A 72089-nucleotide genomic window follows, 5' to 3' on the forward strand; every position below is an offset into this window, starting at 1 on the left:
GCTCTCCTTACCAAGCAGGCTCAAGAATATGCAGACCAACTCGCCAGGCAGAACTGGCACGCTTTCTGTGACAAGCTACAGGGAACTCTGAGCACCAAAAGGACCTGGAACCTCCTATGCGCACTCCTAGCCACGGAACCTACCAAAGCCGAACAGAAGCAGCATCTCCACAGACTTATCCACAACCACGACGGATCAGAAGAACACCTCCTCCGAGAAATACAAAAGAAGCTCTGCGGAGATGCACCTTCTCACGCGTCAACTAGCAGCAACATATACGCTGGAAAACCAAATCTAGAACTCGACCGAAATACCAGCCCCGGCATAACTAGAAATAAATACCAGCCCCGGCAAAGACCGGATTGCCAACAAGCATCTACGCCACCTACCCCAGCAGGCCACTGTGGCTCTCCTTCGGTACTACAACGAGTGCTGGGAGAAAGGAGAACTGCCTACTGTATGGAAGCACCCCGAGATCACTATGATACCCAACCCCAACAAACATCTCAGCTCGGAGAACCTACGCCCGATCTCCTTCACCTTGTGCGTGGGAAAGCTCTTCGAACATATGGTGCACGACCGCATTATCCAGTACCTCGAAGATAACGGCCACTTGCCGGGCACCATGTTCGGCTTCAGGCAGCACCTTTCAACGCAGGACGTACTCTTACAACTGAAAGAAGGCCTCCTCGATCACCTTAACAATCGAAGCAAGTACTACATACTGGAAGTAGACGTCAAGAGAGCCTTTGATAACGTCAGTCACGACGCGATCCTCAACTAGGACCTACGCGTACGTCAGAAACTTTCTTACCGACCGCACAGCAACCGTCGGGATCTGTAACATCCACAGCGAAAGCTTCCAACTTCCAAACAGAGGCACCCTGCAAGGATCGGTCATCTCACCGATAATATTCAACGTGGCTATGATCAAGTTACCCAAACTCCTCGAGACCATACCAGATCTGCATCACGCGATGTACGCTGATGACATCACGCTCTGGACCAGAGCTGAGAATATTGAAAAGGCAAGAAAGCGCCCTACAAGAAGCCGTAGACACCATCGAAAGCTATCTCCAAAACGGTGGCCTCCGCTGCGCCCCCGAGAAATCTGAGAATCTCGTCCTGAAAGCAAGAACGAGAGCCAGGCCACCCAGCTACGAAGAGCCCGGCCCCTGCGTCACCCTGAATGGGACACCAATCCCGAAAGTTGATATGCTACGAATACTGGGACTCCTTATTCACAAGGACGGATCCGGAGCGACCAGCCTACCAAGACTACAACGCACCCTTTCGCAACTCACGCACCTCGTCAAGAGGATCTCAAGCCAAATAAGCGGCCTCAAGGAGCAAGACACGCTAAGAATACTACAAGCACTGCTCACCAGCCGCATCACATACGGCATGCCGTACCTGGCTTTAAAGACGGCAGAGATAGAAAAGATCCTCATGATAACGAAGGCAATCAAAGTCGCCCTGGGACTCCCCCCTCCCCCCCCCCCCCCCCACCAATACCTTCTACTACACGTCTGCTTAAGATGGGCGTCCACAACACGGGGAAAGAGCTCGCTGAAGCGCACAAGAACAGCTAACTGGAACGACTCAAGCTTACACCCACCGGGAGATCAGTGCTCCGAAACCTGAACTACAGCGAGACGTACGTCGCAGACACGGACACGAAAGAACGAATCCCATCGGACGTTCGAGAGTCCCTCTGCATTGCACCCATTCCACGCAACATACATCCCATATACGACAAGAGTAGAAGGCAAGCTAGAGCCAACGCCATCAAACAAAGATTCAAGCAAGACCCAGACGCCCGCTACACCGACGCGGTCGAGTATCCGCGTCGAAACGCGTGCGCTCTCAGCGTCGTAGACTCCCGAGGCCACGAGTTAGCATCGGCAACCGTCAAGGCACGCAACCCGGAAACGGCGGAAGAAGCGGCAATCGTTCTCGCCACCACCACATGCATGCATAGACGCAGCAGTCATTTTCACCGACTCTCAGGCCGCCTGTATAAATTTCTCGAAGGGTCGCATCTCGGCTGATGCACTCAAGGTACTACAACGACGTAGCACTCCGCTCCCGTACACCTGCGTAACGTGGGTACCCGGACACGAGGGACTAGAGGGGAACAAAGCGGCCCACACCGCTGCCCGCGATCACGTCAGCCGGGCTCCCCTCGCCCCACACGCCCTCCGATCCGCGGCAGAAGAGGTGGAAGCCGTACCCAACAACTATTCGGCAATATTTCACCACTACAGGCTCGAGCACCGCGTGTACCCTCCGCCGCACCCAAACCTCTTCAAAGAGGAAAACGTGGTCCTCAGACGCCTACAAAGCAATACTTACACTCACGGAACTATAATGCACCGCCTCTACCCGACGCTCCACAGCTACCTCTACCCACTCTGCAGCGTTCCCGACACCCTGGCACACTTGCTCTTGGAATGCCCGTGGCATGAAGGCAACGAAATGCAGCCGGGCACGCTAGCCGAGCACCACAAGCAAACGAAGACCACCTATTCGAAACGTGGGAGGCCAAGTTCGCCCTCGGGGACCTGGAAGACCAACGACAATTCGTCGCCAGGGCCAAGAGGGCAGCCGAAGCCAGAGGGTTCCTGGACTAAGGAACCTTCCCACCTCAGGGTGATACCGGGCCTCGCTCGGGACACTGTTTCAACAATAAACGTTTCTCTCTCTCTCTCTCTCTCTCTCTCTCTCGAGTTGGCAATGTAAAATTTTAAGAGTCACGTGGTAAATGGTCCAAACGGAAGTGAACCGACTGAACATGGAAAGTGTGCCGTGTGAGCGCAGCCACCACCGTTCGGTTCTCATGGCCGTTGTGTTCAACTGCCGTTTGCGTTAACGGCGGTTGCAAGTGCTCGTGCAACTGGGATATTAATCACCCGTTGGTATAGCAACTGGTGCTTGGTGGGAAATCCGAAATGATTGACTAACGCGCGAAAGTAGGTCACCGTGGTGAGGGGACAGCGTGGGGGAGAGGGCATCGCCTTAACTATAGTGCCTAGAATATAAGTTTATTCTAGGCACTGTACCTTAACAAAGCAGATACGGCGATGTGACGCCGCTAGCAGGCGCTGTTCTGTGGCTGCTTGTGGCGCCCTAGCGTTCCTTGCCCTAGCAAGCCCTCGCCTTCATTTTAACTGAAGTTGTATCTTCCCACCGATAGGTATCCGCTGCCGTCACGGGGCCGACGGACGCGCGCCGTTGCTACTTTGGTCGATGGCGTCTCGCCAGTGTCCTCACGTTAAGAGTATATGTCTTACACCGTGGTCTTGAGCTTCGCGCGGCCTAGCGCAAGCTGCCGCCTTTCTTTTCTCTCTCCTGGCGCAGCGCGCCGTGGAGAGAAGAGAGGCGGAGGTCGGGAAGGGAGGGAGCTGCCGAAGAGGAGACCGCGTGCCCATGCACCGCGCCACACTCCTGGTTCCCATGGCTACGGCGCGGCAGTTTCTTAATAAAGAAACACGAATCACACATTACGGCTGGCTTAAACATCTTCGCTGTCAATGTTTTGGTAGTGTTTAGAGCGTTCTTGCTCTGTGGTTCTTCAAAGTTGTGTGGCTTCTGGCTATCAAAACATTCCCTGAAGACGTCGTCCTCCAGGAAGGAGAGCCTCCACGCCCTCCTGACAACGCGAGTCCCGCTGCGGTAGCCCAGTCCGCGGAAAACCGCGATATAAGTGACTATAGGCTTCCCGATTCATCTGATAGCTCAACAGTGGCAGAGATGGACAGTGATTACACGTTAGTCCCATCGCGCCACTTGAAGCGCAAGCTTCGCCGTACGGCAACAGGCAGTTATTCCACTCATAAAAGCAGATGTGGCAAACGGGTCTTCCACATGAGTTACGCACCAACTACATCAGGAGCGATGCTGTATTCATTGAACAGGCAATCGCTGATCATATGTTCCGATCCAATAGCTTCAGGACATCCGAAAAAGATCCGCATTAATTTCCCGAAGAACATTTTGACGGTGGAGGTGAGTTCTCAAGCAGTATTGGAGGCATTGAAAGCTATTCAAGCGGTTGGCACCATCCCACTTGGCTAATACTTAGAGTATGGGAAGGATACTTGCACTGGTGTTGCGTCAGACGTGGACATTTCACATCAAGGACGAAGACCTTCGATCTCTTCTATAATCGGTAGTGCAAATCCTCGACATCCACCGATTCGGTCGCTCCCGATGCGTCAAGTTGGTCTTCGAGTCAGACTCTTTGCCAGCAACGATCAAATTAGGTTGTATGAGGCACTCAGTGCTACCATATGTGCCATGACCGTTACACTCTCCCTAGTGTTTCAAACTGGGCCACATGAGTGCTGTGTGTAAGAACACTGGATCGTGCCGAAGATATGGTGCATCAGGTAGAATCCCGTGAAACTGACGCCATGAAATGAGCGAATTGCTCCGGAGCCCATGAAGCGACATCCAAAGACTGCCCCAAAGTGGCAGAGTAGAGAGAAATTCGGAGCAAAATGGTCGGGGAGAACTCCACGCACAAGGAGGCTGCGATTTCGTCCGCAAGAAAAGCGGCGCTTGCGGCAATGGCGTCGCCGCTACAAGAGTAAGCCCTGGGGGAAAGAAGTACTTCCTTTGAGTTCTTTGCTGCAAAACATACCACAAAGAGAGCAAGGCCCGCACACACAAGGTGCGCTGCCCTCAGTACCTCCGCGCCCCTAAATGAATGAAGCGTCATCCAATGCGCATCCAATCTCTTTCGTTCTTCAGCGGCCTTCGCTAACATCAGGGGCTTCAGGTGAAGCTACTTTTTCACATCACCCAAGAGCCAGGAGGGTAATGAAAGGTTCGGAAATGAAAACGTGACAGACATGCTCAAAAGATAGTAAACACTACGTGTATAGTGCTTTCCGGATGGGCAATGCCAACTGCAATATCTCTCGTGAAGGCGTTAGACACAATGGATCCACTACTAGCGGCTCTAAAATAGGGGTGGTAGTCATGTCTCTCATGATATAAACAATGGACATTGGATCAGAAGAAGCATCATTTTGTTATAATGCAAGGGAATGATCGAGGTATAAGTGGTCGCCTGTCTGACTTAGGCAACGTGTTTTCAGATACCACATCCCAGTGATTGCGACATGCAAGCCAAATCTCACGTCGCAATTTAGACTTTCCGGATACGTTAAGCTATGGTCACGTGAAGATGGACACAAGAGCAATCTGTATACGCAACGATATGACGCTCGTTCGGCATAAGATCAATTCACATGACAGCAATGAATACGTGAGTGTCACACTAAAACTTAGCTACATGTATTTTTGATCATCGGCGCCTCTCCTACCAACTGTGTTGCAAGGTTCTCAAGACACTCATGTTATTGAAGACTTCAATGCTCACCATCCTTACTGGGTAAGTGCCCAACGAACTGTCGTGATTGAAACTTGATAGATTCCATAGACACTGAAGGTATATATGACTCATCAACGAGGGGTTTACCACCCACATCTGTCGCGGCACTTGTTCAGGCCTTACTTTTGTACCTCAGAGCCTTCTGCCCTCTGTCAGCTGGTGATCGGACGTAGAAACGCATGGGAGCTGATCATATACTAACATATGTGCAGATGAAATGGTTTGTGCGATCAAGTGCGCCTACTGTGCGCTGCACTGACCAGTCCACATTGTGGAGACATGACTTCACCATCTGATATAAACGACATTATTGCATCGTCAGTGGAGAAGACAACGAAGTTCTTCAGTGCACCTACATCAAGAACGATAATTGATATTGAGTGTGAACGGCTCCCCGTGATCCGTCGTTGAGCGGGAAGGAAGTGTAGGCGAACTAAATCTTCATTAGACCTTGTCTTATTTCGATAAGCACAGCAAAAAATACGGCGTCACCTTCAAGAAAATGGGTAAGCAACGGTGGAGAACCTTCTGTTCATCGCTGGACCCTCGAAAACCACTTTCTAAGATCTGGCAGATAGTAAGAAGTCTCCGTGTCCCTCCTCAGCAAAAAAAAGTCGAAATTTTGCCCGAAAGACGAAGCATCGATTGCGATAGTAAATTAGTGGACAGCCATACGAAGTAAGGATAGTAGTTTTATCGGCCGTGTAGACTTGTAAACACAAGCTTAATAACTAAATTAGCAAGCATGCTTTCACGCGCGCGCAAGCATACATTAACACATCTCACACGAACGCGGAAACTCGCTGTCAAAACGGTGGAGTGAGGAAGCGCGACAACAGTAGCGAGCGAATTGACCTTCGGGCTTCGTCGCGCACCAACGAGAACTAAGCCGCGAAAACTTAGCGCACGGCGGACTGTGTCCGCGTCGCAGATGGCTTTCAATATACAGCAAGACATAGAACGCCCCCCCCCCCCCCCCCCTATTCCTTACACTCGCCCCGGAGCCTTGCGCGCAACGGAAGACAACACGCTTCCTTCCTGCTTTCATCGCTTGGGTGCGCGAGATTGAGGCGCGATCGCCGGCCTGCCTCCACACGCTTGCACTCAAATGCAGCATACGGTGGGTGGCTTTTGGCTCCTTGGCTTTTGTATGGCTTGGCCTTGGCTTTTGTATGGAACCTGACGGCGACGGCAGAAATGCGTCTGGAGTGTCCATATAATTGCTATCGCAATTAAACAGTTCCGTGCTCTAGCACTTCACCAATATCTGATGGAAGTGCACGTCGACGAAGACTTCTGTAAGACAGTTACCACTTCATATACTCCAACATGTCTCTCATTGCATCAACCCGCACCGCCTACTAAATATGCTCATCTTGACCTTCCTTTCACGATGCCGCAGTTGGACGCTGCACTTGCTGCTTCGAGACGATCCTCTGCACCTGGACCTGACGGTATTTCATATACTGCGTTGTGGTACCTTGGCGTGGTAGGTCGGAAAGTCTACTGCCCTACTATAACACTACGTGGTTGTCCAGTAAAGTTCCGAAACAGTGGAAAACCAGCCCTTTAGTGGCCCTCCTAAAGCCAGGAAAACACCTTAGGAACTGTGATCTTACCGGCCTGTAGTGTTAGCTAGCTGGGGTCAGCAAGGTGGTGGAACAAATGGCGATAACCAAATTAGCATGGCTCATGGAAAGGAATAAGCTTTATCCTGAAATTATGACCGGATTCAGAAGTGGGCGGTTGGTTATAGATGGGGTCATTGATATCGTGTCCTCGATTGAACACGAAAAAAGGAGGTGTAGACTACTATGAGCAGTTTTCTTAGACATAAAGGTGCCTATGACAATGTACTTCACGAAGCCATTGTTGATGCCCTGAGTAATTTGGGCACCACCGTCCGTCTCTACATGTGAATTGTAAATTACCTAAATTCTAGTCTTTATGTCCACGAGTGATGGCCAAACAAGATGACACGTTGTAGTCCGTAATTCTTGATAACTATGCCGATGACATATGCATATGGGCGTCCGCAGTCACGCGACCGCAAATTCGTAGGAGATAGCAGCGAGCGTTTCTTTAAGGTCTCAGTATCTGCAGTGCCGAGGAATGCAGCTGGCCAGAGATAAGTGCGCTGCATGTGGTTCTTAGGGAATGTTATGTGTCGGTATACGATTATTGTCAACGGCAATGCCATTCCACATGTGACCCACCGAAGACACCTTGGCGTTGTCACTGACCGCGGAGTTTTATGGTCGAAGTATGTGGCAATGTCAAAGAAAACATTAACTGGACTTGCTCAAGTACGCTTCCTGGCCGGTATGAATTCGGGCCCTTCTGATCATTCGCCACACCGGCTGTACTAGGCTCTTTACGTCAGCTACACCTGCCAGTTTTATCAAATGTGAGCTGTTTGTGTACGCTGGAATGTGCCCAGGCACAGATGCTTCGAACATGTCTGGGCCTTCTGTGTTGCACTTCAACTTATGGTTCTATTCAGGAAGCTCGCGTCACCCCTGCACCTGTCCTTCTATGATGCGAACCTCCTCGAGTATTCCTGCGGCTCCTGTGCCCTCATCGAAGGCACCCCTTATTAACACTTCCCAACGTACGGCTGGACACCACTTTTTCGAGAGCTGTTAAATGACAAGAATCTGCCATACCGTCGTAATTTGCCCCTGCTGACCTTCCAAATATCCTCCCCCCCCCCCCCCCCCCATGGGTTGTGTCCAAAATACGGGTATGCCTCTTTCTTCCCGGCATTTCTAAAAAATCGCGAATGCCTACCATGGGCCTCAGACATCTAACACTTCAATTTATGTCGAAAGAATATGGCTCCTTGGTGATTGTGTATACAGACGGATCGGTCTTGTCGTACGCGTCAGGTGCGGCTTTCGTTGTGCCTGCACATCAAGTCATTCGAGGGTGTTGTCTGCGTATCAAGACGACACCAATATCCACGGGACTAGTGGCAATCACAGAGGCAGTTCTCTATATTTTGCGCCAGTCTCCTCAATTATGGACTGTTTTCAGTCACGGGAAATCGGCTCTGCAGTTACGTAGAGTTGTAATGAAAGAAAGCTCTTACAGAGTATTGGCTCGTCAAACTGCCAAACTATACAGCCTAGTAGAAAAGAAGGGCTACCACTTTACATTGCATTGAATTCCGAGTCACTGCGGTGTACGCGGCAATGAACTGACCGAAGCCGAAGCGAAGAAGGCATTCGAAGAACCCCAGCCACTGCTTGCACTTCCTTTCATCAAGAGCGGACGCCAACTACCTTCTTTCAAATGTCACCCGAAAAGCGACAGAGAAGCACTGGCAGAATTCGGATAATCGGCACAGACGACTCCAAAGATGGGACCCTGACTAAAAATTTAGGCAACCACCAAATATTCAGCACAGCTGTGCCAGTCCGCTATACAGACTTAGGCTGGGGATGGCGTTTAGGTGCGAGTACGTGCACCTAATGCGACGCACCCAGTTTCCAGACTGTGAGCTCTGCAATGTGAATGAGACTATTAGTTATGTGCTGTGTTACTGTCCTCAGCATGTGGAAAAACGACAGAAGTTGAGCAATGACCTTACACGCATCGACAGTCCACCGTTGTCGGAGGACGTTACTTTAGGCCCTTGGCAAGACGTGAAATTTGTTTTCAGGTCACACAGGCCTAACTTGACTTTTTAAAAAGTACGGGTCTGGACTGCAGGCTTTGAGTAGGCCCAATTGCTTGTAATATGTTTTACCTTCTACTTCTGGCGTCATCTTCACCCATCTTGCTTCTCTTTCTTTTCCTTTTCCCCTTGCTCCAGCGCAGAGCAGCTGGCTAGAGGAATGTACCTCAGGCCACCCTCTCTGCATTTCGTATCAGTAAACGTTTTACCAGCGAAGCTGTATATGCCTAGGCGAAACGTCCGTCCTTGCCGAGGAGGGCTCTCCGCAGGAAGCAGTGCGCATGCGCGAAAAATAAGACCGAGTTGGAGCGGAGTTAGGAACAAGAGGAGAGAGAATGCCTGGGTTTTTCACCGCGGAGTAAAACGTGTTGGTGACGTACTTACACCCTCGCAGCGCCGGCGTGGAGTGCACACGCGCCAAGTGTGAGGGAGCAAGAGGAAAGGGACGTCTGGTTCCTTCGCAGCGTGGGTGTGACGTAGCGCAGCCTGCGGGGAGTGTGCACGCAGGCGCGTCTAAATGTAATCTCATGTGTGTTTAAATGTAATTTAACTAATTTTCGCATTACACTACTCATAATTGCATTAAATAAGGAAAAAAATTGCACTGGCGGGGAACATTTGGGGAAGTAGCTGGCTCCCGCGCAGAGCGCCCGGGTTCGATCCCAGCTAGAACTGCATATTCTTTTTTCTCATTGCTGGCGATCACTGCGATGGACACCAGCGGCGGTGGCGGACAACATCGCCAACTGAAACGGCTATTGGAACGATCGCATAGCAGCTTATGCTGTAAAAATGAACAGAGCTTGTGGAATAAAAAATTGAAACAGTCCATTGATCCCCACATCCAGAAAACCAGAAACATCGTTCCAAGAAATCAGAACGGTGTCCGGGTGTCGGGCGTCTTGTTATTAAAGCCTCGGATTGTCGTCCGCGCAACGAGATGTTTTTGTGAACTTTGGCAGCTCTGGTGCGCACTCGTCGCGGTTTCCGCGCACAGTGCCGAGCACCAGAAGTTTCGCCGGTGTTGAGCGCATGACTGCTTCAACTACGACCTAGAATGGACACTCTTGGACTTAACAAGACGCCATAAACTGTCTATTGAATGTCTAGTCAGAGTGTTGAAAGTCTCCCACAAACGTGCGCATCGTTTCAAAGCGGCATTGCTTAAGCGTTCCTTCACAGCAATAATTTATTTCGCCCATAGAGGGAAGTGCTAGAAGTTCCTGAAAGCACTGCCGAAGCACTGTCCACAACACCTGCAACATCGATATATTTGAAACGCGTCTTCCAGCAGACGTGCATAATTTCTATAAGGCAGAATATTGATGCACTTCGTAGTTGCGCAAAACGTTAACATTTCAATCACCCGATAAGAATCCAAAAAAGCACACTTAGCTCGAATATGACAGTTTCTTACGCTCACGCCAAAGCGCTCACAAGAACTGTCTGCAACAAGTTTCCCGCAATACAGACAAAATTCATCTTGGTTCGTCGTCCATGAGCTCCGAGGAGAAATTAACACAACTTTGGTAATTTCTGACAGCCCTCACACATATGTGTCTTTGCCCACACTTGTCCTCGATTTACGCCAGCGCCAAATTCACTCAGTCAGTTTTTCGCTTCATCTGGAGGGGATGTTTTTCATCGCATTAAACCGCCGAATAAGTATAGCTCTAATCAAAAGAAAAAGGCTATCTACCCCTCCTATGGTTTCCATTCAGTCTGCTGAACGTTACACTTGCTCAAGCGGAAACCTATATTCCTTTAGAACAGCGCTCTGTAGGGTGGGTGGGTGGCATCGTGTGTGGGTGGCATTGCGACGGTCGTTTTGTAATGGGACTGATTAATATGACGTCTCAATTCACGGTACTCTGAGGTGCCCGCCACGTCCGGCGCGACTTACGAAAAGAAGACAAACGAGGAGATGAAAGAAGACCCCGCCTTGAGAATGTCAGGTATCGCTGTAAATTATCCCAATATTCTCCCCTGCAGGGCCTTTGCGTTGGGAGTTAGCCACAGAAACGTCTACATGGCGATTTTAGAACATCTCTGGGAAATAAGGAGAATATCATGCTATTTTTTGAATTTATCATCCTAAACGAAACTGCCAGTTTTATATGAAATGATAGAAATACCTCCTAATTTGCTCTTGTAAATGTAAATCATACCTTTTCCTTAAAAATTAGCCGTGCGGCCAAGCCGTCGCTAGTATTAATTTAGGAGAAGCTTGATGATGTCTTTCACCATGAAGTATTAGCGACACCATCATTGTTTTCTTTAACTCCCTCAGTAATCTCGGCATGATGGACTCCTTTCTTACTGCTTTAGTTTTTATTAGTTATTACAGTTAGCACGAGTTAAGTCGTAGGATCGGTTTGAGTGGTGAATGAAATTTTATGTGTAAGTGTTAATGACCCATTGAGCGAAATGCAGCTCACTAACGTGAAACATGGGGAAGTGCGAAGCACTCTGTGATGCACCGCTAATGGGGTCATACTGCCTTAAGCAATGGCTCATAACCCTATAAATGCCGCCTCCCCATTACGACGACAGACGAGAAGCGAAATTCTACGCCTGAATGATGAATGAGCGGCAACGCAGCCAGCTGTTCAAGACGACGACGACGACGAACGCGGGAGCAATGGCACGAGCGCGTGGAGAGAGCGAACACGAGCCGCATGCTTACCGTGACTACGTCGACGAAAGGAGACGCCGACAGCCCGCACGCAAAAGGTGCTGCGCACCTAAAAATATATTCGTCTCTCTAAAATTAGTGTATTTCAGTATAGTATATTGTACAATTTTCCCGTTACCGTGCCCTACTTTCTCTTCTAAGTTTTCTTTCACCCTTTTGTTATTAAATGCCGGCATCTTGGCCAATCCCTCGTTGTGGATAACTCGATGGGATGAGGATCAAGCAAGTACAAGGCGAAGAAGCAGCCTTGTGCATTTTGCAGTGCCCTCGTTCTCTGAAAACAGCCCCTGTTATTAAAACAAGCCTTCGTATCAAACGCTTGGAGACCTTTCCTGAATGTGACTGCCAAATAGGGGCGGCTTTGGTGCCTTGCCAAATAGGTGCGTGGATGACATCATGTAACACGTGGGCGCGGCACCACCTTTGGGTGAAAAAATGGGCGCGCGCGCATCCTTCCATTACGCCATGGACGCGGGAATTAAACTGGAATAAATCATAGTGATAAATCAGTCTACGATGAATCATATCTATGCCATCAATCAGGTAATCGAGAAATCTGCGGAGTACAATCAATCTCTCTATGTGTCTGTCATAGATTATGAAAAGGCATTTGATTCAGTAGAGATAAAAGCAGTAATAGAGGCATTGCATAATCAAGGAGTACATGAGGTATACACGTGAATAACTTGGCAAATATCTGTAAAGGTATTACAGGCTACCTTGGTTCTCCACACGAAGTAGAAAGTTGCCGATCAAGAAAAGGGTCACGCAGAAAGACACAATCTCTCCACTGCAATAGACTGCATGTTTAGAAGTATTGAAGCTCTTAAACTGGGAAGGCTTAGGAGTGAGGATCAAAGGAGAATATCTCAGCAACCTTCGGTTTGCAGATGACACTGTCCTATTCAGCAGCAATGGGGACGAATTACAACAAATGTTTGAGGACGTTAACCGAGAAAGTATAACAGTGGGGTTGAAAATGAATATACAGAAGACAAAGATAATATTGAAGAGCCTAGCAAGGAAGCAAGAATTCAGGATCGCCAGTCAGCCTCTTAAGTCTGTAAAGGAGTACGTTTATCTAGGTCAGTTACAGGGGACCCTGATCATGAAAAAGAAATTTACAGAAGAATAAAATTGGGTTGGAGTGCATACGGCATGCATTGACTAATCCTTACTGGGAGCTTACCACTGTCGTTGAACATAAAGGTGTGCAATCATTGCAGTCTACCGGTGCTAACGTATGGGGCAGAAACTTGGAGGTTAACAAAGATGCTAGAGAACTAGTGAAGGATTGCACAAAGAGCAGATGGAACGAAACAGGTTAGGCCTAACCAGGGGCGCACGGACCAGGGCGGGGGGAGGGGGGGGGGGGAGGGTGTTGTTTCGGAAGCCCCCCCCCCCCTCCTGAGGCCGAGTTCACCGCCTCCAACCCCCCCCCCCCCCCCCCCCCCGTGCGTCCAGCCCCACCAGTCCAACGTGCACCTTCAGTGCTCTGTTCACATTGTCATTGCAATTCAGGAAGTGGCTTGAGGACGAATTTTCCTGATTAACCAGAACACTCTATCACATGTCTTGTGTTTATTCTTATTCATTCACTGTTAAATTACGTTGAGTAAAACGCTGAAGAAATAAGCACCATAACCATCCTTGGTGACATTATTAGTCTATTTATTAGGCATTTTATTTGCTCTTGGATTCCTCTCGCTTAAGCAAGGAAAGTGAATATTATGCAAAGTGCTTGCCCCCCCCCCCCACCACAAAAATTTAACCCCCCCCCCCCCCCTGGCAGAGATCCTGGGTGCGCAACTGGGCCTGACGTTAAGAGACAGGAAGAGAGAGTTGTGGATCAGAGAGCAAACGCGGATAGACAATATTCTAATTGTCATTAAGAAAAAGAACTTGCAGGGGTCCGTTTTGGCCCCGTTGCTGTTCTTGGTTTATATTAATGACATTGCAGAGATTGTCGAGTTTCTGTGGAATTGAAGATTTTTGCTGACGGTTGTTTAATTTATTCTACAGTAACACACATTGACGACCAAATTAGAATAAACCGGGTCCTTCATTCCCTTGACATTTGGTGTGAAAAATGGGACATGGAAATCAATTACAACAAATCGACTTTTACACATGTTACTAACAACAAAAGTGTGATGACATTCTTTTATAACATTGCAAATAACAAACAAAGAAATGTAGATACATTAAGGTATTTAGGAGTCACAATTTCACATAATCTAGACTGGCGTAAACATATCGATAACCTGTGCTCGACGGCTTCACAAAAACTGTATTCACTGAAGAAAAAGCTGGAACATGCAACGAAGGATGCCAAATTAATGGCTTATAAAACTCTCATACGTCCATCTTTAGAATACGCTTGTGTTGTCTGGAGCCCCCACCAAAAAGTCTTAATAGACAAATTAGAAAGAATTCAGAGAATGGCTGCTCGTTTTATTGCTTCAAGATACCGAAGGACGGACTCGGTAACAACAATTCTGCGTTCGTGTGGGCTCGAGTTGCTGGAAACCCGAAGGAAAAAAGCCAGACTTAAGATTTTTTTTTCAGATACTTCAAAGGCTATTGAAGATAAAAATGGAAAAATACGCCCACTTCTCTGCAAATCGTAGCGAGAGAATTAACCATAGCAGAGCCGTCAAGCCTTATAACACACGTATTGATGTTTTTCGTTATTCTTTTTTTTTCCGGATGTAATTGAAATGTGGAATGTCTTACCTGATGCTGTTGTAGATCAGACAGATGTGCACAAATTTGAATGCTCGATTGATATTTTGTATCGTGGGCACCCAACCTGATGCTACGAAATGTTAAATTTGCTTGTTCTACTAGTTTCCCTCCCTGTAACAACCCTCAAGCGAGGGTTAACAGTATCAATAAAGAAAGAAAGAAAGAAAGAAAGAAAGAAAGAAATTGAGCTGGGAGGCCATGTAGTGCGTAGGGTGGATAGCCAGTGGACAATTAGAGTTAGAGAATGGATACCAAGAGAAGGGAAGCGCAGTCGAGGGGGGAAGAAAAGTAGGTGGGGACATGAACTTAGGAAATTTGCGGGTGCAAGTTGGAATCAGCTAGCGCAGGGTAGGGGTAATTGGAGATCGCAGGGAGAGGTGTTCGTCCTGCAGTGGACATAAAAATGGGCTGATAATGATGATGATCATAGTGAATTTTACCTTCGTCTTTCGCGTCGTTATACTCCCTCTGCATACTTATGTCCTCAGCGTTCTTCTCTCGACAAACATCACCTCAGCACTCGTGACCTCACTGCGCTCAATGTTTCAGAGTGTGCAGTCACGTGAATTGATGTTTGCATTTCGCTTTAGATTGGGAATGTTTTATGCGTATACAACGTCGCATCACATTGCAGTTGTGACCCATACAGTACATGAACATAAATTTTGCATGAGACTACAGGTTGCTCAGAAGAGAATAAATACAGTTGCACGAATCGCATTTGGGCGTATAGCAATTGAGCTAAAACTGGGCGAGTCGCAATATGTTCATCATCGACTGTCCTTGCGTTGACAGATCATGAACATTTAAATAACGTATTGACGAAAGCTTAGCTTCACAGATTGCAACATGTCTGTTAAATCTGCATATTTTTTTCTTCTTTTTTTGTTATCGTAACCACCCAGGAACAATAATTTTGTTTTCTTTTCCTGCCACCGCTTTTCCTTCATTCGCTTCTCTTACTTCAGACTAGCAATCTATGCTTCAATTAATCTACATCAAACATACTGTCCTTTAATTAGTATCAATTGGGTACTAGTCAGAGGTTCGTTATAGCTGTGCTGCATAGGTTAATTGAAGCGTCCTGGAGGTTACGCTGCTACGGATGCCGACCATCGTGCATTTAACTATGTCTAACTACCGGATGGACTCCTTTAAAGGCCGCACTATTTTTTTGCAATTCAGATGAGGTGTGGCCCTAACACGAGACCGGGCCACTTGGTCTAATTTTTCCGAATAAGGTTTGTGGGAACTTTCCCACGGAGCGCCTTCCTCGATTTGTTTGTTGCGGCGAGCTCCATTCTGCTTCAGCCACTGACGTACGCACGATCTGAAGTGAAGGCGCGAAAACGACGACGGACGAAGAGAGAGCACACACACACAGGGCGCCTGTGTGTGTGTGCTCTCTCTTCGTCCGTCGTCGTTTTCGCGCCTTCACTTCAGATCATGCTTAACCAACACGCCCAACTATCCATCCTAATGACGTACGCACTTATCGACGCGGAATGTGAGACCCGCAGCTCGCTTCTCATGCTCCTCGGCGTACGCGACAACCTTGAGCCTAAATGCAGCGTCAAACGCCATCAAACGCTCCCTTACCATTCCAGAATACCGGCAGTTGAGAGATGAGGCGAAGGAGCAGGCTGAGCTGGCTGCGAAAACTAACCGCCCAAAGAAAAAAATTGGAGGACGCTTAAGCTTCGCCTTTAAGAGTGGAACGCGATTGCATTCAAAGATCCCTGGCTGTTTGTCAGGCTTCCCGTCAACGGCAGCTTTCTTTTTTCAGGACCTGCGCCTCGGCGTGCCGCTGACGTAGGGAGCCTACATGCATCATTAGGCTCCCTACGCTGACGAGGAGGTGAGCGCCATCTGGATGGCGTTTTTGCAAGGAACAAAGACTGGGGCGCGCAGCTGTATGATTGGTAGAAATGCTGAAAAAGGGGTTTGTGTTTGAGTTTCCGCTTAATAGAATTAAGTTTTCTCGTGTATTCAAATTACAGTCCGACGCTATGACACCTGTAATGTTGTGGGTAAGTCGTAATTTACGATTTTCTGACGCATTTTACTTTGAGAAATTAAATTAGTTCTCCAGCGCCTCTGGGCCACGCGAAGGGCCTGCGCGTTTGGAGTGGTTCGGGATGATTTTCTTGGCCGCGGACGCCGAGACCTGCGCCAGCGCTGAATTTTTGCGACACAGGGCCCTTTTAACGCTCTCGCGTTAAAACTGGCGCTGGCAACAATCGGCATGGCAACTTTCGCGCTGCCATGGAGGAACACGAAGATCCTGGCCGCGGCCCGGACGTCAGAGGTAAAAGTGCAGCTCTCGTCATCTACAAGCGGCACCAGAAAGTACGCTGGGCGCGAAAATTCCCTGATACGCGCGAGTGGCATTAGCGAAACAAGCGCGTTTCTTTCTCAGTCGGTATTCTTTTTTCCAAATTTTTGTCTGCGAAGTTGCAGGTGTGGCCCGTACACTGGCCCGGCCGTTACTCTAAATTATATGTCATGTCCCATAAAAATTATATTGTCGCTAACTTACGTGATGGTCCATGTTGTGATCGTTGTCTTTCTTTTTTTAAATGTGGTTAGCATTTATAGAATATTTCACCCACTTGCCGGTTCGTTTGTTTCTGTCTCCTTACCATTTTCCCGCAAACTTGGGTCACTAGCTAGTGTATGGTCTGAAGCCTCGGGCTGATATGCTTAGGTAAGCACGTTTGAATCCAGCCGTTGGACCAACTTCGGTCCTCTTCAATGAGTGACTGACTCCAACTAGGGTGACTGCATATGTGCCTTCCTTCAACACACACACACACACACACACACACACACACACACACACACACACACACACACACACACACACACACACACACACACACACACACACACACACACACACACACACACACACACACACACACACACACACACACACACACACACACACACACACACACACACACACACACACACACACACACGCACGCACACAGGCACACACACACAATATCATTTAAAATGTATCGTGGGTGAATAGGAATCCTGTGGTTTTACGAGTCAAAACCGCGATTTGGCTATGAGGCACGCCGTAGTGTGGTACTCCGGAATTATTTTGCCCACCAGGGGATCTTTAACGGGCCCAAATGCACGGGACACGGGCGTTTTTGCATTTCGCCCCCATCGAAATGCGGTCGCCGCGGCCGGGATTTGATCCCGCGACCTCGTGCTAAGCAGCGCAACACCATAGACGCTAAGCCACCACTGCGGATGAAATTTATCCGGTGATGGCGGAATCGAACCCGCGTCATGTAGATTCAGTCAGTGTAGTCTGAATATTATATTCAGACGCGCGCCACTCGCGGACTTCACTGAGACGTCACTAGATGGCGCAGCCTGTCCGGAGGGAAGCGCAGAAGAGGGGGCCGGCAGCAATGCGCGCCTCAAAAATAACGCGTTCCGACGGTGTCAATATAGTGTGTCACTACATTGTTTCAATGCTAATCGTATTAACCTCGACACTCATCGTGAGATTGGTTGAGCCGGAATTTTCTTCTTCTTTTCACCACCTCCAACGTGGGCAAACCGGTTTCATCGCGGGTATGAGCCATGATTTGAGGAAACAACAACAACCCGTCCAGAAACCAGGAGCTTGGCGCTTTCCCGAGGCGAGGATTTCTATGTTTACACTCGAACACGCACCTGTAACTGCATTTCTTGCGCCAAATTGCGGCATTTCTTAGAAAACGAAAACAATAGTAGCGTGCGCGTTGCTAGTGGAAGTCGACTGGCATAGTTACTGCAAAATGGCAGCCAGATAAAGTGTGGCTCTGCTACTCGCGTTCTCTGCGTTCACTTCGGCGGCTTCGCGTCGTTCTGGAAAGCGTTTCGAGGGAACGGTTGTTTATACCTAAATCACTCGGCGTCGCACAGCACTGAAGGGGCCACTGATCGAGCCCTGTTGCACGAGGTGCCAACAGGTTTTCTCATAAATCACCAGCTACACCTAAGGGGAAGCCTGACCTCGCCAGCTTCCCATTTAAATACGTGGAAACGGAGAAATCTTTTTTCTGTGCATCCACTGCACCAATCTAAATGCGGTTCGTGGCATGACAGTTAACGTTAAAATCTACCAATTATTAGCATCACTTGTTTATGAGGACTTTCCCAGGGCCTAATTGATGCATATTTGACACAATTAAAGAGCGCAAAACAAGAAAAAAAATATGCAGGCACGGCACTGCGGTTGTCCCGTGTCCGCCCTTTTCGTTCGTTCCATGCCCATTTTTGAGCTCTTCATTCGCAGCACATTTATTTCTCTATTCACCAATCAATTTTCCAAACATACCGAAACTTGCAAATTTGAAGAAAACATCTCACTCAGCAATAAAAACGATGTCACAATTCTGAAAACTTCACCTATTGACTCAGCTAAAGCGAATAATATTGATGTATTATTATCCGCTCTGAAACATATCATTAGTTTGTAAGTTGGGCTTTTGCAGCATCCTTGTAAGCATTGCGGAAAATTCATCATAGCTACAAATTTATTACAAATATTTACCGCTTTACATGCTTCAGCAGACGCAGTTAAAAAAACTGCCATATCTGTATTTGATGCACAGTTAGTGATTTGTATACGTTGTGCTTCTGTTACGTCAAACCTACCGATTAGCTGCCACTCGCGGTGGCCGAGTGGCTATGGAGGTCAGGCTGCTGTGCTCGAGGTCGCGGGTTCAATCCCGTCTGCCTTGGCTGTGTTTTGGTAGCAGCACAATGTGAAAACGATCGTGTACTTAGATTTAGGTGCACGATAAAAATTGCCCCCACCTCCCCGAAGGGAATTTTAATGGCGTAAATTAATGACGAGACGAGGATTTGTACCGTAACCATTTATTTACACATTCATCAGCACCTATTTGTGTTGTCATTGTACCTGACGGCCATAATCACAGCCTTGTGGTCGCTAAAGACAGGTGGGGTCGTTTCTCCGCCGCGTCTCGAACACGAACTTCAGCGTTCTGGGCTCGCCGTTGACGTCTCACAGCGGCGTATCGAGCACACATTTCCGGATCTTCGGCTCGGCGTTGGCGTTTCGCAGCGGCTTCCCGAGCACGGAGTTCGGTATCGGCAGCTCGCTTCGCTCGCTTGCGTTCGGCATCACACGCTCTTCGCTTCGCAGCCTTGTCCTCCACTTCTTCTCCTCCCGTTGATGATGACGTTGAAGCTACTGCAGTGACGTCACCTCCAGCGAGAGGTGTAATGCTCGGGTTGGATTGTATTACACTTCTTGCTAGGGGTACCGTTGCCGTCAGACATTCGCCTTCATCGACTTCTGCCATCGCCTTGAGAGGCGCCCAGCCAGCGAACGGTCGAGAGTGAGGCGCGCGCTTCACTCCATTTATATATACGTGCGAGCGAGCGAACGGGAGAGTGGGGCGCAGGGAGGAGAGAGAGCGAACGGCGAGAGAAGGAGCGGCGAAGCACTGTACCTACCCTCTCCGAAACTCTCTCCACACACGCGGGAGCTCCGCCGAGTTCCCGCGATGCGAGTGCCCTCACACGCCAGAGCGCGCTCCTCCTCTCCACTCACTCTCCGCTACTCCGCCAGCACCTACTGCTCCGGTTGCTAGGGGCGAGGATAAGCGCGCGCGCCCGCAGCTGTTGCTATGGGAGAGGGAGTGAGAGCGGAGAGATAACACCTGCCGGCGCGCGGACACCAACAGACGCCTGACATGCCCCGACTAAGAAATGCATTCGCATTTAAAAAAAAGGCCTGGTGGTCAAAATTATTCCGGTGTCCCCTAGAGCCTTGGAGTTTTATTTAGCTTTCAAACCTAACAATTTCCGGCAATTTCTAAATAAAAAAAAAGTCTTTGAGGTCTGAAATCACAATTCCTCTTGCTATAGTTAACGGAAATCCGATTTATCTCTTAAATGCAACAAATTGCATTCAAATCAGTTCAGCGATGTCGAATATGAGCATTTCTGCGTTTTACATATATTTCAATACGCGGAATCGGAGTTGGCACTTAGGCAAAATTTTCTCTTAAAGACTGATTTAATTAGCATGTTAACCGCTTGCTCGCGCACCCTGGAAATATGCATTTGCTCTTTTTTTGCTTATGACAAACAAATGAGAAAGTAAAGCCTCTGACAAAACTATTGAACGAAAATGACAACTATAGGCGTGAAGAGAATAGAGGGGAAGATACAGGTTAGTCGCATAACGACAGAAATGAAAGAATTAGCTGCTACGTTTATTGATTACGCTAAAGATATAGAAAACCTACATTGCCTGTTATAAAACAGCGCAATTCAGACATTGAGGCTTGAGTGAATTCGTTTCCTTGCCATTTCAGGAGCGCTAGACCGACATGGAAGCCCCACAGAGGCCGCCGCCCCAGGAGGGCAGTGAAAAGAACGAATTAACTGGACAGATGGGATCAAGCTCGAACCAAGCCCTTACCGTGTCTAAGCAGACGGGACTAGACTCGACCAAGACCCTTACCCTGCTTGGGCAGGCTCCAAGGTTAGAGTGCAGACGGCCCTCCTCACTTGTCTTCGATGTGCAGTGGCAGTGAATTGCATGTATTTATTTGTTTATTTACTTATGCGAAAGCGTCAAACGGCCCATTCAGCGAGAAAAGCCGGCGTTCAGCGTCTGTAGCAGCGAAACGAAACTTGAAGTTCCATTGGCTGCGACGCCACGTTAAGAGCACGTCGACAAATTCTTATTGGCTGCGACGTACGTCGCAGGCGCGCCTCGACAAATTCCGATTGGCTGCGCCCCTACGTCACGAGCGCACCTTGACAAATTACCATGGGCTGCGACACCACGTCAGGAGGGCACCTAGACGGAACAGAGCGGGGAATAGGGGACACCTGCTGCCGCATTAACGCGCCAGGTGGTGCGTGAGGGGAGAGGGCACTATGGAGCCTACATGCAAGCGCTGTTTTAGGGGGGTGACAACACCAAAATTCTGACCGCTATTTACCGCTACAGTGTCTAGAATAGGGGAAGTGTGCAGACCGCGCCGCTGGCTCTGAGGACGTTCCGCGATGCGCCGGAACTAGAGTGTACTAGACAATGGTCGAGTGGGCCGAACGGCGCTCTGGCGCTGAGGCGCCGCGTGTGGAAAAATAGTGCGAGGGCGCTGCGAGCGAACTGGATTGGGGCGGAGACGCCCTCCGCGGCATATTCAACGTACTTTCGTTGCGAGCGTCGAGGCCGATTGCGCATAGTACGCTCTTAAAATAGTGCTTTATTTCAACTGTAAATGTATGTTTACACCATTTTGCCAAACATACATATTTGAGGCGCGGATTATACAACGCGACGTCTTCAATTTTGCTGTCGTTGTCAAGCGCGTCGTTCGTTAGCGAGCGCGCGTTCGCTACGCGGACGCTGGCGGACGCCCAGTTTTTCTCGCAGAACCTCTGTGCAGTACATTTTTTAATGGTTTAGTTGCTTCGGTGCGACCATGACTCTTGACGGCCGGTTCCAAATGTAGTTTTAGCCAGGTGAAGTGCTGTTTTTACCACTGTCCTCTAAAAATAACTGGCATCTCCGCACCATGAAGGCTACGTAAGAAAATTTTATTATTGATATCTTGTCATTTTACACGCGCTTAGTGTTGGTGGATATTGATCAGGGACAATGATCGAAGAAAACAATATTAGAGTGAAATAAACCAGGTTTATTAACTGCGTGGCGCGAAGAATGATAAATGTATTTCCAGGTAATTAAATCAAAGGGTACATAGACATATATATTAATATATATATATATATATATATATATATATATATATATATATATATATGGGGAAAATAACAAATATTGTAAATGCAATAATTGAAACAAAATGAGAACTCCCAGCCGGAATAAGCGCACGTGTTCGCAGTAACAAACACACTTATTAGTGAATACTGGAAATAAAACTCTCATTCGTAGACATAATATTCGTAGCAGGCAAAACCATCTTATATATATATATATATATATATATATATATATATATATATATATATATATATGTGTGTGTGTGTGTGTGTGTGTGTGTGTGTGTGTGTTATTGGTATACTGTACGACGCCGAAAAGTCATTTCCGTTCGAATGTAACGCATGCCAGCACTATTGAAATCTCAAAGGTGAGTGACGTCCTGCATGCAAGTGAGGACTGTTATTCCGAATGATTTTGCTGCCGGAGAGTCGTGGCTGTTGCGCAGAGGCGCAGTTCCTGAGAGAATTAACGGACGGGAGGTCCAGTCTCACCATGTTTGCAGCCCATTAAAACTGAGTGTCCCATGTGGTACCACACTTATCTTCTTCAACGAACGCAACAGATCTGCACATATCTCTACGTGTATGTGAGACATGCCGTTCCTTTGTTTCATTATGGTCGTTATGATAGTGCACCGGATAACTGAACGCAGCCGTTTATAATATACAAGCTGCAGAGTTGAGCAGTCATACATTTAGGAACGGCATTACATTTACGCATGAAATATAGGCTGAGCATACATGTTTTTCTGGGAAATCAGGCTCGAGAATAATTTATGTTGTTTACACCCCCAGAAATAAGCCGAAGAACGCAGCCACCTGCTTTTTTCTTTTTTTTTAATATCAGCAAATTCTTGGGTTTTACGTGGCAAAACCACGATATGATTATGAGGCACCCGGTTTAGTTTTTGCCACCTGGGGTTCTTCAACGCGCACCTAAATATAAGTACACGAGTCTTTTTCCATTTCGTTCCCATTGAATTCCGCGACCTGGATTGAGCCCGCGAGCTCCCGAATTAGCAGCGCAACGCCGTATCCACGATATAGACACTAATTAGGCTACCGCGCAGGCTTTCTTTCTTTTTTCTTTTTTGAAGTATCGAATGGAAAAAGAAATTCCACGTACGGCTTACGGCCAAAGATTAGCATATAGAATGGCTAACTAAGACCGTTTCCGGCGCGCGAGGTCCGACTGCAATACATTTATGACCCCGTATACCAATTACTCCGCATTCTGTTACGCGAAAAAGGCGGGAACTTGATTGGAATGTTGCACTGCAGTTTACTTTTTTTTTAATCTATACCAATGAGTCCCGTAAATCTAAGTACAAGGCACCGGATGGGGCAGATATGCTTTAATTGTTTAAAGCGGCAAGCAGGAAGGTTACATATGTTACAATTGCTTCGTCTGCTTTTCGCAAGACCTACTGATAGAAAACTATATGCGCAACAATACACACGAGAGATACATGCTGCTTGAAGAACGAGAAAACTATTTTTTATCCAAAGGGAACCGTACAATAGTAGAACGAAAGCCGACACTGCGGCCGCAATGCACGCGTAATCACCCAGCCGCATTAGAAAATAATAAAAAATAAATAAAGAAGAGAAAGGAAAGGAATTTATTCTTAAGGCATAAATACATGTCATATGCAATTATGAACCCCATTTGATCGGTCTGAACGCAAATACCAGCGCGAGAAGTAGTACGAATGACCCTGCCGAGCAGTATCACCAGCAGTTTCCAACGGCGCGACCTTGATGCGGCCCAATCCACTTCGACCGCAGCGCCGCCCCAATATTTTTCCACGTCGGGCGCCTCGCTGCAAAGCATGCGCCGCCCCAGCCGCTCGTCCCACTCGACCATATTCTAATACACTCTAGCCGGAACGAAAGGTCCAGGGGGCGCTGACGCCCGCTTACACGTAAAATCCCTATATAAGTAAAGTACCGCCATCCTTTGATAAACGCCGCTTCTCTCTCTCCCGTATCTTCGATTGGACGATGATAGCGCGCGCTTTTCACTTCTTTATATTTTCTTTTTTTCTGCCTTAGAGCCATGTTGAAAGTCCTCTGCGCAGCCGCAGTCGCCGGCGGCGGCGGCGGCGCGCGCCCGGCCTGAAAGCTTCAACGTGGACTAACGTGGACTTTCTAGGTGCGCCACCGTCGACTTGGCTTTCGCAAGCAAAAAGTAAAGAAAAAAGCAAGCGCTTTAGGAGAGGAGGCCGCGGAGGAAAGAGTAGATGGCGGTACTTTTCTTATATAGGGATTTTACTTACACGTCCGCTCGCCGCGAAATCGTCTGCTCACCGCGCAGTAAATCGGCTGAACTTGGCGACGGGTCTTTAGTTCCGCTGCGTTCTTTCTTTGACTTGCGCATGCATACATCCTTTTTATTTGCCAACCATGTGTGTCATGCCAATGTGAATGAAGACTTTTGTAAAGCGATCTTTCTTTTCGCCGTGAATTTCGTTTTTGCAAATCGCTCTCGCATCTCGCGCTTCTGTACATATACCCGGCGGCTTCTTTAACATGCTAATACAGCACAATTTCCAAGCCGAACTGCAATCGATCGCAAGCTCAATGAAATTTGTGGCGTTTAGCCGAAGTGGGGTTACGATGGTGCTATCAAGAGTGACGCACTTTGGCGAGTACACGGCGTACGAGAAGGAAAAGCTGGCAAGTTCACTTCGGATAGAGCGAACTCTTGAATTACGATCTGGTGACAGTTGTATATTTGTTTAAATGTTTATTCGCTTGAATTGTTTTTGCGTTTGCTCTTTTTCTTCTATGATCAAAGCACAGATCTCTGCTTTAAAAAAATATTTTTATTCTAGAAATAATTGACACTAAAATATAGAACAAAATCCTAAATTGCAGCTAGCACTTTGGGTTTTATCGATCGCAACAAACATAGTGCACACTATATTTAAAGGCTGACTTTCTGCATCAGACAAGTAAGGACATGGGGTAGATCCAACATGAGTTACTGCCATTCAAGTTGTTGTTCTTAGTTTCAGGTGCTTCCTTCTTTCGCTTGCTGAAGGTTGATCTTTATTGAGGGACTTGGTAAAAAAATGAAGCCTAGTGAGAAGAAAGAATTTCATTATGTTGTTTGTCAGTTCCTCCTGGTGTGCCTGACACCCGACACGGGGCGCATTCTGCATGACGTGAAGAACTTCCATCATACTGTCTCGGTGAAGCTTGTTCCAACTGAACCACATTGTGAACACATCTTCTAAAGCTTCCATAAATGCAAATAGCTGGACTGAAGGATACAGAAGACCTCCTTGATCGCAAAAAGCCGTAAAGGAGGACAGACCCTCATCTGCGTTCTCAGCAGATGTTAAAAGCTGATCGAAACATTCCCGACACTTCGTAACCATCACCCTCTTACGAGCAACATATCCAGCCAGGTAATATGTTAACCTGGCATCGCTGGTCTGCTGTGGGTAGACATCACCATGTTCGAACTTATCGAGGACACTTGAAGCCTCATCGAGCTTTCCCTTGTAAATTAGAGTGTCTACATGGCTGGTTGCTTCATCCACTCCGATTAAGGACGCGAGAGCACTTCCTGCACAGTTTCCCGCGTCCAGTGCTTTCACCAAGTTATAAAAACTTGAGCAGTTAACTGCTGTTAGGAAGTGAGATGACGTAGGATGGTCATTGCAGCCGGAGAACTGCCGAATTATTCCGAATAACTTTTCAATGGGGTCTTGGCTGAGACGTGAGGTTAGCAAATACTTATATCCAACACATCCAGTCAGATATTCAAGAAGCTGCAGTGTGCCTTTTATTGTGACTCTTAAGGCCTTCAGCTGTGCTGTGCGACAAAAATCCTGCCTTTGTGGGCCCTGTGTTGGCTTCCCTCCTATTCCGCATTTTCCAGTCCAGCGCATTTTGCAGCACTACTTCTTCTTCAGAGTTCTTTCTCAGTGCTGCTGAAGGCACTCTTGAGGTCATGACAGAAATCAGTTTCTGCATAAAGGCAACGAATTGTTCCATTGGTGCCCTGTACGTGCAGGACTTTGAAATTTGCTCTTTGTGCAAAAAAAAAAGCCCGCGCAGGACTTCAGTGCTGAAGAGGTGAAAAGCATAATTTACTTTCATCTTCTCGAAATTATTTGGATTTAGGTGTACATGCGTTATCTTAGGCATCGCTTTAAGCGTTGTTGCACACTTGTCCAATTAATGGGCAACTTTAATTGGTCACACGTCAACGTGACCCTCTGGCGTTTCGTAGCCCCCTTTTATGAAACCATTTCGCACGCATTTACCCAAATGCGGAAAATCTGACAGAAAGAAAAGGCATCGGCCATCTCCAGTAGGGTGTTATACTGATGGCGTCACAGCTGCAGCCTAACCATGTACGCCAAACTGTCATGAGTAAGAGCCCTGCGGCCAAAGAAAAGAAAAATGACGAAGCGAACGGAGCGTTCCGAACGGCGCGAGCGCGCGAGGCGCGTGACCCGTAAAGTCCCTATATAAGAAAAGTACCGCCATCTACTCTTTCCTCCGCCGCCTCCTCTCCTAAAGCGCTTGCTTTTTTCTTTACTTTTTGCTTGCGAAAGCCAAGTCGACGGTGGCGCACCTAGAAAGTCCACGTTGAAGCTTTCAGGCCGGGCGCGCGCCGCCGCCGCCGGCGACTGCGGCTGCGCAGAGGACTTTCAACATGGCTCTGAGGCGGAAAAAAAGAAAATATAAAGAAGTGAAAAGCGCGCGCTATCATCGTCCAATCGGAGATACAGGAGAGAGAGAAGCGGCGTTTATCAAAGGATGGCGGTACTTTTCTTATATAGGGACTTTAGTGACCCGAGGTATGGTCGAGGCAGAAACAAGGCTGAGCGAGCATTATCGACGTGGCTCCGGGCCAGGAAGGTCGCATCGCCAGCTACGCTCTGGCGACGGGAGACTTGGGGGGTCTGGCCTAAAACCCCTATATATAAAAAGTAGCGCCATCCACATCCATCCTCCTCCGTTCCACTATCGCGCTCGGCGCGACCAGCGTGATCGAGGTGCGATATCGACAGTGGCGCCGCCTGCGTTGGGCCTGCCGTGGCAGGCGACAGCTAACGCGCTACCAGAGGAAATCCGAGGAAAACTTCCATCGCGCCCTGCGGAGCAGTTTTTGAGGCGCGATTTTGCTTCGTTAGTCAGTAACTGGTCTTAATAATGCCGTTCTGGAAGTAGCAACGCGATGATGCGAGACGGCGCAAATATCAAGTGTGCAGCAAGCGTTTGCGCACGCCGGATGGTGAACAAAAAAAGCCTTTTGCCCTCGCCTTGTCGGTTGCGACAACTTAAGGCGCAGCAGCGTGCCATCACAACGAAGTTCTTGTCCCTAACACGTTTGATCCGTTTGTGCGTACAGCACTTTCGTCGCACAGGCCCGAGAATGGCAGTCGGAGCGCGCTGGAAAGAAAAAAAAATATACAAAGGCGCAACGCGTGCTTCCACGTGACACGGATTGGCCAATGGGGGAGTAGTAAGTGGTTCATGTGGAAAGGGGAAATGTTGACGCTATCTTCTGCAGCCCTTGAGGGAGCACGGCTCAGCGCCAACGGGAATGGGTAAGTGGGGGAGAAATGAGGATAGGGTGGAGTCGCCAATGGGGGAGCGGAGGAGGCTGGGGCGATAGGAGGCGACAAGGAGGAAACGCCGGGGTGAGCGCGGTGGCGGCAAGATCTAAGAATGGCGCTACTTTTTATATATAGGGGCTTTAGTCTGGCCGAGTCTGTGACGCGGGCGGTCTAAGGTGTGGCCGTCGACCTCGGCAAGTTCGAGTGAGGCTCCTGGACTGGCTGCAGCCTCTCACGGCAGGACCGGGCACCCCAGAAAGGACCCCTCTTCCACGGCAGACCGGCACGTTCGATGATCCCCGGAACGCCACGTCGGCACTCGGGAAAGGAGCTAGACGGAAGCGGCGGCCGAGCACGTCGCTAGGCCTAACCCGTCGCGCCTCCCTGCCACGTCAGCAACAGCGACCGGGTCAAACAGGCTTCAAGGACGAGCGAGCGGGCGGACCGACTTCTATGCAGCAATGTTTAGGCGACAGTCGGCAAGTACATCGACGTTGAAGATTTAACAAATCTCCGGCCGGGAGGATAGGCGCATCGACGAACTTTGTAAGAACGACTCTTGTATCGTCACAACAGTAGGCCAGTGATGCCAGACTTTCGAGTAGAAAACGCCCAGAACTATCGTGGACAGGAATTTAGCGCATGTTTATAAATTTATTAGGGCATGTTTATGCATTTATTAGGTTGTATATTTTCTAGTCTTTATTTGTTCAGTGGGTTCTAGTCTGAGTTTGGTTTGTTTTGAGTTTTTGAGTGTGATTAAAAATCTGCTTGCTGTGTTGCCATGCGTTTCCCAATCTCATCTCTATTAACACCCGCACGCCCCCGAGATCGGTGACAAAAAACATCACACAAACTGATGCCACATCGCACGGTTCCATGATGCCCCATACCAAGTGACATAATAAACTTGAAGCTCTGCTTTTTCTGACTAAACAACCACTTCCAAAATAATCTTGGAAAGCAAATGGGCCTTCACGTTCCCTCTAGCTGCAAAAACACCTAATATATCGGTGCCAGGACCCAGACAAGGGCTGAAACATGACAACCATGCCATGGTCACAAGGCACGGTCTTTTCTTGGTGAGGAGTGAACGCACCGAGGTCCACAAAGCCATCAATTTTTCCAGTACCTTGTGCTACTCCAAAGTTTTCGGCGAGTTTCATTTCATCTACTATGAGACCGCCGTGGCTCATCCATTTGTTCGGTTCGGTTTTTTCTTTTGCAATTCCTGAGAGAACACTGGAGTTAAAACTGAAACCCGCCGGGGTGGCTCAGTCAGCTAAGGCGTTGCGCTGCTGAGCCCGAGATCGCGGGATCGAATCCCGCCTGCGGGATTGCAAAAACGCCCGTGTACTTGCGTTGTAGTGCACGTTAAAGAACTCCAGGTGGTCAAAATTAATCCGGAGCCCTCCACTACGGCGTGCCTCATAATCAGAACTGGTTTTGCACGTAAAACCCCAGAAAGAAGAGTTAAAACCGAAGCTGCTCTCGTACATCTTCATAACATTCTTGAGGCAAGTGCGGCTGGAAGCATAAGAATTTTTTCTCTGCGTACATGCTCGTACAGCCTTGGGCTCTTAATACGCATAATAACGCATTCCAAAACCCACTCAGAGCTGTAGCACATGGCCTTTAGTGATTTTCGGCTTGCAGCTTCGAAACATTGAAGGATGGCAGCTTTCTGTTTAGGAGGAAGGTTGTCGATCTTTCTCAGAAGTGCTACTTCCTCAATCTTCGCATTCTCCGTTTTCATCTGCGAAATTACCTCACCTAATGCTTTCACCTTGGCCTTCAATCGCCGCACAGCTTGAGTTTTTGCTTTCGCCTTTCTAGAAAAATTTATTTTTGACTGTGTTTTCTTTCTCAGGCATCTCTGATTGATCAGGATCCTCCGGAGATACTTGCAGGCTACACACCGCTCAAGTGATGTTCCTGTGCACTTCTTGTTATAAAGGCTCCCATTCCACACTGTCAAGATAGAGTTGGAACATGCGAACGGAAACTCAAGAAATCCTGCACCTGAACATACATGTATACTATCAACGGCCTGGAGAATGGAAGTTGGATCGCCAGGCTCGTCTAAGACAAGTTTCACTCCGCACACAAACACTTCATTCGACACCGTGCCATCTGTTACAGTAAACAGCACAAGCTTCTCGGCGCACAGGAGACTCATGTCAGGTCCGGGTAAGCACATACTGTACGCGACCTTCAATGGTTTACCACTGAACACGTGCTTTCCCCAGCTGTCGAACGGGAGGATAATGTCCTTGTGGTTGAAAGGAAGTCGAGGCACTGAAGTAGCTGTCGCGGACTCATCCGACTCCTCACCTGGCAGTGGCTGCAGCACGTTACTCATCCGTTGTCGCTATTCTAGCACAGCAAGCGGTGGACACAACCTCTCCTTAGGATTTCGTTTCCTGGGAACGGGCTTTGACAGGTAGCAAGGCACATTCGGAAAAATGGTAGGTGCGGCGCCAGGCAGAAGGATCGGCGTCGTTCGCTCAAGACGCACAGTTTTTTCGTCAATAGTATGTTCGAAGTGGCGCGACACGAACTGTTTATCGAAGTGCAGCTCGCAGACGGCTGCGTTGCGCTCAAGCGGCCTGTCCGCTCTTGGAATATTGCGCTGCCATTGTTGAAATATTTGCTCTTCTTTCGGCGCGCCGAACAACGACAACTTTTCCTTGCATGATTTGTACCCGCTCTTGCAGCCGGGTACAAAACAGTGACTCTGCCGTCGGCTCATCGCGCCTCCTCAACGCAGCATTTGCACACAGAAAAACAACGCAAAAAGCCCTCACCACGCACGCAGTCGGGGATCCAAGCACACAGAAGCGCATGCGTTACACGCGGCGGCCTGACGTGTAAGCGGGAGAGCACGCCATCTAGCGGAAGCATCGCCAAGCGGCGTCAACGCTTCCCATACGCACCGCTTGGCGGTAATCACACTTCAAGTATTCTAGGCACCGTATTACCGCCAAATTTGGTAGGTAACTATGTTGGTCCTCAGTCTTTCTGCCTTTTTTTGTCACGCTCTGATGTACTCATGTTGGCACGCGATCTATTAATTTCTTTAATTTAGTTTTGCGCCAATGCGCACAAGAAACCTGCATACATCTTTAATATACTATAGTTGCCTCTTCCTTTTATTTGAACACATCAAACTTACTTTTCTTTGCATGTTGTGCGACACATATAAAGCAACAAGTTATAAGGTAGCATTATCTCACGCCAAGAATGTGAACTCCATTAAGCATTGTCGTTGCCTTCCAGTTGTACATAATTATTTAAGGTTGCTTTTCGAAGTGCGCTGTAATAAAGACTGTCCTTACTAATCTGTTCAACTAAAACGTAGACGTGCCGTGTACGGCACTCAGACGCGCCATTTGTCTCTGGCTGCCGAGGCCAAAGTTTATTAAAAGAAGTTAATTCATTTCACGTCACCAAGGGTTGCGGGAAATGTGGTCTGTCGGCTGGTCTTTCGCCATTTTGTGCCCCAGATTTAACCCGTCAATTTAGCTGGCAGCGGCAAGTACCCTTACAAAGGCTGTCACCACCCTAAAACGGCGTTGCATGTAGGCTCCCTACGGTGATGATGATGATGATGATTTATTGGTATCCCCTTTGAAACGGGGCGGCGACAAATAGTCACCTAGCCTGCTTGATTTAATCAGGTATACTATACATGTTCTTTATCTTGCATTTTTGTATACCTATCATAATTTTTCTTTTTCAAAAATTTACCTTGTACCGCTGCCTATGATTTTAAGAGATCAGGTCGCATCCATCTTTTCCCTACTTTTTTTCCACAGTACTCTAATCGTCTCTTGCTGATCTCTACGGCTGATCTGTTTATGTTTCCTTCCACTTTAAACCCCAAGTGCTTCTGGGAGTTCACGTTACCTACGGTTCTCGCTGGGTGGATCCGTCGCATTCCACATAATGTAATGTATACATAGCACGGTGAACTCACTCAAACGTCGGCTCACTAAGACTTCGAACTAACCGTGAGTCTGAGTTCGTTTCAGCCTGACTGAGTCGAATTTTGGTGAATACGAGTAAGAGCAAGCTCAGTTGAGTAAACTTTCAGTGAATATTGTCATGTGGTAGTCGGGGAAAGCTGATCCAAGTATAATTTTAGTGAATATGAGTCAAAGCAAGCTCGGCAAGTAGATTTTTGGTGAATATGACTCAGTGCAAGCTCACCTGAGTAGAATTTTGATGAATATAAGTCGGAGCAAGCTTGGCTAAGTAGATATTTGGTGAATATGACTCGGTGCAAGCTTGCCTGAGTAGAATCTTTGTGAATATTAGTCAGATCAAGCTCGGCCAAGTACAATTTTGGTGAATATGAGTCGGAGCAAGCTCGGATAAGTAGAATTTTGGTGAATATGACTGAGCAAGCTCGATTGAGTAATGATGGGATATGGTTATACGAGTTTATGCAGTAATACATGTAAGTGCAGACTCATTAGCAACATTGCCTCCATCTTGATGGGCTATACCTACGCCTCGTGATGAGTCTGCACACTTTATGAGCTGTGGACATGCAAGACCCTACCACACTTGAAAAGATACTATCATTCATACGAAGGAATGCAACCGGCTGGCTTCACTGCGCAATTTTGATCTGCTTTTGTTTAATGAGTTATCTACTGCTTATAAAAACAAGGTGTTCGCCTGCTTTTCGCATTATTGCATCTGTTTTACAGGAAGTAGAGACAGACAAGCAAGAAAAGGCAAGGATGTTTATGGCTAAGTAGTTTCTTAGAGTACTGCGATATGTTACAACCAGCATAAACAAAAGTAATTCGATGCACTGAAGTAAGCGGAATGTGCAATTACCTTTTAATGTGAGGGTTAATACAGATGCAGTAAGGATACAAAGTCTGCAACACACTGAATGTTTATTGGTTTTTTTATCCAGGAGAAAAATGATGCATCAGAAAAATTAGAAAAAAAAACTGTTTAAATATTGCTTCGAAAATAAATTGGCAATACTGCTTATTCCCAGTCAAAGCGTGAAATATGCTATTGTAGAACATTCATTACGATATCCAGTTTGCACGTTTGCTTTGCGTCTCGCAGCGGAAGTAACAGAACCTTGAAATGAGATAATTCATTGGGGAAAATGCGCATGAAAGCCCTAACCAACCAACTGCAACTAAATGGTCGCGCGTATAGCGTGACCAAGCATTTGGTTACGCTATACGCGCGACCACAGCATTTGTCCATAGTTGCATATTCTTTAAATTGTTCCGTCCGTAAAAGCATACGGCGATAAAACTGTGGCGTTTTCGTATATCGCGAGCTGTCTCCAGAACCAGAAAATTGGGACGACATCCGAAGGCCATGCCTTCCCGTGAGGGACACCTCGTAGTATTTACCAACTCGCAGCGCGTGTGAATAACGGAAAATCACGCAAAAGTACGTACTATCAGCACCCGAAGCCAACCTAAAAAAGCGTCACCAGATTAGCAACGTAGCGTGTCAACAAACTCGTAGAAATCACAGAACCGAATCTGACCTACGAGTTTTTATCTGCACTATTCGCGTGTCGGTGCTGATGTTACGTACCGATTGCGTAATCCAAGGCTCCACTCAATTAGTTGCACTGTTCGAGGCTCGTTGATCCAATATTTATAGACAAAAAAGTATCTATAAACGTTGCGTTGAGCGACCGCCGCCATTTTCCAAAACAGACCGCGAAATACCTCTCGGCGCAATTTCGACGGAAAAATCGCAGCGATTGCTGCGACGTTGCGACGCTGCGACCAACCGGTTGGTCGCAGCCGAAAATCGCAGAAACGGCCCTGCGACTGCGATTTTCGTCGCATGCGACGGAAATCGCACTTCCGGTGCGATAATCGCAGTGAAAAATCGCACCATGTGAAACGGCCTTTACACGCGGCGGCCTGACGTGTAAGCGGGTGAGCACGCCATCTAGCGGAAGCATCGCCAAGCGGCGTCAACGCTTCCCATACGCACCGCTTGGCGGTAATCACACTTCAAGTATTCTAGGCACCGTATTACCGCCAAATTTGGTAGGTAACTATGTTGGTCCTCAGTCTTTCTGCCTTTTTTTGTCACGCTATGATGTACTCATGTTGGCACGCGATCTATTAATTTCTTTAATTTAGTTTTGCGCCAATGCGCACAAGAAACCTGCATACATCTTTAATATACTATAGTTGCCTCTTCCTTTTCTTTGAACACATCAAACTTACTTTTCTATTGCATGTTGTGCGACACATATAAAGCAACAAGTTATAAGGTAGCATTATCTCACGCCAAGAATGTGAACTCCATTAAGCATTGTCGTTGCCTTCCAGTTGTACATAATTATTTAAGGTTGCTTTTCGAAGTGCGCTGTAATAAAGACTGTCCTTACTAGTCTGTTCAACTAAAACGTAGACGTGCCGTGTACGGCACTCAGACGCGCCATTTGTCTCTGGCTGCCGAGGCCAAAGTTTATTACGCATGTAGGATAAATCAAAACCTAATTCGCTGTTTTCCAGTCGTCTTTCCATGCCCTTGACGTAAAGCGTGAACAACAATGGTGACAGAGGGCATCTAGGGCATCTAGTACGGATGTGCGGAGCCGAGCGCCATCTGGTGGTGCTGCAAGGAACCGAGCAGCGCACACGCCATGCGCCACTCTGAGATTGGTAGAAACGCGCCGCACTGTGATTGATAGACCATTTTTGCTCAAGATCAGCGCACGGTCAACGCCGGAGACACCATGCTTTCTGCGTAGCGGGGCCGCTTAAAGCTATTGCTTGAATAAAATTGTCCAATGGCAGGATTTGAACAGAGGACGCCTAGCACAGCAGCCCAGTGATCTAACCATTCGAGCATGGCCGCACGTTTTTCTTCATTGCATGACAATATCAGTATTGTCATTCGAAATTTATTTACATTGCATTTAGACACACACACACAAACAAACGCACACATGATACGCAGTCCAATGAAAGTTGAAAAATTGCAAGTGACGTTTCAATTCGTGAATGCAGGTTGCGCGCAAGCATATGGGTGTTACTCCCTTTAGCGCACGTACCCAACCGGATTATCGATGAAATCCCTCTTAAAGATTTTGATGGCGCCCGCGTGAAGCCGGGCATTCTGTTCGGTCTTACGCTTCCGGGCTTCGTGTAACACACTGTGACGGGCTTCCGAACATGCTTCATGCTGTTGAGGAGTTTCTAAGCTATGCCGGCTTGCCTGATGCACCCACATTGTCGCAAGCCACCTAGGACGTTCCTCGGGAGTCTCATGGGCACGGCAAGCCCGCGCCTTCTGACGGACCTGTTTATCTTGGGCCCGGCACTGGCGACGAATTCGGGGTCGGTTGACTCGCGCTCGGCTGCCGCCGGTTGCGTGGCAACTCCGTTCTTCTCGCTCGGCGCTCGGCGTCTCGATCACGAGGCGAAACTCGGTACGTCCATGGCGTACACAGAACCCGTAGCAACTGCCAGGAGGCGAAGCCAGCGCGCCTCCGCCTACCCTCCTTCACCGCAAAGCTTCGCCTTCTTTCTCCCTCCTCTATTCTCTCAACGCCACCTAGAATGTCCTCGTGGTGGTATTGCTTTGTCGTGTACTCAGCGTCCTCCTCCGTACTTTCCGCGGCACGCGATTCTCTTCTTCACCTCCAGCGCCTTCCTACTCCGGCGCTCGCTTCCCTCGCACCGACACACATAATCTCGGCGATTTAACAGACGGAGCATGTACGCTTGCACGTATAAATCTGGCGTACAAAGGCAAGCGTCCAGATGTGGAATTGAACATCCTTAAGCATTTCCCGCGTGCGAGCCAGCGCGTCGAGACACTCAGCACGTTTTATTGCAATAACAGTTATATGAACAGTCCATGCGATCGTTCGCCTTAGTCGATAGTTACACATAAAAACGATGATTTCTGTAGTTTTATTGCGTTTTCTGAAGAACAATGTTTACAGCCCTTTGTTGGCGCAAAAATCTGGAGCAAAATACCCAGCTTGATTAAATGTCTGCCAAAGATTGCACCGTCACTCAAGAGACTCTTTCGGGGAACTACCAGTCGCCATATTAATATTGTACTTGCAAACTACTGCTAATATTGTACACATGCGACATTTATGCTCTAATTTTCATGTTAACATTGTACTCGGTAATTTATGCTGTACTCCCACAACATTTTTGTAATGGTTCCTAACTAGCCATATCGGCTATCAATCCAAATAAAGTGTCACAATCCTTTTGTATTTCTTTTTGGCTCAATAAAACAATCTTCTTTTCCTACACTATACTGCATTACTCATGACCCACTGTGCAGTTTGAGGAGTTCAGCTCCCCAATTCATTTGGATGTTTTTCACCAGCTGACCATTGTTATAAGGTTAACGCGTGACGTAAGACGCACCTAGTGTATCCGAAATTTCCACACTACTATTGCCGATTATATAACAAAAGAGCCATGTCTAATCAGACAGCACGCGCCGCGCGAATAGCGCTGCGCATTTCAGTTAAACATAACAAATAATTTTCCCGATGCGTTGTCTCGCTTCATTGTCTATTTTATGCATATGAGTTTAACTAACAAAAAACGAGTGCATCAGATCACCCGATTCTTCTCACTCACTAAATTCGCATGTTTTCTTATGTTACTAATTATTGCGAAGGTGTTAGTTACTAATTATTGCGAAGTCGCAGTGTGCAAGTTGTTCGTCACTGTCCATGGTAACTATACTGAAATCTCCGTATTTAGGCCACTTCTCTTCTAAAACTGAAAAAAACGAGAAACTGAAAAAAAAAAACGCTCTAAAACTGAAAAAACGAGATGACAAATGCGCACATATAGTTGCGCACGTTAGTAAGTGCACTGATTGTGTGGCCTGGTTAAAGGAGACGACGATTTTAGGAAAGAGTAGTGACAAGACAGCGCGCATCAGTTTGGAAGCCTACCACATCAGGAAGTTCGGTAGCAAGTGCTTCAGCAACCCTTCCCTTGCTCTCTTTGACGCGGAATTTTATCTTCTGGATGCGGCTATCGGGGGTTCAGATTACAAAGAAAAATAATTGTTTGCGTCTTGTTGCGCTTGGTTGGCTGTATTGCGCTTGCGTTGTTGGCACGACGTCACCTTTGTTATGTTTTCCCCTTTCCCTTGCTTCAGTCTGGCATATATAAGGTGTGCTAACCTTCACAATAAAAACCAGTTGTTAGTCAGCGCCTGTGTGTCCGTGTCTCCCTTCTTGTGGTCGTCTGTTTGCGCTGTCACCCAAACTTTCAGGGCACTTATAAAACAGTGAAAAACTCTACCTCCGCTTTATCGTCATTAGCACTGCCGCCACCATGGAAAATCAGTTCTGCGGAAGATCGCAAGGCAATGGGAGGTGGATGAACGAGAGAAATTGCCATCCACCTGACTATAGCACAAGAGTCACAAAGGAAACACACATAAATTTCTCTGAAAGAAAGATATGAAGATGTTGAAGAAGTGGTCCGGGTTCGGGGATCGAACCCGGGACCAGCGCCTTTCCGGCGCAGTCGTGCTGTCGTCTGGGCTAACCAAGAGGCTTGCAGATACTTCGTTTGCTTCGAGTTATCGATCCATCCGCTGCGGTTGCTTAGCTGCTATGGTGCACGAGGTCGCGAGCCACGGCGGCCCCATTTCGATGGGGGTGAAATGCGAAAATGCCGGTGTACTTTGATTTAGGTGCACGTTAAATTTAGAACCCCAGTTGATTCATATTATTGCGACGTCCCCTACTACGGCATGCCTCATAATCAGATCATGGTTTTGGCACGTAAGACCCGATAACTTTTTTTAAAGTTTTCGATTCATTCAGCCTCGTGCTGTGATCTGCGAGCCTCCTGATTTAGAGCACTGCACGGGCCGATTTTTTCAGCCCAAGCCCGGCCCGGGCCCGTTTTTACGTTGGGCGGCCCGCCCGAGCCCGATCAAAACTTTTATGGTGAGACCCGGGCCCGGCCCAGGCCCGGAAATAATCTACGTTACCCGCCCGGCCCGGCCCGCCACCCCTTTACCTTAGGCCCGAGCCCGGCCCGAGCCCGGCTCGAAACTGGCCCGAACCCGGGCCGAGACCGAAAAATACATGTTTTTCAAAGTTGAGAGGCCCGAGAATAACTCGCTGCACGTTACATGCACACCACCAGAAAGCTCGAGCGCGGCCCCGGCCCGCGTCAAAAAACCCGAGCCCGGCCCGGGCCCCGGTCAAAATACACACACCGTGCCCGAGCCCGGCCCGAGCCCGTGAAAAAACTGCTATACCCGGCCCGGCCCGGCCCACGGGCCGGGCCCGGGCTTTCGGGTAAGCCCGAGCCCGTGCAGTGCTCTATCCTGATTAGCTCAGATGATACCATATGTTTGAGCGAACACTTTAAAAAAATGTTTAAAATTGCCTGTGGCAGATAGCACAATTCTAGTCCATGAGCTGATCTACTCGAAGAAGCCGACATTACTTGAAAAAAAAAACAATTTGAAGTGCATAATCGACTGATTAGGGAAATTCACCAATTCAGTTTTTAAGGTTACTTTAGGGCACATATTGCGATTTATAAATTCTAGCCGGGGACGTCGCAAGGCGTATCCACTTGGAACGAATTCTCAGGAGGACGGTAGTTTCGAGATGTTAATTCCGGAACTTCGTGCAGAAATGCACTGGCCCGATACTTTCGTGCTTCTGTGCATAAAACGATGAACGTAAGTGGAACAACATAGCATTTTCCCCAAAGGTTTGACGGCGCATATCTCATAAATGGTGTCAACCGTACAATGTTTTTCAAGTGTATATTATATTGGATAAGAAACCCGCATAAGTTTCTTTTCTAGCTTCATGCTACTGTAGGGTGTCTGATAATCTTTGTCCTTCACGTCCCCCAACATGCACAAGCTTCTCGCCCGAGCACAGTGTGTACGCGTTACCTGCATGGCCGATCCGTGACGTTCTCCACATCTTTGCCTCCGACAGCAGTCACGGGACCATCGTAGCCCTGTTGGTTCTCGTTGTGGTAATCACCTTCTTCGTGGTTGCCGTGGCTCTCACGATATCATTCAGTCAAAAGCGTCAAGGGCAGCGACGATGAAGTCAAGAAGGCGACCATCGTGTACGTGCCATCTGCTTCGAAACTGGGCAACTACAGCCACTGGGCGGCGGCCACCGACGCGATGGTGTGTGCGGGCGCCTCCAGGTGAGGGCAAGGTGTGGTTGTTACTACGCATGCGTACCGTTAAGGCACCTCTTCTTCAGAGGCAAGATGGTAAACGGGCCCTTGTAGCATTCTTTTATAGAAGTCGAGAGATGCACCTGAAGTTAAAACAGAATACTACAGACAAGCTTTGTCGCAAACACTACTGCAATTCGTTGAGCGCGTAAGCAGAGTTATTGGCAATCAAAGGTCGCCTAAGATCGCCTTCGCGGTGCTTCCGCACCTTCTTAAATGCTTTGCATGCGAAGGCTACGGCGGAGCGGGGCGTGCCGGCAACGCTCCGCCTACTGTACGTCACCGTGACGCGCAGTTCGAATTACATTTTGGATGTTCACGTAGACACCACTATTTCCGTGTTGCCGCCTACAACGCGCCCAACGCGGCTGTCCTCAGCGAGCCACAGTGCAATCAACAAGCGGACTCGTCGCGGCACCCCTTGGCGGCCGAGGTATCGACGCTCATAACGTATGGTCTCCGAGATCAGGCGGCGCCAGATCTCGGAGGCTATGCATACGAGACTGCAGCCACGTTCAACTGTAGTCCGTATGCACAACGTTTGCTGTGTGCACGACCGGACTTGAGTGCCCGCTCGCGCTCATATGCTCTAGTCTCGCCTTGCTACGTGGTGCGGACCGGCTTTCTCCAGCACCAGCTTGACCGACGGATAGTATCCGCATTCAACTTGCGCATTTTGAAGCGCTGTCAATAGCTCAATACGAAGCAGTCTGCCAAGGCGTCTAGCCAGAAGCGGTCAGACGTGGGCGCGCACTGGCAAGCCTGCATGTGGTCTGAATTCAGGGTTCCCGTGGTTCGAGGCTAGTTGAGGGTTAAAAGCTAATCGACGTTAGCAAGGCCCAACGGCTACGGCAACAATAAGCAGTCTCGCCGAAGTTCAGTTCCTTGGCGGGCGGCGGCGGCCGAGCGGGTGCTGACAGGCGGGAGCTCACGGAAGTACTTAATTTTAATGGAAATTCTGCATGCTTACTTCCACCTGATTAATAAACTGCGTCAATAAATACACACAGTAACAGTAGGAAGAAGCGCCCTGCTCCAAACACCCTTCTTGATTGATATCAGCTATTGGCCAATAGCAGCCGCCTATGAAAATATTCTAGTTGACATTAAGAGGAAAAATGGAGCTGGGAACGCCATGTAATGCATAGGATGGATAACCGGTGGACCATTAGAATCGCAGAATGGATACCAAGAGAAGGGAAGCGCAGTCGAGGACGGCAGAAAACTAGATGAAGTGATGAAGTTAGGAAAACAGCAGGCGCAAGTTGGAATCAGCTAGCGCAAGACAAGGGTAATGGGAGATCACAGGGAGAGGCCTTCGTCCTGCAGTGAACATAAATATAGGCTAATGATGATGATGACGGGAATATGCTATATTACGAAATAAAGCAGCCCGAAAAGAGTGAGGAGAAGGCTTCTGCTGAAAAGAGGGCGTTTGACAAAAAGCCAACTTCGATCTCCGCTTGCAAGCTCCACGCGCCGCGCACGACAGCAACGTTTGTCTCAGATGTTCACAGCAGCGTATTCTATTCGTGGACTGCGTTTTTATTGAGATAGCAATTATATGGACACTCCAGGCGCATTCCTGCTGTCGCCGTCGTCGTTGCCGTCGCCGTGAGGTTCCGTAGCAATATAAAGCCGAAGGGCGATAAAATCGTAGCCGCGCGACGTATGTTGTATGTGCGAGTTAAAGCGTGCTAGGGTGAGCCGGGAGAGTCCCGTGCTAGCTGGTGATCTGGTAGTGTACACTGGAGGGACTGGACTTGGTGGTGCCGCAAACGGTGGTGCTGAAAAAGTCGATGGAGGTGGCCATGCTGCAACCTCGGCGTAGCTAAGAGGTACAGGCAATGGTGGCGCGGCACGAGGGGACTCTATAGCTTCGGACACTTGTTTCTGGAGCATTTGACGCAACGGAGGAGCCAAGGACGGCGTGGGTCCGGGGACGGCGGTGAGTAGGGATAGCTGGCGGGCGACTTCGGAGCGTATGAATTCCTTGATTTCGTCTATCAGATAGTCGTTGTTAGTCACAGCGGCTAAACTTGCAATGGAAGTATCGGGAATAGAAGAACGTCGAGTGAGCAGACGTTGCCTCCTGAGTTCGTCGTAGCTCTGACAAAGTTCAGCGACCTCGACCATGGTCCGCGGGCTTTTCGAGAGGAGCATTTGGAATGCGTCGTCTTCGATTCCCTTCATCACGTGACGGATCTTGTCAGACTCACTCATCGATGGAGCGACGCGCTTGCAAAGGTCCACAACATCTTCTATGTACTTGGTGAAGTTCTCACCGGGTTGAACGGCTGCGCAAGCGCTCTTCGGCACAGAGCTTCCGCACCGCAGGGCGATCGAACACTTGCGTAATGCGCGCCTTGAAATATGACCAGGTGCGAAGGTCGGATTCGTGGTTGTGGTACCACACGCTAGCGACACCCGTGAGATAGAAGTTGGCGTAGCTGAGCTTCACTGCATCGTCCCATTTATTGTGGGCACTCACGCGTTCGTAGATCGAGAGCCAATCTTCTAAGTCGTATTCGTCGGAGCGGCTGAAGATGGGAGGATCGCGTTGACGCATTGAGCCAAGACAAATCAATGTTGGCGATGCCGGAGGTGTCGTTTGGTTGGCGTCGTCAGACATGATGGCCGGCAGTGTCCGATTGCATAGTTCCAGGGTTGAGGAAGTAGAACCCAGCACAGCTCCACCAAATATGTAATGCGGTTTATTGACGACTCAGAAACGCGACCGTCTCAGTCGAGCGTCGGACACCGAGAGCGCGAGCCCATCTTCGTCGGCGGGCCGATGATTATAGTGCGTCCAAAGGGCGCGCCAGTCTTCTTCGCTACAATATATATATATATATATATATATAATACATATTTGAAGGCAAACGACATATCGTCCTATGCAATCAGGCATACAGCATATATATATATATATATATATATATATATATATATATATATATATATATATATATATATATTGTAATGTGAACACAGGACAAGAGAGCAGCATGCAGCGTTGGCAGCGTGTGTCAACCAGAGCAACTCAGGCCATCTCGAGCTCGCGCCGCCCAGACGACTGGCGATGCGGCTGTAGTGGCTGTATAGCTAGCGCATCCAAGCACAAGTCATCGGCTGCAACGCCATGTGATTGTACACTTGCCAGACAGGAAATATGCTCGTTCTTGACACTCATGTGTTCCCTTAAACAGTGAGCTGGACTTTACTGATGTGCAGAGCGATTCGGACGTAATGAGTTACAGTGGCATTGAGTGTAATTGCTACGCATTTCACAACGCAGATGGATGTACCATAAAGGAGGCAATGCGATCGACGCAGCAGTGGCGACGCTGCTCTGTCACACACTTGCGCTACCCATCTCAAGTGGCATCGGCGGAGGCTTCGTGGCTACTATCTACTGGGCGTAAGTAGCTGTGCGCTCAGGTGGCACGCTTGAGCTTTATTATGCACAAACGATTCGAGGAATTTGGTAGGGGTAACCCAACCACGATCTGCATGTTTCTCCACTTGCACGCATTTTGATGTCCGACAGTTCACGTTGTATGGTAACACCCGTGTTGAGAATTTCACGCATCTTCAAGTACAGGCATAACTGGATCGGTGGACTGTACGGAGGACTAGGTATTCCCCGTGTGCATGTGCGAAATCTCTAACGGTCTCATGGCTATAGCTCAGACTGAGTTTACGCAAAACCGCATGCTATAGGTCTTTGGGGAGCATCTTCTTTATCCTTGTGACCTCTGGAGTCGAGGACGCCATTTAACTTTCAAATGTGATAATGAAAGAAAGGGGTGGTAAAATGACCAAATGAAAGGAGTACTTACTCTATACTTCCGGCTCATTTTCTGAGTTAAATTATTGTGTTGTACCACAAAACTCTTGAAAAACACTGACAATTCTGGCACGTCCTGAATAAGGTAATATATTTACGGCCAGCCGCCAATTTAGGTTTTGTATCGAGGGAAGTGCATGTGCCGTGAAGTCATGACGCAGAGTTGGTCACGTGGGAGCAGAATTCTATGCGAAGGTATCGCATGTAAAGAAGCACGCCACCACAATAAAACCGACGAAATCTGAGCCTTACTAGTCCTCTACAGAAACAATTGAATTTTCCAGCCGCAACCAAGACTTCTAATGGTGTCTGTTCATTTGTGATCTTACAGCATTCCTTTCCGCTAAACCACTACACAGAGCTCTGCCAAAAGCAATTCAGAGACAGCAAGAGCGCGCATACTGTATGCATGCACAAGAATTATATGAAGGTAATAGTAACCATGATTTCTCCATACACCATGCCCATTTTGGTTGCGAATATAGGGGAGTGGATAGAAAAGGTTATTCATGAGGCGAAAGATTTCCAACATCACATTTGTTGGGTGTATGGATTTGCTACTTCAGTGCTTAATAAAACAGAATCGTGGCTACATTACTGAGGCTCATCGAACAGAAGGACGACACCACCGCAGCAAAGGCTTTGAAAACCCCGTTGACGCTCATAGGACTTGACACGAAGAGTGTACTGTGCACAAGTTCACAACGCTTCGGTGAACGCAGGAATCAACTAAGGTGTCTTCCAAACGATGTAGTGGGATTGACAATTCCCGAACTTGCTTGGGATGAGCTTTGTCACACTAATCAGGGAACCCTTCCTAGGAATATGCACTCTTAATGCGCGAAGTGAACATGCAGTTTGCTAACTCAACGAAGCGCAAGACTGCGAATGCAGCTCGGTCTACTGGAGCCTTTGCAATGGGGAAGACGCAGAATCGATTCCAAGGATATGCCATATGAGATGGAGTTCTTTGATGCCAGGCGTCGTCAGTCTTGGACCGACGGGTGTTGTCGCTGAAACGCCTTGAACAGGCAATTTCTAAGGAAGGATGCTATACTGCAGAGTTTTTATATAATACATGCTTCTATGCAACGAAAATAATCTACCTCTTCAACCTTGAGCCAGTCCGGCGAGAATTTCAGCGCACAAGCGATGCTTGCAAGAAGAACGATGCGGGTCACGCAAAGCTTTTTGAAGACATTGCGCTTTCCATCTAAGCTGCATGATGCACTGGCAATTTGGCTAATATTGACGCGCTTTGCCACGACATCAAGAGTCACTTACACGCCTAGCTGTACCTCGAATACAGTATGAGAAACTCACAAACACAACGACTGCTGCTCCAGAAGGCGAGTTTGTATGCTATCACTATTCAAATTGGCCCCGCTAGCGTCTGCTATATAATTTCAAGTGCTGGCACGACTGTTAGTGGGCACGTGCCCAGAAATATTCGAGGACACCCTCGTGGCTGAACTTCCTGGCGCCCACACAAAAGAAGTGATTTTGCAGACATCCAGTGGAAGAAACTGGCGCTGGTTGGTTTATCAGTCTGCTCTCCTTGCCGCACACAAGCGCCGAGGAGGAAAGGCTATTTAGCCAACTCGGCGTCGTAAAGACAGAGCGCAGGGATCGTCTATGCACTGCAAGTAACAAACACCTTAGTGCGCGTAGCCATGGGAAATACTACCTACTATGACGTTCTTGACACCATGGCACAAAAAATGCTGAAAGCCTACAGACCCGCTCCACAGCATTCGCACCTGAAAGCGGTCCAGGTGAGCAGGAAGAGGTACGCAATATCTGAGAATGCGATGCAGCGCTCCGCCTCGAGTCTGACGATGACGTGACATCGTGAGTCACACTTCCCTGTGCACTTCAGAGTCTTGCATGAATATTGACAGTATCCTGTAAAATGATCACATGTCTTACTGTCGTCTCATATTATTCGCTAGGTTTCTTGTGTCGTTCCTTTTTCATTCCATCGTACTCACGCTGTCATCATTAAATCGTGATTATGACGCTCTTGTAATGCCAACGTCGTCGTCGTATGTCGTGATGCCATCATGGTCCTTTCATTGTGGACATTCCTGGTTTGTCATCTGATCCTTGTCAAACCATCATTGTCATGTCGTCGTCGTAAACAGTCGTTGTGATGCAGAGATCGCCACGTCATTGTCGTCACACACTCGTCGTCATACCATTGTCATCATCTCGTCGTCGTCACGCTGTCTTTACACGATGCTCATAATTTTAGAATCGTCATCCCATTGACGTTGATGCTGTCGTCTTCACAGTATGCCTAGAAAGCCGGCGAGCGCTCGAGCATCGGGTTGGAGCGTAGTAATTTAAACGAGAACGTCATTGTGCATCTCTTGCACTGAAATGTCATGAAAAAAGCGGAGCGTTCAGACCCACTAGCGATTTAGCGAGCTTGAGTTCGGCAGCAAGAACGCCTAGTACACACCACAGCTTAAGCTTAAACACTCGCGTTACACACCAGCCTTCCTGCGAGTTTTTATCAGGCTTTCCAGAAAGCGTGGAGTCTTAAAATGTATCTGTTTACGGTTGTTGTATACGTTACGGCGTTTTAGCATGTAGACATAGCTTACGTGGTGTGGTGCGAACAGGTCCATTCGTGCCACGCAGTATTTGAAATTTGAGAAAGCGTGCGCACACTGTCCAGTCTTTTTTTGAGCTTAAGTTGTCATTTTGCACGAGTGCAGGAATTCAGCGCAGTATTGACAGAAAGAACAGGAAAGATGAAGTATGCATAGACGCCGAAGCATGGTCATTTGCATTCAGCGTCAAACGTGCGCAAGAAATGTTTCAAAAATTATTTAGCGAAGCGCAATACTTTTTTGCGAAGGCTTTGTTTGCGCTGCCATGGCCACGCTTTCAGCGTTGCCACGTTCTAGCCAAGTAGAGCATTTCACATTTCTGCATTCCCGCTGTCTCATTAAGAGATACATATAAACTACCGAGCCAGATTCTCATGTAAGTAACAGTGTTACAACAACCAACAGCTTTCCACGGCTTGTGTAGATACAAACTAGCACATACATTTACTATTTTTCCAACCGTAGGAAAGACAAGAAAGTGTACACTCTTATCGCCCGGGAAACTGCTCCTGCGAAGGCTACGAAAGACATGTTTGTTAACAAAAAGGGCGAATCTATGACAGGTGAGTGTTCCGTAATGTGTTAGCGGCGTTAAAGCATGAATAGTCAAGTCATTCAACGGCTTAAGTTAATTCTGCTCAAGCTTCTCTGGCTAAGCGTATCGAGAGAATTGAAGGACGAAAACGTTTGATACAGAAAAACAACAGGTGCAGATCCAACGCACGTGTTGGAATGCAACTGAAGCGAAGCCTAACAAAAGCGGCTAAATAAAGGTTTTACAACTAACGGCGTATGTGTATACCTTTACTATGTTTACTTTAATTCTATGTCATCTAATTTCATAGAATATGTTACGTTTATCCGCCACGAAGGTTGCAACTTTGCCGTCATGCAATTTTTATGTATATGCGTTATGCACAGTCTATTCGCAAGCTAGGCCGAAATACTAACTCCAAATGAGGCGGATGCGCAGCGTGAAACGTGTACGCAGCGATGTGGACGAAAGCGATTTACGATGCTTGTTGAGGGAGAAATGTAGATGATAGGTGCCTGCACAGTAAAGTACGAAACGCATAACACAACATGTAGGGATTCTATACCTCTTTCGTAATAGTGAGGCATACCTATTCGGCAGGATTGACCATGAACAGGCACACACCCAGTGGTACATATCGTATGGCTAAATCAAAGAAAGTGAAGTAAATAAAGAGCGCGTGTGTTGTTCAGGCTTGTCCATGTGCTTTTCTGCGCTGTTAACATTTGCTACTTTGACCGTATCTATCTATCTAGCCACCTACCACTTTGTGCTCTCATGGTCTTTTCGTTTACCTTGCTATGTACCAAAATTGACATACTATGAAAAGAGTATGTGACGAACATAAATTATACGTCATCACATGAATATCATGACATGCGTGTCATGTAGGTCATGAAAATGACCCAGAGAAAAAGTTTAACACTAAAAAACTACTGGAACGGGTTCGGACGTGGGCACTAAGTGAAGGGAACACTAAAGGACAATGATAGAAATCATAGTCATGAGCATGACTCAGCAAAAATGACAATGACTCAGGGAAAAATATATGAACACTCAAAAAACCACTGGAATGGGTTCGGACGTGGGCACTAAGTGAAGGGAACACTAAAGGACGATGGTAGAAATCATAGTCATGAGCACGACTCAGAAAAAATGACAATGACTCAGTGCAAAAAGTATAGCACTCAAAAAACACTGAAATGAGTTCGGACGTGGGTACTAAGGTAAGCAAACACTAAAGCATACTGTTAGAAGTCACAGTCATGAGCATAACTCAGCAAAATGAAAATGACTCAGCGAAAAAAGATAAACACTCAAAAACCACTTGGAATCGGTTCGGACGTGGGCACTAAGTAAAGAAAATACACAAGGATGTTGCTAGAAATCATAGTCATGAGCATGACTCAGCATAAATGACAATGACTCAGAGAATAAGATTAACACTCAACAACCACTGAAATGGGTTTGGACGTGGGTACTAAGGTAAGCAAACACTAAAGCATACTGGTAGAAGTCACAGTCATGAGCATAACTCAGCAAAATGAAAATGACTCAGCGTAAAAAGATAAACACTAAAAAACCACTGGAATTGGTTCGGACGTGGGCACTAAGTAAAGTAAATACACAAAGATGCTGCTAGAAATCATAGTCATGAGCATGACTCAGCATAAATGACAATGACTCAGAGAATAAGATTATCACTCCACAACTACTGAAATGGGTTCGGACGTGGATACTAAGGTAAGCAAACACTAAAGCATACAGGTAGAAGTCACAGTCATGAGCATAACTCAGCAAAATTACAATGACTTAGCGAAAAAAGTATAGCACTCAAAACCACTGAAATGGGTTCGCACGTGGGTACCAAGTGAAGGAAACACTACAGGATGCTGCTAGAAGTAATAGTCACGAGCATGACTGTCATGAGCTAATAAAGGGGGAAAGAAAGAAGAAGTGCAAAAGTGCACGCGCAGCTACGTGGCCAATAGGAGAAGGGACACGTAGCCGAAGAGAGCAGCCCAGCTACGCTCTGGGACGACGAGGGGCAGAAGGAGCTGGAGGCCGAACAGGACGGCTGGATCGCGGAGACGGCGGCAACCCAATGGAAGCTGTTCTTCAGCTGCCGCGGCTACGACCCGTGAGCTGAGCGAACGCCCCACCTGAAGCCGCAGCTACAGGCTGACGGCGCCTCCTCCTGGATTCCCTGCGGCTACGATCCGCTAGCTAGCGGAGTTGATCGGGCGATCCAGGCGCCTCGGTCATCCCACCGTCCTGACCCCCAAACCAGGCCAGCCGTGGACCGAACGTCGGACACAGCGACGTCGAGTCTACGACGCATCGGCGGGCCCAACGACGTGTCGTCGGAAGCCGCGACGACGGCGTGACGTGGCGACGTCGAGGGACTTAATGTAAATATTTTGGACTTATCAATTCAAGGTAGCTGAGGACTTTGGGGAACTTATAGAATTAACTTGTGCTGTAAATTGTTTGTTTCGTGCTGTTTTCTTTGTCGTTTGTTTTTACGATTATAAATGATTGTCTTAAACGTGCGACTTGTCCCTGCCTGTCTATAGTCCACTGAAATCTGTGACAATGACTCAGCTAAAATGACAATGACTCAGCTGAAAAAATATTAACACTCAAAAACCACTGGAATGGGTTCGAACGTGGGCACTAAGTGAAGGGACGATATTAGAAATCAGTCATGAGCAAAAATGACAATGACTCAGCAAAAAAAGTATAGCACTCAAGAAACACTGAAATGGTTTCTGACGTGGGTACTAAGGGAAGCAAACACTAAAGGATACTGGTAGAAGTCATAGTCATGACCATGACTCAGCATAAATGACTAACACTCAAAAACCACTGAAATGTGTTCGGACGTGGTTACTAAGTGAAGGAAGCATACTCGTAGAAGTCATAGTCATGAGCATGACTCAGCAAAATAACAATGACTCAGCGAAAAAAGATTAACACTCAAAAACCACTGCAATCGTTTCGGAACGTGTGCACTAAGTGAAGAAAACACACAAGGATGCTGCTAGAAATCATAGTCATGAGCATGACTCATCAAAAATGACAATGACTCAGCGAATAAATATTAACACTCAAAAGCCACTGATATGGGTTCGTGCGTGGGTACTAAAGTGAAGGAAACAGTAAAGGAGACTTACGTTGTATCCGACTATACCACAAAACCCGGTGCATCGCGTCACACCATGGACGCAGATGTGGAAACGAACAGAAAGTTACACCATAGCTGGTGGAACGTACTGTGAATCCTGAAACACACTTTGTTTGCGCTCCCCTGATCCACATAAAAATGTAGCCCAGAAATAGCCACATAGCCAACTCATATAAAACACAGCCAAACGAAAATATAAGTAGCCCAATTTGGCTACAGATAGCCCAATCTGACAACACTGCCTAGACGCCGTCGTGGCCGACGTGTAAGCGTGTGGCAGCGCCACCTGGCAGTTCCCTCCCAAGGCGCCACGCGCCGAGCCGGCGCGTTCAACACACTCTCCATTCTAACCACTGTAACGGCGGAGCGGAAAAATGAATCCAGACTCCCCCTGATGCCACCTTACGCTAAACGGCGGCAACTCGAGAGCGGTCGCGTGATCCGCATTGGCGCACTGTCGATTGGCGAAGCGGCGCCCTTTGGCCACCTCTCCTATTCTACCACGGTGAATGTAGAGCTTGCAGTGCAATTTTCGTATCTGAATACCTGTCCGATGACAAATTTTTTTTTCGGAGATAGTGCCTATTAGAGGGCAATACATCTTGTACATCTCATAATTTTCGTTACATTTTTTTCTTAGTAGATACCTAAGCGTCTCTTCAAAAAATTTGTTCAATTTTACCCAGCAATCTTGATTTTGGCAATATATATCTTTTTTATGACATATATCTCGTTAGTAGCACTTCTATGGATGAAATGCGCATTCATTTAGATTTTTTATTATGTATTACATAAAATATTCAGTGCACTAGTTCCACCAGAAAAAAATGTGGCATAAACTACAAAAACACCTATTTTCCCCGTGGTAGGGAAGGATTTAAGGTACCCGCCACCTGGCCTGTACAACCCTAGCTGCTGCCAACGCAGCCATCAAAGCAGTTTGAGCCACCTTATAAACAGCGCGCTGTGAGAAACAATGCGTATCGAATAAAAAAATAAAAAAAGCGAATAACACGGCCCAGTTCCCATCAATATGAGCCAAATCAAGTCAGTCAATGGCACGTCTTATAGGACATCACGTGTGTAAACAAATCGGGTTGTGCGCAGGCTGCCTTCTGCGCGAATAATACCTTTGGGATGGACTATTTTTTCTCGTTTTGTTCATTGGTGCGATTGACGATGGCGGCTGCACTCGCACACTTCCGAACGCGCGCTTCCACTCGCACTACAGTGCCTAGAATATACTTACTGTAAAGTATATTCTAGGCGCTGTACTCGCACATACAGCATACGGCGCGCGGCGACGATTTGATCGCCGTTGGACTTTATACGGAACCTCACGGTGACGGCGACGGCAGAAATCCGCTTGGAGTCTCCATATAATTGCTATCGCAATAAAACATTCTGTAGTGTAGCCTCGTCCCAAATACGCCCGAGAAAGCTTCCAAAGCTACGCTTCGTGATATGTCGCTCAAAGGGCGTAGTTCATTTGTCCTCGGGTATGCAAGCTCGCACAATTGGAGTGTCGACGGTCAACCGACGTCTCCGGATCCCGCCGTTCTTCTGCTGTAGTCTCGCGTGCAATATGAGCTGCAAGACAGTACACGTGTTCAAAAGCACCCTAAGGCTGCACGGTGGCGCGGACATACGAATAATTGGAGAGCTAAACACCGTTACAAATTCTAGTATTTATTATAACAATTTTTCATATGTCGGCACCGCTGTATAGTCTTGGGGCACTTTTGAACACGTACACCGTCTTGTAGCTGATATTGCACGCGATCGTACGCATCGTAAGTGGGAAGTGGGCAGTTGTCCCGAGATGAACAGGAATTTTCATAAACAAAATGATATGCAGTCCGAAAATCACTGGGAATGCTGCGAAGATGAGAGGCCAGCAGTGCACACCTAGACCACTTGCACAAGCAGAAAATGGTGCGCGGCAAGCAATAAAGGTTAACTCTTGAAAGATAAGGGATATAAATACCGAAATGAAATGTTCATTGTTATTGTAAATGTGAAAAAATAACTCCAAAAATAAGCATATTCAGCGAAAAGAAACACACCAGCACATCTGCAGGAAGATACGTTGGCTTTCCAGATGCAACAAAGAGTGCTGTGTATCCTAGACTAGTGTTTGAGCGGTTAATTGTGATGAGCTACCACTGCTTTAAGGCAGCACTTCCATCACTGGTGGAAACCTTCAGTACATGCTGATATATTGTTTCATGTCCCGAATAGTTCGTTCTTTCAATCCAATAGCTGCTGGAAGGTATGGGGCAGTGAAGCTGAGTGTTCCAGTACGTAGATCTTCCCATTCCTGTAGTTTGCGGCTTCGAAAGGCTGGACAATTATCCGATAAATTATTCCAAAGACCAGACGGCAAAATAAAGAGTCAGAAGAAACAATCTGCTCTATATCTTCGTACGCGCTATCACATTCTTTTGTCCAGCAGGGTGGTACATCCGTTTGAGCCAGTACTGCTAAGACAATGTCTTGATAGCATAGTCTCGGGTAAACGCTCTAAAATATCCAGCTAGTCCCAAAAACACACGAAGCGATTATGCGTCAGATGTCATCACAAGCTTAGCTATGGGCACCGCGGACGCTTGGTATTCTTCGTGGTACCATCTAACTCTCGGCCCCAAAAGGTCACTTTATTTTTTAAAAGCTATCTATTTTTGAATGTTACTTTGATCATGGCTTCAAGTAAGGCAGCAAGATCTCTCTTACAATACAGAATGGTGTCGCGTATGTATGCATAGCAGAAGCGACCAAGAAAAGGGTTCACAACCGTATTCGTCATCTTCTGAAGCCAGTTGGGCAAGTTCTTCCAGCCAAGCGGAAGACAATTCTCATAAATGAAATGTCAAATGGAGTTAAAAAGGCGGTGTATTGCTTGGTTTCTTCTTGGAGTAGCATTTTCAAGAAGCACTTTGCACAGATCTATTATCGAAAACTAGGTGCATTCAGTTGTCATTTTAATGATGCTTTCTATTCGAGGCATTGAAGATGGGATCAGCTGCGTATGGCTCTTAATCGCTTAATAGTCTGCACAGCCGGAGGCTATCGTATCATTTTGGAGCTTTGGTCTAAAATATATCGTCTAAAATATATCGAATACCGGAATCCCTCTTTCCACGTGCATCAAGGTGCTTTGCACCAAACATGCTTTAGTAAGTGCCACTCATACCGATTTCTTGCTACTCCATTGGAACGTCGCCCAATTTTTAGCACCCGTTCGTGTGCGAATAGCAATTAATTGTATTTTGCTGCCTCCTCATAAAAAGCGATCAATTCTTCTATGTCATCAGAAGATCCGTCAAACGTTTAGGTCGTAATATTTCAATTTGGTGGTTCCTCCTATGGCATAAAGCAGAAAGGACTTTCCGCCACGGTGTTCCGTTTCGAAAGTTGCTGCGTTGCATCCCAATGCTCTGAATAATTGTTGGTCTTTGGCCAAATAGCACAGCACGTCCGAACGCTCGTTTGAGTACCAGTTGGCACCAGCTCGAGTACCAGCATAAGACTACTGGGCTATTCACCTTCGCAGGACCTCGTTTAACAAGTTCCGAGGGAGACGCAAAGCCTTATCTCAAACGAGATTCAGCAGCTCACCCGTTGTCGTATCCTCAAGGAGGCCGACCGAAGAATCATCTTGACTTGGTAGCTCTTGAACACCACTCGGACGTTGCACCTCTACACGAAAAAGGTCGCCTATATTAGTTGACTCGTCAGCAGCACCAAAGTATGTAATTAGCCCGCAGAAATATAATAGATGAAACAAGCGTCATGTTCCCATTACTTTTTTTCAAAGCGAAGTTTCTATGTCTCACTGATTCGTACGTGAGCATCGAAAACGCAGTGCAGGAAAGCCAACTTACACAATGGAACTATCGGTGCATCTGCGCACACAATGGAACAACGGCGCACGACATACGTATTGTAGAATTTTACAATTTACAATTTACAATTTACAATTTTACAAGTTTACATTCGCAGTTAATTGTACCGATAAACACAATGGGAACTGCAACGCCACGCTACCCAGACGAACTGTAAATATCTGCATTGCATTACGCGCTTCACGCAATGCATTCCCGGCTGTCACCATGGGTAGTCTACGGGTGCAGTACACGGCCGAAGAGGCTCCCGTACGCGAACGTAAGCGCGAGCGCGATCGTGCCCGTAACGGCAGAACCTCTGACCGTCTACCACAGCGAACACAAGGCAATACAGTGCAACTGTAGAGTCGTCCATGAACGTGTGAGAGTGTGCGTGTAATCAACGGCTACATGATCTAAAATAAAGGCAATGCAACTTAACTAAATGTGTCTTCATTTAACTGCAACGTTCATAAAAATGCAATCCTAAGCAAGCAATCAAATCTTATATGCATCGCATCGGGCCGCTCCGCATTTCTTGGGTTCGTTGCGTGGTCGGTAGCTTTCGACTTTGACTTTGATGCAGTTTGCATGGGAGAAAGCTTCGCGTATGCAACCGCCCTTCTTTAAGAAAGCGGCTTCGATTTTTCACAGCTCAGCTTTTTAAACCGGGCGTAATGTGTCTGCTGAATCCAAAAATGTGGGCCGATCCTGGCGGCAGTGCAGAAAGGGGAGTCCAAGCGCAATGGCACATACCCCTGCAAACTACCGGAACTGAGCCTGGTTAAGTGGTCCTAACCAGGCATCTGAGCATGGTTAGGACCATTTAAGCTTAGTCAGTCATCGATAGGCAATTGATAGCCAATTAATAGCTAATCGATAATCGATCAATAATCAATAAATTCAGGAAAAAGCTGGGGATGACTTGGTAGTGCTTAGCCTAGCCCAAATACGTGACCAATACCTTGCGATAGCCAATCAATAGCTAATAGATTATCAATCAATAATAAATTCCGGAAAATGCTTGGGATGAATTGGTAGAGCTTAGCCTAACCCAAATACGTGGCCAACGCCTTGCGACAGCCAATCGATAGCCGATCAAAAGCTAAACGGTAAGCGATCAATAATCAATAAATTCCGGCAAATGCTGGGGATGACTTGGTAGTGCTTAGCCTAGACCAAATACGTGGCCAGTACCTTCCGACAAGCAATCGATACCCAATCAATAGCTAATCGATAATCGATCAATAATCAATGAATTCCGGGAAATGCTGGGGATGACTTGGTAGTGCTTAGACTAGCCCAAAAGCCAGGACTAGCTAGGTGCCCATCAGCTCCGTTGTCTCTTTAGCATTGCGCTTCCAGTGCAAGCTATGCAATTTTTTTACTCTGCTTTTCCATCTCGTCTTTCCCCCCTCCTCCATCTTCATGTGGCATTCTTCAGATCTTGTTCTTTAGCTTTGGCTCGTTTCAAATGGGAGGCATCTATTCCAGTCACTGGAAGGGGGTAGTTTGGACATGTTGCACCCCAGTGGAAACTGCATGCGGCCAGATCTGACAATAGCTGACCGCTGGTGTAAGGGCCACCCCAACCCGAAGCCTCCAAAGCACAACGTCCTTCATACTAAGAAGGTGGTTGGCGAGGGTGCAAACACACGCTGAAATGAGAGCGCGTGTGTCCTGCCGGGGGAATATTTACGGAATCCTTGCAATTTCGTGGTGTGCTGTTTGTATTCGGATAGTGCACCTAAGTTTAGTGGTGAGGAAGGACTAGGTGCTAGGGGTGCCAGCTGAGCGAGGAGACTAGAGTAGAGGACAGGGATTTCTTATGCACGCTACCATAGAAATACGATTCTATGCGACACTGCGCAATATCATAATTTTTAGTTTTGCACTGGCTGTCTGTGCAGGTGGACTGGCAGTGGCGGTCCCTGGAGAACTCCGCGGTTACGAGGCTCTCCTGAAGAAATTCAGCAACAAGGAGTTCAAGGAACATTTTAATTATTCTATAAAGCTCGCCAAGGAAGGCATCGGCGTTACGCATTATTTATCCAAGGCCATACAATATCAGTACAAGCACATCAATGGCACTCCAGCTTTAAAGTAAATATATCTGGTGTTTTAATTTTCATTTTGGCTCACATTCGCTGACGCCAATTCGTGAAAGTTTGACAGGTGGAGGAAAAAAGTATTGCTGCCAATTATCGGCCTTCTTTGTGGACAGATGACTTAATTTCGCAAGCGTTGAGACTGACAGCGACATAGTTTGGTAAATTATTAAGGAATATGTGAAACCAATTCAAATTATAGCTCAAAGACATAGTCGTTCCCGCTGAGTCCGAACGCAAAAAATAAGAGAACGTTACTGATAAGCCGGTGAAATTGTACATCGATTTATATATAGAATAAAGCTTTTGCTGCTTCTGAACAGCTTGAAAAAGTAGGAATTTGTAAAGGGGTACTGGGCATAATATTTTCGCACTTTTATTTTTAGCTTTAAATGAAGTTCTTCGACCTCTGAACTCTAAAAAAAAGCATTTCATGTTTAAAATGCTGACAAACCTCATAAAGCCCAAAATAATTTACTCCTGCAGCTGTTATACAGCCCGTTTACGTTTCCTTTCTCGGGACGTGTCGTCACGACATGGTACCGTAAGTGGTCATGTGGTCACTGCGGCGTTTTCGCGCTCTCTCTAGCACCTTGGTCTTCCTGTGTGCAACTTGTGCGTAACGAGCAGCAGTATACGCCGTGAGACACAGGGGGTGACACAGCATCCGGATGTTTTGCTCGCACGTGACCACATTCTGTGTCACAGTGTTCCCTACAGCTATACGCGGTGGCCATGTCGTCACAACAAATGCACTTACTGGCAAAGGAAAGTGAAGCTGGTTGTAGAACAACTATTAAATTATTTAGGGCGTGAAATAAGTTTTTTCAATGTGGCGGGGGTGTTGTGAATTCCGTGCCACTCTCATGAGGCTGAATGTACGTCAGACAAAACGGGAGATGCTTGAACGATATGTTAACAGACCATGGTTATAAAGTTTTCAGAGCTGCGAGCGGACACCTTTGCATTCATTAGAGAGTTTTGGTGTAGCGTAAAACACTTGGGTTAGTGTTAGCGTGCGACGCAATGATGACGCTAAGAAAGACAACTGCGCGGCACGAACTAAGCGTTTAGAATGGTGGAACAGAGCGAAACGCTAACGCTAAAACAAACATATACAGCGTCATCAAGATGTTCGAAGAGGTCCATGTCGTCTTTGGTTGTGAAGCGCACGCCCATCGTGCGCAAAGCACCGACCGCACTTCAGTTTATTTTGCGGCGGCAAACGTGACACGCCTCGGCTTGACTTATGGCCGTACCTTTTGAAACGGGCGAATGAACCAAAAAGTAGATACAGGCCTGGGCGTCATCTCGACGAAGCTATAGCAAACGTGAGCAAACTCTCTCGTTAATCCTACTCCCTCGCTAAGCGAGAACGCATCCCGAAAGCAGTGCCAATTCGACACCAGTACGCCTATGTCGAAGCAGGATTACATACATCTAAAGCAAATGCGAACGTTATAGTACGCAACAAATGAGCCGAACAGTGCATGCAGGTCTACGACTCGAGAGATCCGAAGTGGGCGGCGATCACTTCGACGGGCGCCGTCATGTTGCCCTATACGTAAGGATCTCTTGCTAGCGCTAACGTTAAAGCTAAATCCTGAAAATAGCGTACCTACGTAAGAGACCCAGTACCGGTTACGTACAGCGCATGCGCAGTGGGGAGCACGCAACGCTAAGGCTAACTCCTTGCGTTCGCAGCTATACGATATGCTAAAGCTGTCTATTTTCGTCATTGCGGTTGCCAGCCACAGTTTGATGAATGCGCTATGGTCAGCAAAGAGCGTAGCCGTCAGATAATTGAAAGCGCCGAGATTGTGCGCGTGCGCAGCATAAGTGTAAACGTGCTTTCGGTTTCCTTGAATCAGAAAAAAAGAATTTCTTCACGTCCTGATCGGAAGGGCGCAGGAAGTTTAGGTTTATGCATTCTTGTTTCGTCGTTTTTTTTTTGTTTTTTTTTGCTGCGACGTGCGTAACCAGAGGATCACTTGCTATGGCACGATCACAGCCGCTGGATCAAAAAAAAAAAAAAAAGGGTGCGGCCTGCCGCGTCGGGCGCGTTGCTATGGGAGTGAACGTGACGGCCGTAGTTGCATTGTCGACCGCTTGGCTGGGCCGAACGGCGCTAGCTGAGGGGGTTGTAACGCGTCAGCTTGCACGCGTGACGGCGTTCCAAGCGCGTTCCTGACGCATTTGCTATGCCGATGCCAGATAACAGCCCCCAGCGTGTGGCGCCGCGGCGGATCACACTGGTTTCGATGCACGCGGCAGGCCACGCCTTTTTTTTTTTTTTTTGTCCAGCCGCCGTGACACGGTATAGGCGATGATCTGGCTTTTCGTCATTTTCTGTGCTGGTTGTTCCCGTGTTTATTGCAGAGGCCTTCCTGTTTGTCTTCTTTTTTGAGCGATTCCCAGAACGTTCTCCTTCCTGTGTTGATACTTTGACGAGGTCACCGCGGCCTAGGAATTATTAGTTTGAGTAAGATCAATTATCTTTCTGTTCCACTCAGGGACATCTACTTCAAAATGGGCAGCAATGATCCCCTGATTGAAGGCGACGTTCTGAAAAATCCGGACCTTGCAAGTACTTACCAACAACTAATAGACAATGGTGTTGACTACTTTTACAAAGGAGCTTTGGCAGAGAAGATCGTAGAAGCGGTCAACAAATCACGTGAGTGGACGTTGCACTGTGGTTTCCGCAATCGGGTGGCAATATTGTTCGTATTTCACTACTTTGTTACGAAGACAAAGAAAGCAGTCGAACTGTAAATTTACGAAGACTGGAAAAGTGCTGAATATAAAAAAAAACAAGTTGTCACTCTATCAGTATTGCTAGCTGGGCGAAACGGTCTGACGATCAATCTTATTGATAAGGAGAAACGAAAATAAAGACCTTAATCCTACTAATATTTGGAGGAAAACCGCGTTAAAATGGCCCATATAAAAAAGGCACATATGCTTTGTTTCTCGGTCAAAGTAATACTTTATCGAATAGCTCAGAGTTTCGTATATCCCAGTGATCTAAATGGTCGTCTGTACTAACGGTAATTAGGATTGATAGCACGCCACCCCTCAATGGCACCACATGACAGTCGACTCAAAAAGCTTTAGTGAAGATATCACTTTACTGCGTTAACCCTTTGTCGGCCAGCGGGACATATACGTCCCACTTTTGATTCCACGTTCTCGGTGCTGTCGCTCCTTAAGAGAGCTCGCTCTACCACATACAAGCCACTAACTCTATCTGTCGAGTATACCACAACATTCTGTATGCACTTTCATAGCGTTTCCGCTAAATGGAAGCACGCAACAAGACAAGTAGCAGTTTTTGTTTTTTCATGACCACTTTTCCGTTTTTCTGTGATTTTGTGAGCTACTTTCAAGCAAGAAAAAAGTATCTGGTGAGTAAATCTTGTGTTTCTTGCACTACAGTAGCCACTTACAAATTATCAGCTATAATTTGTGATGTTTATCGTGCATAGATAAACGGAACGTTTTTTACGAAAACCAGTGTGATTAACCTGTTCCAGGTTAGGCTTAGCGAATAGCGTGCGGGCTGTTCGGTCCGTACTGATTGCTTCCTTCTTTTCCTCAAGATAAGACGAAGCATCTCACTGCTCAAGGAGCACTTTAGTTATTCTGGAGATTGCCAGAGAACTCTAACAACAATGATGGTGAGCATCGTTTGGAGAACCTTCCGGATGGTTCTCCGGAAGCATCGATTCTCCGGAAACACTCACCACCCAAACATGACAGGCACGCGATAGCGGTGTCGCTGGTGCTCAACTAGCAAAAAAAAAAGAAGTCCGCCGGGGCCGCAAGGCTCCGGGGGGACCGTCCGGAGGGGAGGGGCCGTGGGAGGGGTTGCATTCTACTCCGGGCGGTTCCGGCGGTCGCGCCCGCCCACCCGTGTCGCTGAGGCGCGTAGCCAGGATTTTAGGGGCAAAGCTTCTTAGGGTTGAGCCTTGTCCCCCGTCGCGCCGTCGCACCGTTGTAGCCACGCTAGTACTCGCCGCTCCCGCTAGAGGCGCAGCTGTGCTCTCTTTCTCTCTCGTTCCCGACGCGCGCTCTCTCTCTCTCGACCGTAGCTAGGGGCGCTGCGGTGGACAAGGGCGTTGGCATGCAGGTAAAAATACTAGGAGGGAGCGTCACGTGATTCCGCTAGCCTCGGCAAGCCAATCTCCTCTGAAGCCGCCCCTCCCTCTCTCAGGGGCCCCGTGCGCGGTGCCTTTTGGGTAGGAATAGGCCCACAAGGTTGCCGGAGCTTTCGTGATTGTTTGGTACGTGGTAACTTTTAGTGGCACCTGCCGTCACAGGCTTGGAGGCCCGTACGCGGGTGGTGGTTTTCTGCTGCTGCGCGCGTCGTTCTTCGCTTCAAATGCGATTCCATGAAACGTGGAGCAAGACTGGGGGCATGACTCGTGAAGACAGAAAATTTTCAAGGCGTCACTTGCGCTTACCACCGCGGTTAGTGAAGTTGCCAGCGCTCGGAGCTCGAAACCCGCGCAGACGCCCGAGTGTGGTCTATTTTTCCCACGTACTCGAAGTTTCGTCAAATCAGCCGTTGTGCACCTTAAGCTGTGGTGCGTATTATCTTGTAATTTTTCATCCCGCTGTCTTGCACCTAGAAAGAAACGAGATGTTTTGAGGGACACTTTTTTGTCGCATTTTCGCTTAATAAAAGGCTCTGGTGTGCGTGTTTTATTTTGAGAGAAATAAATAGCATTAGCCTGCATTCTAAACGCCGAAGTGGTCGCCGTTTATTCAGATTTACGTGCACTATTTTGCAAGATTGTGTGCTGCGACGACGCTGTTGAGACGCGCCTCGGGGATCCATTTTCGTTATATAATAAAGCAAATGGACGGAATTTGTGCATTATCTAGAGTTTATTCAGTGGTTTTCGAATGCGACTATAGCTCCACAGGATAATTATGTCCTAGAATGAAACACTGCCAGGGGGACCCTTCTTCCTCTGCTAGTGTGAAACGGCATGAAAACTGAATACATAGCGGCAAGGGAAAAATAGCAGCATTCATTTGCACTTGTGGATTCATTGTGTTGCTGGTCTACTTGTACTATGGAAATCACATTTTTATGACAACAGTAATTGTTTAATTCTTTATTCAATGTTTATTGCACCTATAGAAGCCAGAAAATTTCACACAAATACAGAAGGAAGCCACATTTATAATTTAAGAGAAGTAAATTGCAAATATAATACACAAAAGAAAATTATAAACAGCAAGTAGGAAAACTTATTGTGCCACTGCTCGTCGGTATCAGTACTGGCATACTTGTATGCCACACGGCATTTGTATAATAATGTTATACAAAGTAAACTATATCAAACGTAGTATTGATACCTTAATAAAACTGGTCAATGGGATCAGCTGTCCTTGAATGTAGCTGCAGTTTTGCTTACAATGCCTTGTATGCAACGCCTTCAATACAGGGCTATAATTGTATAATATTTATATCTGCGCTGTCCTCACAAATATCGAAAGGCTTCGGTGATTGTGCTTGTCAGAAAAGTAAGCAATACATATCCAAAAATCGAAAAAAAGGAGTGGTAGTTCACAAAGTCAATGTTGAAAGAATTGATGTGAGGTCAGACCCACAAACTAAGTATGTCAACATCAAAATACAATGCATTTTGCTCCAAGTAAAATGTACAACAAAGCTTATGTTGTATCACATACATACAAAAAAGTTAGCACCGTCGAAACTGAGCCAACACACCGCAAAGCTAAGAGGGGACTGCTCGATTACGTTGTGAACCACAAATGAATGAATATTTCACGGTATTTAAAACACTCATTGAGTGGTATACACCAAATTTTTGTGGTTACAGTGAACCTGGCATCATAAAAGGCTATTCTAAAGCAAATGAGCACAGTGAGCACATTAAATTATTTTAAAAATAGTAAAACCTACAGTATTCCAGGTGACAGTGGCGAATTTCCACAAAGGTCAGGTGAAAGACATACAGGATAAACATTAAAAAACATTGTCATCCTCAAGAGTATACTTAGCTCACACATAATCCATTCAGAGCATTCACAGCATGTCCATGTCATCACACAGTTTGCTCTAGTGAAAGGTAGGCCAGCTAACCTACCGTCATTGTCCACACTGTTTAGCTTGGGCTGAACAGAAAAATTGTTTAAGCATAATTTGCATGCAGGTGATTCAAGCTACAGCATTCAAGTACAACAAACATGTACTAGCAGAATTTAAAACCAGGTATCACATTTTCCCTCTATAAAAGTTTGACATCTGCATACAACGCTCTTGAACAATGTATGCACTTTACAAAGTAACTCGAAAAACAAATGCCTTAACATAAAACCTGGTGGGACAGCTGAAGTTGATGGATAAAGGAATTAATTGTGTGGGCCATCATGAACATAATTCACCCACGAGGAAACTTGTGCAGCAATTCTTCCAGTACTGCGAGCTGCAGGCACCCAAGCTCAGGCACCCTGCTTGGGTCAGCAGAGTAACCATGATCCTGTAAAATTGCTTCTGTGAGTGGTTCACTGGCTGCAGCGCTGGAAGCGCCAGGACAGTGAAGTTAATTACATTGATGGAGGATGGTTTTTCAGAGGAGCGTAGAAAGAGAATTTCGATGTGTTCCAATAGAAAGCAATTTCCGCCATCAATGCCCTTGACCTCATTGCGAACTATCAGACGCTTCAATGCTGCTGCAAACTGCTTTGCTGTTGGGTTGCCATTGCAGCCCCTAAATGATTTTATTGCAGCAAAAAGTAACTAAAGGTGGTCCTGACTGAGCTTGGAAGTTGGAAGATATGCCAATAGGCCATTTTCTGTAACCAAGTAGTTGTATAGACGGTTGTCCAAGCACACCACAAAGCGAATGAAGCCTGTCTTTTGGTCGGTCCCTGTCATTAGTTTACCAGCTGCAGACTCCCTAAGCGAGCAAAAGTAGGCCATCAGTTCTTCGACATACGCAGTGACAGGAGCCACATTTTCAGGACACAGCGGTCTTTTCTATTCTTCTTGCCTTGGATGTCTTGAAATAAAATGTCAAATGCGTTGTTGACATGTCTGATAAACTCTTCTGTTGGCAAGGAATTTGAAAATTTTGATTTTTTTAGCTCTGCAGTCACTAAGAGCATCTGCTACTGATTGACTAAACGTTTGATCCAACAGTGAGACTTTCATGGCCTGGTTTTTCCAGGTAATATATGCTTGTCTAAGTTTTTTTGCCAAATGTAGGCCCTCTGTGTACAGGATTTCATGCAGCTCATCAATGCGTTTTAACAATATGAACTGTTTGTTCGTATCACAATAGCCTTTTTATCAAACAGGATGTGCCGCAGTAGCTTCAACATGTGACAGGGATCCAACATGGCAAAGAAGCTTTTTTTGTCACTGGATGCGGAAAAGAAGCATACAGCTCAGTCAGGTCCATCTTGCAGCCAAGGCTGTGTAGCAATGACAAATTCGCTGCAGCGCCATCGCAGGTCTAACTCACATTGTGTGCACCTTTTTCGTGAGTGAAGATATAGCAGCTTGCAGCACCATACTGCGCCTCTGCTCACCACCAAGGCCATGCACTAGAAAGTAGCCAGTCGGCAGCTTCCATCTGCCATTGATTGCAACAAGCATTAAAACAAATGCATCTTTGGCAACTGGAAAGCTGTCATCATTGACATCAATGCCCATGTCAACATATCCATGGAAGCTTTTCCCATCCCAAACCACTTCTCTGAATGTCCATCTCATCCACAACCAGATTGCATAATGTGGAGAGCCGTGCTTTACCTTGATAGCCAATGGAGTCATTGCCTCTTTTGAAAAGCCAGCAGCCCTATCAATGGATTGATATCATTTACACAGTGTCTTTGGATGCGGGAGGCATGTGTTGAAAACAGCTCCTACATATCTGTATGCTCTAGGGGAATAAAAAGGCAAAGTCAGTGCAAATGGCCTGAGCTCTGGCGAGTAAGCGCGTGACATTGCTGGCACCAGACTTGTGTGACAGTTGACGCATGAGCAAGTCTTTTTTTGCCCCAGCAAGACTCTGCAATATGGCGACATCCTCATTTCCTAGAATGCGATTGTCAGATAAATCTTCTATGACATCTTTGAGATGAGCAACCTTTTGAAAAAGCCGTTGACGGGATGGCCGTAGAGTCTTCATCTTCTTCTTAGTGGCAGTTTGTAATTGTGCAACGCCATACTTCATGCCTCAAAAAGGCCTTTTCAGGCTTGTCTTCTGCTTGCTGTGGCTTCAAAATATCACGCGCTGTAACAGGTGCATGAGCGACCAACATGACTAAAAGCACGTACGCAGAACAAAGTACTTAATTGTTGAGGCATACACTCTGTGCAAGCTATGAAGAATATAATGCTTAATTTTAGGTCATTACCTTGCTCACGACGGTTTCCGTTTACACTTTTGTGAACTTAAAAACTCACCATCATCATCATCATCAGCCTACATTTTATGTCTACTGCAGGACGAAGGCCTCTCCCTGCGATCTCCAATTACCCCTGTCTTGCGTTAGCGTATTCCAACTTGCGCCTGCAAATTTCCTAACTTCATCATCCCATCTGGTTTTCTGCCGACCTCGACTGCGCTTTCCTTCTCTTGGTATCCATTCTGTAAACCTAATGGTCCATCGGTTATCCATCCTGTGCATTACATGGCCTGCTCAGCTCCATTTCTTCCGCTTAATGTCAACTAGAACATCGGCTATACCGTTTGTTCTCTGATCCACACCGCTCTCTTCCCGTCTCTTAACGTTAGTCCTAAGATTTTTCGTTCCATTGCTCTTTGTGGGAGCATAAAACTGTGGGGGCATAAAACTGCCATCCACACGAGCTTGCTAGTGCCACTTGATTTTGTTTGTTTACTTATTTCCTAAATACAGCAGGCCCATCTGGGCCCAGGCAGGAAAGGTAGAAGTAAAAAACAACTAACACAGAAGAGGCCAATGTAGCATAGTTCAATGAGAGATGTTTCACAGAAGCCTTTTAGTTTGAGTGGGCAAAATATACTGAGCTCATATATCACGACTCATTGTGACTGATCGAACAAATAAAGAGCATAGAAAATTGCGAAAAACCTGTTGGTCTTCTATTTATTGTGTCATTTGAATGGAAAAGAGAAATTGAAAAAGGATAATTGGCTGCTAATTTGTGTTTAATGCAAACCCTGAGGAAACGCATACCTCTCCGGACGAATATGAATGTTTCAGTATTTAATTAGATAGTTATCATGATCATAAATGTTAGTGTCCAAGTGCAGTTCACTGAGCGACATTTATTATGTTTCAGCTATTAAACAGTTGCCACGAAAATATATGCTACTTCACTTGCAGTTACCTAAGGAAACAAGTATGTAAAAATTGTAGTGGTCAAGTATTATCCTCACCATAGTATGCCTTGCTGTTCGAGGTGTCGCTGGGTTGTGTGTAGGCAGTGCTGCAGAAGCTTTACCGTTGAGCATCCTGGAGGGCCTTGGACTGGGAGACTGGACAGAATACACCAAGTGCAATGAGTAGGGACTGCTTACTGCAACATAACTTGAAATTGCTGACCGTACAAACGAAACACCAGATGCACAGTTGAAGCTAAAACTCAGGACTAATAGCGACACCATTGGCTTCATTTAAAATTTAAGAGCAATAATTACCAATAAGCAGGACATTGTTAGGGAGATCAGTGGCTGTGGCTATATAGTGTATTTTTTATCTACTGTCTCAAAAAATGTTGATAAGTTTACCAGCACAGTTGGCATGTTATAAATTTTATTGCTGTAGTAAATGTTGGAGCCTAGCAAGGGTGTTAATTATGTGTTTAATGAGAGGACATGGCTGAAGTATAATTCAGAGAAGGAGTGTGTTTTCCTTATTCCAACTTTACTGAAACAAAGTAGTTTTTCATCTTACATAACACTGGTTTGCTGCAGTTTGTTTTATTTTCCTTACCTTGTACTTATCCTAGATTGACTAAAATGAGGTTATGATGTAACATATATGGCTTTCATTCATTAGCACTTGCTTTTGCCAGTGTTAACGATGAAATTTGAACGCAGTATGCTTGTCACCTGTGTCAAAAAAGGGCTGTAATGTAGCCAATTATAGGTTGAACAGTTCTATCTTACTCTTCATTCTGAGCATTACTAGTAGATCTTTTAAATCTGTCGAAAACATCTCACAAAAAGCTGTATGACAGTCTCATATGCATTTTCGAAACTGAAATAATTACTTTAAAGGTGAAATCCAAAATATATATTACAGGGAAACACCAGATTTTTACAAAGCAGATAAGAACATGAATGAACCAAGGCACACATGTGAGAAAATGTCTTAAGCAAGCTCTGTGATCATTACGACAATCAAACATGCCAGGACATATTAGATTTCGGAAGGCTCATCAGCGATGTCTGAATCAGTCAAGGATGCGCTAGCAGATGTAGCAGTACCCTCTGCTAGCAAGCACATCAATCAGACAAGCCCTCAGAGATGTCCATATCCACTGTGGCTTGAGAGAGAGCTGCCTGAATATAAGAAAACCATATTTCACTTCAGGAATGGTGGGGGACATCTACCACATTCATGAAAAAGGTGTGATCAAACTGGAAACATGCATTATGGCTGCATACAGCTGTGCATCAACTTACTGACTCAACTTGATGCTGTTATGTTTCCGTGAATGTAGCTGCTTCACTTTAAGGTTGACTCATTGCTGTGGCATCGTCCTTTGCAAGCGTCAGCAGTTAAAGAATAACCCACCAGATATTTTTAAGGTCCAACATTAACATTTGCTGTGGAATGCATTTACACAACCTATGCAGAGTCATGCAAAAGACCTCGCATGATATGTGCATGCTTTCCCTACACACCGAATCCCCTTGTGTAGAAAACTATGTTTGATCTAAGTGTGCTTGTAAAATACACATACAGCTAATTGAATCTCGGGGAAAATGGAGCTGTAGTAACATTGCAGTGCATGTTTCCCACAAAAATATCATAGATATAGCTTTAACACATACATAATGTAATGTAATGCCCCCTCTGTAATGCCTCCAGGCCTTCAGGGTACTACTAATAAATGAATGAAAATGATGTTCACTCCTGTAATTTAAAGTAAGACTACATTATTTCATCTCAATTGTCATTTACCTGTTGTTTAAAATATCTCAACCAACATCATATCTTCTGAAAAAAAAGAAAATGATATTTAGCCTCAACATGGGGAGTGATTGAACTTTGCAACATGATGGTCGAACTTTGCACTCACAAGCTGAGTTACTACGAGCAGAATATTCTCTACAAAATTATTGTTCTTGGTGACTATTGCAAAACTTGGTATGTTATGTGAAGACTAATCTGTGATGGTTTCTTCAATTAATTAGTTTTATTGCAATTTTTACTGTTTTCAGCCACAAGAAATGCATACAAAATTCAGTCAATAATAATTTTTATAGCAGGAAATGTAATTCTTCGACAATATGTAGCTTCACATCGTGGGCTTTTTAGGAGTGTACGCTAGCTGATAAAAGTACTTTAAGGATAAATAAATGTTTAACACTTAGTGGGAATTATGACAAAGTTGGAAAAAAAATGGCTTGAATAGTATTGCACCACTATTCAGTTCACACTGAAGCACTATTCTTCAGTTATAATTCACACGAGCACGTAGTCACTGGTAGCACGTGGTCCGTGACGACATAAAACGGGCGGCCATAATAGGGTCGGAACTTGGCAAGGGCCCAGACTATAGCCAGGCACTCTTTCTCAGTGGTTGAATAGTTGGTCTCGGCCTTTGTGAGGATTCGGCTCGCGTAGGCGACAACGTACTCGTTATAGCCAGGCTTCCGTTGCGCGAGCACCACACCAAGGCCCACCCCGCTTGCATCCGTGTGCACCTCCGTAGGCGCCCGGGGATCGTAGTGCCGGAGAATCGGAGGAGCTGTGAGCAACTGGCGTAGCGTCTGGAATGCGTCATCACATTCACGAGACCAGTTAGACATGTCGGTGCCAACGGTGAGAAGTCGCGTCAAAGGTGCGATAACGGTCGCGAAATTGCGCACAAAGCGACGAAAATAAGAACAAAGGCCGATGAAGCTCCGGAGGGTCTTCAGTGACGTCGGCTTAGGGAAGTCGGCGACAGCTCAAAGTTTCGCAGGATCAGTTCCAGTTAGGTTCTTAACAAAACGTCGCTTTATGCATTGAAGCCCAAAATTAACTGGAACGCCAATGCATTTCTTCGCTAAGTTCGGGAATTAATATCTCGAAACTGGTGTCATCCCGAGAATTCGTTCCAAGTGGATCCGCCTCGCGAACTCCACGGCTACAATTTGTAAATTGCAATATGGGCCATCAGGCAATTAGTGAAAAACTTAATTAATGAATTTATATTCATTATTCGATTATGCAGTTGAATTTATTGTGCAAGTAATGTCCGCCTCTTCGAGTAGACCAGCTCATTAACTAGAATTGGGCTATCTGCCACAGGCAACCTTTAAGAATTTTTGAGTGTTCACTGAAACACCCTGTATACTACCCTAATTCTGCAAAGCAAGCTAGAAGAAAAACGTCGAGGTGACACACGAGCAAAATCAGACAAGAGCAAGACCCAAGACGGAACTGGCTACAAATATAGGGGATTTTAGCTCTCCTGATCATCTTATGTAAGCACTGCACTTTGAAATCTTTTTGTTGATTTTCTCAGAACCTATTTTTTGTGATTTCTTCAAACGCAAACATTCATAACCTTTTCCTGATAAAGATTTTTTAGTGAAACTTGGCACAAGTTTTTCTCACATTATTGGGTGTGCAAGGAACCTCAACAAGTAAAATCGTGCCACAAGTTTTGATATGGCTGCGTTTAACACCAAGGCAAACCCAATGGAAGCACACATTTTTTTTGTTATTTCATTACTATGCTTCGAGGATTCATCTCATCTCACTAATTTTGGTTCATTGCACAGACCAAAGCCTCCCCTTACCGCCACGAAACATTGTGTTTTTTTTTTCAAGTTAAATTACAGTTATGACTGTTGGCGTGAGACCCACAATTGATGATGTTTTTCAAATAAAAAAATATTGATAAAATAATACATACTTTAAAAGGCTCACATGGGCCTAAAGAAGTGTGCTTTATGATGTGGACCAAGAGTTTGTATTGTTTAGTTTTTTAAATTTTTTTCCCAGCCCTTGGCCTCATTCCTGAATGGTAGACAGCTTATCATACATCTGTAGCGCCCACCGACGCCGCAGTGCGAAGCGCTCTAGTCGGCGCTCTCAGCCCGCGCCTTGCTGCCGGCAGAAAACAGAAGAGAAAATAAAGAAACGCAGCGCGTGCTTGAAGAGCAAGCTCGGCACGCGCAGTGTCGTTCTGAAAGCTAGCCACGCTGGTCGTCGCAGCCACGTCGCTCGGCTCGCCGTCTTCACCTTCTGAGTAGGGACGACCGGTCGGCTCGTTCGGTCGCCGTCACGTTCCTCCTACAGTGGTGACCAGGGAGAACGCGCCTTCCACCGAGCGACACGCTGCCATGGCCACCTGGCCGGAGCCACAGTTTGACCCGCTACTGCCGCCGTTCTCGTCCCGCTGCGTCGGCGTCTGGTTCACCCAATTCGAGGCTGATCTGGAGCTCAACCACATATGGATACAGGAGTTCAAGTACGCGGTACTCCTCGACGTCCTGCCGCTTGCTCTCCAGCTCCACCTCGGCATTCCATCGCTTGGCCCGCACCCATACAACAAAGTGCGGCAGTCCGTCCTCAACTTCTACGGCGCTGCCTACCGTCCTCTTCCAGAGGTTGAACGCACGGTGCGCGACTCTGTGCCTAACGCCCTCCCGGCCAGCACCAGACACGTCTCCTTCAACGCCCGTTAGCCACCATCAGGCAAGCCTTCCTCCCTCGACTTGCCCCGATACCGTCTCGGCGACTAACCGATGCGCTACCGCACAGTCCCCGGCATCGCCTCCAACGGCATCGCTCCTCCGACAACACCCAACCCGCCCATGCCGTCCGCTGAGCCGGGCTCCGAGCCGGCGCGAGAGCTCGGCACCGTGCCGATCTCCCTTGCATCCGACCCTGCCGGCTATCGCCACCGTGGACGCGGTTCACGACTTTCTGCGACCCCCGCTGCTTCCCTCATCAGGTGTCCTCAACAAATCACCGGACGCTCCTACGTTCCTTGACCCCCCTTTGCCCGGCCAGCCCATGGCTTACTCGCGAAGCACCCCGTCCTTAGCTGCACCGGATCGTGTTCGCCTCCCGACAGGTTGCGCGCCGCATTCACCTGCAAGGCACGCATCGTGGCCCGTCCAGGGCTTCGACTGCATCGCTCGTGCTCGCACCCTACGCGCCATGAAACGATATGCCGCCGGCAACGCACGCGGAGACTCCGTCGACACACCCTTCGTCTCGCGGATTTCGCCATTCCTAAAGCCTCGGGACGCACGTGCCGACCATTACCTCAAGTTAGCGCGTTCCTCCCAACCGCGTACATTCATTGGGCCCCACGTCCGGTACGTAACACCCAGTGCCGCCCACCTGAACTCTGCAGCAGTGACTCGGTGTCCTTCCCCTGACTACTTGGACTGACCACGGACCCTTATGAAACGCGGTTTCACTGGCTCGCCTGTATCGACGTTCCGTCTAGGTGGGGAGCCCTGTAGCGCCCACTGACGCCGCAGTGCGAAGCGCTCTAGTCGGCGCTCTCAGCCGGCGCCTTGGTGCCAGGTGCCGCCAGAAAACAGGAGAGAAAAAAAGTTGTCGCAGTTTCACCCGAAAGGCGAAGCACCAATTGCGATAGCAAATTATTAGAGAGCTATACGGAGTAAGATAGTAGTTTTATCAGCTGTATAAACTTGGACATGCAGCAGCACCAGTTACGCGCAGAACTGTTGTCGACGTCGTCGGCGTTTTGCCCGCGTTCGCACCGAACGCGCGCGGCGTTTTTATAAAAATACGTATTTGGTGCCGCAGCTAAACATCGCCTCCCCTCCCTACCTCCCGGCCCCCCAAAGCCATTCGCGCGACGGAGATGATAAGTGGTTCTTGAGGGAAAGAGAAAGGTTGGCGCTATCTTCTGCAGCCCTTGAGGGAGCACGGCTCAGCGCCAACGCGCGACGGAGAAAGTTGCGTTTGCTCTCTATATATTGAAAGGAGGAAAGAGACGCTTAATTCTGCGGGTCTTCAGGGAGCACGGCGCAGAACGCGCGTTTTCTCTCCGACGTGCGTTCGCTCCCCGTGAAAGCGCGCGACCCTCGCGCCCTTTCACTCGCACATACAGCGTCCGGAGCCAACACCCTCTAGAAAAATTTTTCTAGAGGGTGTTGCCGGAGCGCGGCGACGATTTCATCGCCATTGAAGTCATACGGAACCTCACGGCGACGGCGACGCCGACGGCAGAAATATGCTTTGGAGTGTCCATATTATTGCTATCGCAATAATAAAGAAGCGCAGCGTGTGCTCGAAGCGCAAGCTCGGCCCGCGCAGTGTCGTTCAGAAGCCAGTCACGCCGGTCGTCGCAGCCCCCGCTCCGCTAGCCGCCTTCGCCTTCTGAGTAGGGACGACGGCACGGCTCCTACGGCCGCCGTCACGTCATCCTACACATCCACCGGGTTACGGTCACGCGTCCCGTTTCCATAGAGACGTTGATGCTGCGCCGGTCATGTTCCGTTGGTTACACCTACCCCACCGTGCTTTTCAACACGTTGCCTTGCTTTCGCGGTAAGGTGTTTCCTTTTGTATGCGCAAATAATTTAGCTGTTTCTTGCGTTAAGGACATCGTTAGCAAGATATTTGTCATGCTGGGTGAGCACATTTTGCACTTGTAGCATAGAATATGAGCCGTGGCATCCGTTAACCATGCTGCCACCTGTTTGTTTTTGCACCCGTCTTTTGCGGAAGAGCATGCGCATTACTTCCAACGTGTAATTTTCCAAACGTGACTCGCAACATGTTCGGTTTAAAGCCCAGTACTTATCTGTGGCTCACCCATATCATCACAAACGTTTTTTTTATTTTGCATGGCTCGAGCGTTTAGTGAAGGCTGTTTACCTCACTGTATATGCATAATGCAGGCGTCTGGGCTGGTTCGCAAGAGCCAGTTTTACTTGACGCGTTGCTTGTCATGGCTAATAGATTATTGCTGTTGTCTGTGTTTTTGGTCTGGGTGTTTGTCTTTATCAAATGTGTGATCCAGTGTTTTTTCTGTGCAATACCCAATGAAAACAAGAAAAAATAAACTTTTTTTATGAGGACCACTGCTTCCTATTGTGTGCAACTGAGAAAAGCGGCTCAAGAACGGCAAAAAAAAAGTGCAATTGAAACAGCCCTGAGCGCATTATTTTTTTTTTCAATCTGCATGAGCCTTGATTAGGTTCTTCGAGAAGCTTTGCGGTTTTTTCAGTAAAAAGTTGGCGATCCGCGAGATTATTACCTATGCCTGTACAGCAGGCTTAAACATGAAATATTAAAGCTCTTGCGTTCCATTATAGACGTCCTAGTTGAGCATTTTACCAGCCAAAGGTAAACCAGAATCAAAAGCAGTGCTATCAAAACCGAAACCAAAACAGAGTTAAACCAAACCTCCAAAATCTCGGAAGACAAAATTAGCCGTCTGACCAGCCGCTCGGGGCGCTGGCGGCAGCGCAATAGCTCGGCGACAGGGCCCTATGGGGCTCTTGCGTTGCCCTGGTGGCGCTGCAAAAATGGCAAGCGCCCTCAATCCGAAACTGGGTAGTACCAAGCTCGGTCGTCTGCTTCGGGAAGCACGTTTACAATATGG

The 72089-nt window shown here is 47.2% G+C and overlaps 1 protein-coding gene across 1 annotated transcript; it reads left to right on the forward strand.

Annotated features, from left to right (window-relative positions):
• The first annotated feature begins 20874 nt into the window (after positions 1–20874).
• On the forward strand, positions 20875–57974 carry LOC125943125 (scoloptoxin SSD14-like). The gene is made up of 4 exons (XM_049661523.1): positions 20875–21055; positions 42417–42539; positions 55103–55295; positions 57814–57974. Exons 1-3 carry the CDS (start codon positions 20901–20903, stop codon positions 55191–55193), a joined length of 369 nt encoding a protein of 122 aa, XP_049517480.1. The 5' UTR covers positions 20875–20900; the 3' UTR covers positions 55194–55295; positions 57814–57974.
• The last annotated feature ends 14115 nt before the right edge of the window (positions 57975–72089 follow it).

Source organism: Dermacentor silvarum, chromosome 2, assembly GCF_013339745.2.
Source record: "Dermacentor silvarum isolate Dsil-2018 chromosome 2, BIME_Dsil_1.4, whole genome shotgun sequence".
NCBI classification, from domain to species: Eukaryota; Metazoa; Arthropoda; class Arachnida; order Ixodida; family Ixodidae; genus Dermacentor; species Dermacentor silvarum.

What these genes read in the sequence shown, in the direction of transcription:
- LOC125943125 (XM_049661523.1), top strand. Translation starts at nt 20,901, where the DNA reads ATGGAAGCCCCACAGAGGCCGCCGCCCCAGGAGGGCAGTGAAAAGAAC. An exon ending in CTGCTTGGGCAGGCTCCAAG is followed by an intron (nt 21,056 to 42,416) that starts GTTAGAGTGCAG and finishes TTCACAACGCAG; the next exon opens with ATGGATGTACCATAAAGGAG. An exon ending in GTGGCTACTATCTACTGGGC is followed by an intron (nt 42,540 to 55,102) that starts GTAAGTAGCTGT and finishes CTGTCTGTGCAG; the next exon opens with GTGGACTGGCAGTGGCGGTC.